Here is a 72089-nt window from a genome sequence, read left to right as displayed (position 1 = left end):
ACTGAGAATATCCTAAGATTACACATACATATAAACAGCATAATCACATTCTCATTGAAATGACAGACCTAGAAATTTACCTGATTAAATATACAGTGGATCTAAACAGAGGCAGATCATTACCATGGACCCAGATACCCTGGAGCTAGACACCTTTTATAAAGGTACAAAGATGTAATAAAATAATAAAAATACAGAATGCCTATCCATAATGACACTACTTTATGAATGATTAGCTGTTTCTGTTTTTTTCCCTAAGTTTAAATTTATAAAAATTTCCAATCCTAAAGTCTGTATTATTAAAATCTCTGAGTGTATCTCAATGCACAGTAACATTTTTTTTTTCCAAATGGCTTGCAATTAAACACAAAGCATGTAAATGATTTTATTAATGAAATTTCCTGCTAGTTTGAAGTTATTCCATTTTTAAGGCTGCGTAAACATTTTACAACTCACAAAAATAGTTTTAAGGATTTCTTAATGGAAAAGTGACAGATTAGATCAAAATAAACTTCACCTTCCATCAGAGACTAGGTATGAGACTTTTCCATTCAGGAGGAATTTTGGGGGGGGACTTGAAGATCAGATTTCTAGGTTAGCTAGGGAGCTTTATTTAGGAGACTATTTTCCTTTCATTTCTATTCAGTAGCAAATCTAGTGAAAATGGAAACACTGCAATTAACTAATCATCCAGTTTCCTCATAAAAATACCTTATGCTTCAGATGATATCAAGAGGACATAATAAACAATCCACAGGACATAGAAACGTAACATACTAGCAGAATGTTTTGACCCATTGTCAACAATATTTACTGATCATGGCAAAAGAGGGTGGAGGAGAAGAAAAACAGTAATGACAGGAAAAGTCTGTTAGCAAACACCTATAGATTAGAATTTGAAAAGACATTTTCTTACCATTAGAAAGAAATGAATTTTAAGTAAGCATGTCATTTGCTTCCCTATAAACATCACCACTGATTCACTTATCTGGTTGCTAGCCAACAGGGTCCCAGTTGCATTTCGCATCATAGCATCTACAGTGTAAAATATAATCATTTGCATTACTAAATTAGGGAGAGAATACAAATGAAGCTAAGTTGAACTTCTGCTTCCCACACTAGTAGTAAACAGAGAGAGATCTGGTTTGAAATATGAGATTTAATTTTGGCCAAGTATTCTAAACCCAAAGGGAAGTGAGTGACTAACAATGATACAATTTTCTTGGACACACTTTGAAGGTTCAGATAAATTTAAACTTTGAGTCATATTGGGGAAATGAAGTAGGGCGAGGAGGGAAAAGAGAGAACAAGGAAGGTGACATTGCAATCAATTGTGCGTTGGTGTTTACAAATGTTGGCCTGGATTTAGAGCTTTCCGGAACAGAGTTAAATTATACCAGGCCGTGCCCTGAATGGCTTTGTGCACTGAGGCACTTGTCAAGTTCTAGAATGATGCTTCCAAAGCATTCATGGCCTTTTCTACCAAACTAGGTCAGCAGTGTTCAGATATCAACTTTGTTTTTCAATGGTTATTAAACATCCTAAAATAATCTTTAATTTCTCTCTGCATGAAATAGTCAAGACAGAAATAAATTTAAAAATCTAAATTGCCTAGATTGTTGTCTAACTTTATGAATTTTTAAAAAAATATGGGTTTTTGTTGTTGTTGTTGATTTTTTAGGGAGAGAGGAATGGAGAGGAGAGAGAGAGAGAAACATCAAAGAACCCGGCCGGTGTGGCTCAGTGGTTGAGCATCGACCCATGCACCAAGAGGTCGCTGGTTTGATTCCCAGTCAGGGCACATGCCCAAGTTGTGGGCCCAATTCAAAGTGGGGGGCATGCAGGAGGCAGCCAATCGATGTTCTCTCTCAATGATGTTTCTATCTCTCTCTCCCTCTCCCTTTCTCTCTCTCTAAAATCAATAAAGAAAAACAACAACAACGATGAGAGAGAAACATCGATTGGCTGCCTCTTACACACCCCCTATCTGGCATCGAGCCCTCAACCCGGGCATGTGCCCTGACCGGGAATCAAACCAGTGACTTCTTAGTGCATGGGACAATGCTCAGCCAACTGAGCCACACTGGCTGGGCCTAACTTTTCTGAATTTGATAGAATATGGTCAAATATATTTTTAAACTTTATCTCGAATGCAATTAAAGGTAGTGATTTGTAACTCCCAAGTAATGTTATTCTTTGTTCTTTATATTAATTATCTGATATAATTCTATGTTTTTATAAAATAAAATTTGTATTTATTATAATTCCCATTTCACAAACGAAGAAACTGAGATTTTAATTTGTTCACAGTCACTATGCTAATAAGTGGATGACTTGGGATTTAAATACTGATCTGTCTTAAAAATATTTTACACATAGGTTGTGACACATTGCTTCTGGGAAACTGATCAATCTTTTTTTTTATCCTCACCTGAGGACATTTTTCCATTTTTTATTCAGATAGAGCGGGAAGGAGAGAGAGGAAGAGAGAGAGAAACATCGATGTGAAAGAGACACATCGAGTGGCTGCCACCCACATTACCCAACCAGGGCTGGGGACAAACTGCAACCGAGGTACGTGCCCTTAGCGGGAACCGAACCCGGGTCTCTGTGGACCACAGGCCGACGCTCTAACCGCTGAGCCAAACCGGCCAGGGCCTGATCAACCTTTTTTTAAAAACAAAATAAAATAAACTGAAACAGAACAAGGCAGAGTAGAAAAATATTAGACGGCAGCACATGCAGTAATAAGTTCATGAAGCTTTTCTTTCAGATGTGTGCGTATGTGTGCAGTATGTGTATATTGATCTAAAATAAAAATACATGTCTTACTGTATCACAGTAAAAAAGAAGTTTGAAAAACACTGCAGTCTACACTTTTTAATCAAAATAATCAGTAGCAATTATACCGTGCAAAAAAAGAAACCCCTAAAATAAAGTACTATCACTGGAAGATTTGATTGGTAACATCCTCAGCTTTAGAGGCCGTGTGGGCTAGTGTTCATTTTCTCCTTCACTGGATATATAAGCAGATATCTCTCAGATGCTTCTCTGGATTCTGCAATTCAGAGTTTGACCAACAACTATGTGGTGCTTAGGTGTACACAAGATCTCTCTTGATGCCAAGTAACACCATGAGTTAGGACTTATACAAATATTAGAGACAGAATATTGAACTTAAATATCTTTCCCAAAGTCATCCAAGTAGTACATGACAGGAATAGGAATCAACTATGGACCCTATGATGTCATGTCCCCTTCTCCTCACACTTCCTTTAGATGGCATATGGCAGGTGTTCCATGTACACATAGCTTTCAGGTTCACAGCACAAAACAGGGCACTTAAGAACTGTGAGTGCACCCGGCCTGTGTGGTTCAGTGGTTGAGCGTGGACCCATGCACCGAGAGGTCGCTGGTTCGATTCCCGGTTAGGGCACATGCCCAGGTTGTGGGCCCGATCCCCAGTGGGGGCATGTAGGAGGTGGTCAGTCGATGTTTCTTTCTTATCAATGTTTCCATCTCTCTCTCCCTCTCCCTTCCTTTCTCTCTAAAAATCAATGAAGAAAAAAAATGTTAAAAAAAAAGAAGTGTGAGTTCAGGATGTCACTAGTGCTGATAAGATGTTATGGATATATATAATCTTTCTTGATTTGACAGTATCAACAAAATAAATCAGTGCAATCATTCAGTTCTCAAAATTACCAGTTTGATAGAAAAGTAAGAATCCTTTGATGCTCCTGACCTTCGTGGGAGTAGGAAGTGAGAAATGAAATCGGGTGCATTGTCAATTAGATACTAACTGATGGATAAAGAAACTTAATTCAGTAGCAATATATGATAATGAGGAGCTTCAATAGTTTATTGCTTTTATAAATATTCTCTCCTTCTGAGCTATAGGAAATGGTATTTCTAATTGGAAGAATAGTTTGATTTGGACATTCATTGAATTGACTCATCAGAATCCACACATAAGGAAATCAATAAATTGTATTGTAACTATACAGCTATTTACCAATCTAGTCAATTTGTTGAGTAGAGGATATCTGACAGATAAAACAATATAGAAAACATCTCTAGAAACATTGTGATGCATAGTATAGTGCTAATGTAATATGCACATATGTAAAAAGAATAAAAATGTATATTTATACATAATGTACCTGTTTAACTGGCTAAAATATAATTAAATACACAAACAAGAAATAAATGTGAAAAATACGATAGCCACCACATTTAACAAAATAAAAGTGAGAGAAGCATGAAAGAATGTATTTAGCTATAACTCACAGATTCTCAAGTGCTTTTATTTATTTATTTATTTAAAAAATTTTTTTTATCCTCACCCGAGGACATTTTTCCATTTTTTGTTCAGATAAAGTGGGAAGGAAAGAGAGAAACAGAAAGGGACACATCCATTGGCTGCCTCCTGCACAACCCCAACTGGGGCCGGGGAAAAACTGCAACCAAGGTAAGTGCCCTTAGTGGGAACCGAACCCAGGTCTCTCTGGACCGTGGGCCAACACTCTAACCGCTGAACCAAACCAGCCAGGGCAATTCTCAAGTGCTTTTAGATAGCTTTTCTGGTAATACAGATATAGCATTTAGCTACTACTAGCTTCATTTCTATTTCTAGGAGCTAGTAACCAAGAGATGGAATGCCACAGGGTTATTGTTGGCAAAAGACCAGGTGTTTCAGATGTTAGTACTCACTGGCAGTGCATGAGTTTTATGGGGATAAATGGTTGGGAAATTATGTCTCTGTGTAATATATAGTCATATCACAGTTAGAATGATCTATCACCAAACAGTTTCAAAATGCAGCTGTAATATAAGAAAAGACAACTAGATTTAGAATCAGAAGGCTACATTAAAATAAAAAACTAGCCCTGGCTGATGTGGCTCAGTGGTTGAGCGTCAATCCATGCATCAAGAGGTCGCTGGTTCAATTCCTGGTGAGGGCACATGCCCAGATTATGGGCCAAATCCCCAGAGTGAGCATGCAAGAGGCGGCCAATCGATGTTCTCTCTCATCAATGTTTCTATCTCTCCCTCTCCCTTCCTCTCTTTCTCAAATCAATAAAGGAAAAAAAAAATTAATAAAAAATTAAAAGCTAAAATTTACTGAGTAACCTTGAAAATTAATACACTGAAAAGTATAGATGATAATTCCTTCATACAGGATGTTGTGATAGTAATTTGAGGTCGAATCATATAAAATTGAGCATATTTGATCATTTTTCTCTACAAAATGATCATTTCATTTAGATCAACCTCATACTAATCACTATACATTAATCGAATCCTTTGTCTTATGTTTTACATGTTATGTTAGATTACAATGATGGCTTCACATTTTTACCTCTCCTTGTATCTGTACCTTTGTATCTGTATTTTTAGTGTCCTTCCTTCACAAATGGGCTGACCTACCCTGTCCCTTGAGTCTGGGCTCACCAACTTGACTAATTTTTTAATTTTTTTTTAATTGGTTTTAGAGAGATAGGAACATCGATGAGAGAGAACATCGATTGGTCACCTCCTGCATGACCCCCACTGGGAATCAGGCCCACAACCTGGGCATATGCCCTGACTGCTGACCTCTTGGTGCGTGGGTCGATGCTCAACCACTGAGCCACTCCAGCCAAGCAAACTTATTTTTTCTTTTGTCAATGAGATATTAGCATGGGTGAGCAAACACAGAGGCTTGAAATGAAGTTCAGCAGTGGGGCCTGCCCTCTTGTGCCATGAGACAGACCGCTAGAGAATGAGACACATCTAGCAACGAATCAAGGGGACTTAGACATCCCAGCCTAGGCCATCTTAGATCAAATGTCCTTCAGCCAACTGTCAGACTTATTCTGACCAGGTCTGATTAGTGTAGCCAACCTCCAGCTATAAACTTTCTGTTGTAAACCACTGAGGATTTACATCAGTACACATATTGTGGCAACTAACAGACACAAATGATTATCTCATTTCATTCACATAAAAAATCTATAGACACTATTATCGTCCTCACTGGACAAAAGAAAACACTGTGACCCAGAGGAGAGTTCAGTAAATCACCCTGGGTCACATTAACAGACAGTAAATGACAGAGGAAGGGTTTGAAATTAGGATGCCTGGCTCCAGAGGTCATATTCTAACCAGTACACTAAAGGGCTTTGTTCTCAGGAAGATAAAATGAGATTCTTTTGGGGGGGGGGGAAGTGCTTTGTCAGTGTTAAAACACACTAAAAATATGTCATTATTATGAAGCTGCAACTCCTTTTCAAAGATGCTGTAAAATTCCAGCTAAGTTTTTTCTTTGTCTTGTAAAAAAGAAACCCCAGGCAAACACTAGACGACTTTAAAATGTACTGTTCTTTGATTTGCCAGTTACATAGGGAAAATTGATAAATGGTGAAATTTCACATGCCGTCTTCCTTCCGAATCAGTGATAGACCGCTACTATTTGCTAGGCAACTACCAAGTAAACAGAAAAATAAAAACACGGTTTTCTTGGCAAGTGTCATTAAAAATAGATTAAGTTTACAGTAAATGTAATCTATAGCGTAGATCGTACAGGCAAAAAACCTGAAGGGGAAATGAAGGCATTAATAAGATATTTCTTTATTTTATGAAGCGTTACACACATCAGACCACTGAACCGAAATAACCTAGGGGAATAGCGATGAAACAGGGCATTTATTCCTCAGCTTTGAGAAGGCATGCAAATACAAATGGTGCAAAACAAGACACTGTTTACGCCTGGAAATCAGAATAAACATAAAAGAAGAAAAGTCTGGAGATGCTAATAGGCATTAAGTTTATGAGGTGTGACTTTATTTACATGGAATATTCTCTATGGGCATGAATTTTTAACATTCCAGTTTGTTTCTCTCTCTCTCTCTTTTTCATTTTTCAAACTCCTCAAAGTTATTATTTTCTTCAAAAAAATAAAACTAGAATACTGCACTGGGTGAAATGAATGATGGGTAGAACTGGAGGGAAACAGGACTCCATGGCAGTGCGCACTGAAGCTGAGCAAGACGTGACCAGAAGAGGGACTTGTTGGTTTGAGAGGCTTTTGTCAGCAGGATTCCTTTTTCAATAAAACACAGAAATAACCCTTAAAAAAAAAAAAAGAAAGATTGAATTTAGAAGAAAAAACAAAAAGGAATCCAGAAGAAATGGATTAAACAAAAGGAAAATAGAGTTCTGCTTTGGAAAGCATAACTAAGACTTAAATGATTTATACAAAACCTATTGTTTCATAAACATCTCCAAAAAAGGCTAGGTTTGATTTAACTGGCTCTTAGTTCAGTCATTTGCTTCCCCTCTGATAAATGTCAGCTAATTTTCTCTGTCCTTTGAATAAAAAGAACATTTAGAGGGAAAGAGAGAAAACATGAGCTTTGCTCTTGAGTGTCTTTACTTTGTCTAGTATTCATCTTTGAACACAAACTATTCAACCATTCATTCATTCACTCATTCATTCATTAACGCACCTCTACTGAGTGAAATAATAAATCCTCTTTAGGGGGTTGGCATACACAAACTCTCCTTAGGAAAACTGATGTACATTTGAATGACAACTTTTCCCCCCACTGACAACTGTAACTTAGTAACATCCTACAATCTTTCTCATGTGAAATTCTGTGACACTTAGCCTTCTCATACTGTACTTGGTCAGATGATGTAGCTTTGGATAATTTCTGCTGAATTACACCTTATTGTTATTGTTTTATTGTCCTAGCCTGTCAATAGTTTTGAATCTTGACAGTATAATCTTACAATGCTATTTGCAAATTTTTAGATATTTTTAAAAGTCACTGAAAAAAGTTTCCACAGGCCAGACAACTAAAAACAAAACAAAACAAAACACAACAAAAATATTGGCACTCTATTATGTGGCTGTTGGGCATGCAAATTGATATCACTGCTTTGGAAAACTGCTTGGAAATACTTATTAAATTGACCATGTGAATTCCCTCATAACCCATCAATTATATTCCAAGTTATAAATACACAACAGAATTGTGTGCCTAGTTTTTTGGTTTTTTAAAAATGTTTTTATTGACTTTAGAGAGAAAGGAAAGGAGAGGGAAAGGACAGAGAAACATTGATGAGAGAGAAACATGGATCGGCTGTCTCCTGCACGCCCCCTACTGGGGATCGAGCCCTAAACCCTGGTATGTGTCCTGACCAGGAATCAAACCAGTGACCTCTAGGTGCATGGGACAAAGCTCAGCCAACTGAACCACACTGTTTTAATCAAGGGACCTATACAAGAATCATTATACCATCAATATTTGTGATAATCCAAACTGAGAGTGAACTATATGTCTGGCAATGGTAGAATGGATAAAAAAATTGTGACATCTTCATATAATGAACTTCTACACAGCAATTAGAATGAACAAACTACAGTTTATATGCAATAATATGTATAAATCTCAAGAACATAATGTTGAGCAAAGTAAGATAGAAACACAACAAATACTGCATAAACCCATTTTTTTAAGTTCAAAAAACACAATAAAACTATAATGTATGGGGATGAAAAGTTACATAGTCAAGCTATTTTTTTTTTAAAGAGAAAACAAGGCAATTATTACATATAGGGTAGGGGAAGTAGGGGACAGTTATGGGAAGGGCATGAAAGATCTCTGAAGTGCTAGCACTTTCTGTTTCTTGATCTCAGTTATAGTTATATGGATGTTCACTTCATGAAAAATTACCTATGTATTTGTACACTTTTGTGTGTGGTGCATTTCATAATAATAAGATTAAAAAACAAAAAATATTAATTAAGCAATCATGTATGGAAGTACTCCTACAAGATTATCTTCTGCTTCATCAACATTCCTTAGCCTAAGCTGCTGTTAAGCACCATACTTTTTAATTTTTATTTATTTTTTTATCTTCACCCAAGGACATTTTTCCTTTTTTTTTTTTTCTTTTGTTCAGATAGAGTGGGAGGGAGAGAAAAGAAGAGGAAGAGAAAGAGAGAAACATCGATGTGAAAGGGACACATTGAGTGTCTGCCTCCCACATGATCCCTACCAGGGCCAGGACGAATCGCAACCCGCGACTCATTGGTCCCTTGACTGAAGTTCTAATCGCTGAGCAAAACTGGCTAGGGCAAGCATCATACTTTTTTAAATGGTTGCTTTTATATAGAACAAATCTTTCAAATAAACTAAAGTCTTACCTAATATCTGTCACCATTATTATTTTGTGAATAGGTGATATTAGCCTTGAATTGCTAGGCTGGAAACATGTTTCAGAAGATGTTATAGATATGTTTCCCAAAGTTACAGACACTGAAAAATAATGACTAAGATATATAATAATTAATTCTTCCTAATCTCAAATATTTTAATCATAACCAAGAGCTAATTCTGAGATGAAGGTCCTTTAATCACTTACAAATAAGTAATAAACATATTTCATTAATCCTAAAACATATTCTCACACCTGTGATATCAGGGTACATCTTATAATCAACAGCATCCTCAATCTTTGTCAGCCCTGGATCTAAGTTAAGGTCTTCCAGAGAGAATTTTTATTTGCTTTTGCCAGTCACCTTCAGGCACTAGCCATCTGAGATCATTTTAAATTAAATTTTCTGCTTGAGCTTTCTTGGACACACTGGAAGTGTAAATTCAGACCTCATACGAGTACTGACTAGTTGTTCAAATTCTCCATCCAGTGCCAAGGTTGAGACATTAAGGTTCCCTTGCTGTGCCCGTCTCATTTAGTTGTATACTGAAGCTATAGCCTTTGTTGACCCAGTTATTTTTTGTTTTGTTTTGCATCCTTACCCGATGATATTTTTTCATTGATTTTTAGATAAAATAGAAGGGAGGGAGGGAGAGAGAGAGAGAGAATCTACAGGAAAAGGTCAATAGGTCAATATCTGGGCACATAAGCAAAGAGAACTTCTTGGTTGGTCTTTATTAAGAACATATTTTGGCCTTGCCAGGATTAGATATCATGGAGGAGTGCTTGTGAGGCGATTGGAAATCCTATCTACAATGCTTGCTCCAACAGATTCAGTTCACAGTCTTAGCAGGTAATAAAAGAAGCCTCTGGACCATGTAAGGGATTGCCCAGGCATAGCTAGGTGCACTGACCATTTTATGTATTAATGCCAATCACAAATAAATCACTTCTCTGGTCTGCTGTGGAAGGAAAGAAGATATTTCTGTCAGGAAGTGAATGGAGGATTACTGACTTGCTGACCTTTCCTGAATGTGGTAAAAGATGACTTCTTTTCTTTCAGCAATACTTCAAAAATGGAAATTGCTCTTTTAAACGTATGATGTGAGAATGAAGTAAGGAGCCAGCTATTTTTCCTTAAATAGATCGTGGCAGAGGGCACCCCTGGGGTGAGGGAGAAATTCTCATTAGGGTTATTTTTCTGAGAGCTGTCAGTATGCACGTGTTTGCATTTAAAAACTGGAGAAAGGAGGAAGCAAGACCTGACTGGATGTATTTTTAACTCTATTCTTATCCCCGCAGCATTTAAATATAGTGTAGAAAATACAACACTCCTAACTGCCTTGTGCTGTTTATTCTATGGATTCTTACGTCATTTTCCTGATGAAGGAGTAAGAAATGCAAAATTATTTTGCCTTGCCTTGTTAGATCCAAATAAGAATGGAAAATAACAAGACAAGCGTTTTCCCTTGTCCCAGGAAATGTGACAGTTCCGTGGTATTTCAAAAACAAGTGGCTTTTGCTGCTTAGGGCACAGGAAAAGAGAACGTGCTAAGGATTGGATTTTTTGTTAAATGTGTTCAAGGATTTTTTGAAGGCCTGGGGAATGATGGTGTAGAGTATTAGTGATATCAAATACTGAAACACCTAAAATTGTCCAGAGGAAGTCCCACCATATCCCTGTCGTCTTCTATCAATTAAGTCTTAATGGATCCTTCTTTCAGTAGAAACAGTTGTCAGGACCACTTTTTTTTCTTTTTAATCCTCACCTGAGGATACTTTTACATTTATCTTCAGACAGAGTGGGAGGGAGAGAGAGAGAGAGAGAGAGAGAGAGAGAGAGAGAGAGAGAGAGAGAACATATTAATTGGGTGCCACCTGCACGACCCCAACCGGGGCTGGGGACGAATTGCAACCGAGGTACATGCCTTTAGCGGAAACCGAACCCAGGACTCTCTGGTCCGCGGGCTGATGCTTTAAGCGCTGAGCCAAACCGGCCAGGGCAGGGCCACTCTTTTATTTCATGTTCTGTGGGTACATGGCTTCTCTGGACAATTTGAAGATACTGCTCACAAAGAGCAGGGATTGTGTATTATACCAGTGGATGCTTCTGGCGGTGAGTCAGTTTTTCTTAATGGCTCAAGGCCATCTGCCTCAAGGCTGTCGTGCAGAATCACAAAAAAATGACAGTCAAAGCTGAAATTCAATTAATCAATAGAACTTTATTTTGAAATTAAATAGGAATAAAACCCCCAAAACCTTTTAAAGTGGATGACTTAGATCCTAGATGAAAGCTGTGGAGATGACAGATAATTTGGATGAATAATACTTTGCACCAAGAGCTACACATGTCATCCTAGCATATGGTTTAGCATGTCATCTAAACACAAATCTTTTTGGTCTTTTACCGAATACAATGAATGGGTTTGCTCTGACATGCTTCCTTCTACTTGGGCTTGATTAACTTGAGCCCAAAGTAGTACTAGAGTGAAGGCAATGGAAATCTTGGTTGATAGCATTGTGGGTGTGTGAGGTATTACTCTGAACTCAAGAAAAGCCGTAAGTTCAAAGAAATGGGCAATGTCAGCAGGGCTAACATTCTTTTTAAAAAAAATTTTTTTTTCCTTTTTATTGATTTTAGAGAGAGGGGGAGAGATAGAAACATCGATGAGAGAGAACATCTATTGGCTGCCTCCTGCATGCCCCCCACTGGGGATCGGGCCCACAACCTGGGCATGTGCCCTGACTGGGAATCAAACCAGTGACCTCTTGGTGCATGGGTCGATGCTCAACCACTGAGCCACACTGGCCGGACAGGGCTAACATTCTTGGAGAACACATGCAAATGACACTCTCTATCTAGAGCTATGCATTGCAGCAGCTCTTAGGGGCTAATGTGAATTGCCAGTGCGTTCTAGATGTAAGATGAGGGAGAAATTGCTGCAAGTGGCTTCAGAGATTCCAGGGGGGCAGCTTTCATCCCATCTGATAACTATTGATCATTCCCCCTTAGCATATGACTTTGATCTTGGAAAAAATAAACACACAGAAGGGAGAGTTTACACTAAAATATTTTCACTTCATCACATTTTACTGTGAATGAGACAACTGGGAGCAATTTTTGTCAAAGAAATAGAGTGTTGGGCACCCTGGGGTAAGATGGGAAGTGTGTCAAGAAATCTTCATGTACTTCCCAGTCCTTTTTTGGAGATTTAGAACAACCTGAATGTTGAACCCTCCAACAAGGGGTGCTTTCTCTAACTAAAGGATCTATTGGTTCCAACTAAGAGTGCATAATCAGCACAGGAAATTATTGGAAGGATACAAGAGTGTTTCATAGAACACAAGGCAGCTTGACCTTACTAGGATCTGGGACCACCCACTCTTTCATTCCCTCTGGGCCTTACATAGTCCCTCTTGACTGCTTTTCTCAGAAAATTTCATTCCTTTATGCTCTGCAGTTTTTCTTTGTATCCCTGCACACGCCCCCAAGCCCCATAGTTTATGCGTTTTATTACTAGCTACAAGCAGAGACCAATTCCAGATTAATGGGTAAGATAAACAGAAGGGGCTAGCCCAAGGCAGGAACCATCGCTGCTCTAATCACCTCTGCCTGGGGTGCAGGGTCACGTGGTACCAAACCAGGGCTGTCTGCCAAGTTCTCCATTGTTCTCAGAAAAATCACTATGGGTGGAGCGGTCTCCAAAACGAATCAATGACATCAACCTGTCAGGTTTCTACTCTCATACTTGCACAGTTTTATACCACACAGTTAGGACTAAATGGCAAAACTTGGAAGATCCAATTGTTTAATCTCCTTTTCCTGTAGATATTTTCCCCCAATCTTTACTGACTTTGTGTATTTCCATGAATTGTAAATCATTCTAAAAATGCTGCTGTTGCAATGTAGATACTACACAAACAATTCTAAGTACATAAATGCGTGGCATTTGTACGTATTTATACTAATAAATCAAAACCAGCCTAACTTTAGGAAAACAGCGTTTTACATGGGTTTCCCCCCATCGAAATAGCACAATAAATAAATGAGCCTAACTGAAGCCAAACAATGCTTCTGGTTTGAATAGGCATATGAAGTCTTAATTGTTGCAACTTTTAGAGCATTTCTGATTCAAAGACGTCATGCAATCAACAGCAACAGGAGGAGGTTAGTGTGCTTAAGATCATACTTGAACTTCCTAAAGCTCAAATTCTGCCCGAATATGTACTTATATTTAATGAATTTCTGATGCAGTTAGGAGAAAAATAATTTTATCCATGTCTGAAAAAACGGAGGACAGTAACTCAAAGAATTCCATGTTTTAAAAGTCAGCTGGAAAGATAGGTGCTAAATCCTGAGGTTTACAAGGAAATATTCTGGGAATGGATTTTTCCAAACTGCTTCATTAAGAAGCATTTAAAAATATCAAGGTCTTCGGAAGATATAACTGGAATTTTTTGTTGTTGTTGTTAATCCTCACCCATGTTTTTTCTATTGATTTTTTTAGAGACAGTGGAAGGGAGAGGAGGGGGGAGAGAGAAGCATCAATGTGAGAACTACACATCGATCAGTGCCTTCTTCACGCGCTCTGACCAGGGCTGGGGATTGAACCTGCGACCCAAGTAAGTGCCCTTGTCCAGGAATCAAACCTGTGACACCCTTCAGTGCTAGGGCCAACGCTCTAACCGCTGACCCACACTGGTGGCCAGGGCTTTATATGCAATATTATGCCTCCATAAAGATTTCTATATTTCAAATGTATGTGAAATTTCTTCCAACAGCAAACAGCACCCAATAGCTTGGAGTTGAATGAAAAACTTCTCATGATCATAAACGTTAAATGTTTCATTATTATTTCATTACTATTTTGCTTCTTTCAGACATACATACCAGTACTCAAATAATGAACACAACCGTAATGGCTAGATAATGCTTACAAAGAATTACCTAAGAGTTAAAAATTGGAAAATGTGTTCTTGATGTCCGGAATTGTCACATTACCACCCACTCAGCAGCGATATGGCCACAAAGGGGGACTTACTCTCCAAAGCCGTTTTCATACAGCTTGCCAGGGAGAGGTTGCCTGGTGTGATTGCAGTATCTGCCTTTTCACTTAACACACAGCAATGTAGCATTTCTCCTCCATTTAACCCTTAACAATGTAAGTCCTCATTCCTAAATTTAAATGTCTTCTGTTGAGGTTTCAAACACTTTCTTTGAACTCTTCATTGTGAACTATTTTTATTTAAAAAATTAAATAGGCCATCATGCTCTTTCCTTTTCCCTATCAAAACTTCTGCTTCTCGCCTGGCCAGTGTGGCTCAGTGGTTTAATGTTGACCCATGCACCAAGAGGTCACTGGTTTGGTTCCTGGTCAGGGCACATGCCCAGGTTGTGGGCCCCATTCCCAGTGGGGGGCATGCAGGAGGCGGCCAATTGATATTCTCTCTCATCGATGTTTCTCCCTCTCTCTAAAATCAATAAAGAAAAAAAAAAACCTATTGCTTCTCTCTCCAAGGAGAACCCCTCCCAAGTACAAATGTGTCAACAACTGCTGCTCAGTGACTATGAATCTGTGAATTTAAGTCCTCTTATTTCTTTTGGGGTCAGAGCATACATGGAAGAAGCAGCGAAATATAATAAAGAGGGCAGGCTTTGGAGCCAGAAAAATGTTTTAAATAGGCTGTATGACATTCATTTCTTATTTTACCTTTATGATAAATTCAAAGCTATCAAGGGGTAGTCTTCAGTACCGTCATCACACATAAATATTTGAAGCTTAACTCCATGCCTGAAACTGCTTCTCTTCTGTGGTATAAGAAATGCCTTTGGGTCATCCAGACACATCCTCACACATGCTAAAAGGAGTGTGTATAAATTGTTTAGATACTATTTTTTTCATTAATCTTTGTCACATGCAGCAATTGAAGTATTCAAGATTTTTGTTGGTTTGATGACATGGGTTTCCAGTACTTGTTCCAAGCTTCTTTTATAATCATTATTCCTATGAAGTCATTCAACTTGGAAATAATTCTTGCCAAAACTGAGTTTCTCTGGTGAACCACTCAACACAGCCTTAGTTTGACAAAGAACACCATTCTTTGTGTGCTGTTAATCTTGGCTTAGAAACACTAGATATTATCCTTCCCACTTGAACAGTTCATTTGGAACCACTAGACTTACTGCTGGAATATGAATGTGAGTCACCTAGCTGGTGACTCTTTGAAAACAAATTTTCCACGTATAGATACATGAACCCTCTGCTCAGGGCAACATTTAGTAGTTGTTAAAAATGGGAGGACTTCCCTGTCCAAAAACCTGCCTTATATAGAAAAAAACTGTTAGCATTTTATTACCTGGAGTCTTGAGTCTGATTGTAACTTTAACACTAAGTAGTTATGTTACCATGTTCTAATACTTGAATAGAAGTTAAATTATTCAAATAAATCAGTGCTTCCTGTGAAAATACTAAGCACTTAATTCTAATTTTTATTCACTTTTCATTTGATCTCATTAAGGTTGCACTTCTGAAAAGCTATTAACAGGTCATAACATGAAAATGTGATAAATTATAAAAATCTGGGTATTCAGTGTATTATTGTATAGAATCTAAAATAATTTCACCATCAAGTTATTTTTGAACCAAAATGAATTAGAAATCATCAAAATGAAACACTGTGTTGACATAATATGGGCCTTACTTAATGAAAAAAAACCGCTAAATGGTGATGTATAAAGGCTACATCACCATTATAGCAAAGCACATTGAAAATAGTTTCCTGTTTCCTGTTCACAATGAAATCTCTTAAAGCAAAGGATTTTCCCTTGTCAAATCCTAGGGAGGTTATGTGTCCATGTCTTCCAAGTTCTGAGAAACTGGGACATGGATAATTACCAGGCAGAACATGTTTGTAAAGGTGTTCTGCTCATGAGGATTCTGTATAAAAATGAAAGGACTTTGTGCTGAAAATATAATTCATCAAATGAATGATGTTACTCCATCAAATTAGAATCAGGCCATTGAAAAGGAAAATTTCCAAAATGATAGAAAATTTGCAAAAATTTTAGACTGCAACTTTTAAATATACTTTTGAAAGTTTGATATTAAATATAGGCATGCAGATGACTTACAATACTTTTAGCAGAAAAATATACTGTGGACCTCCCAAATTTGAGGGTTTGAGACATGAAAGGATATCTTCATGACAGAAAAAATTTATATTCAAACTGATTTACCAACAAGAAAATTCAATTGTATATGGTCTTATTTGTAATTTTAAGAACATTTTCTGACAATCATACAAGCGAATTTTACTGTATAATTTAAATTTCTTTCCAAGTACACTGATCATTTTATTTTATTTTTAATTCTCACCCAAGGATATTATTCTCTATCTTCAGAGAGTGGGAAAGAGGGAGGGAAAGAAACATCGATGTGAGAGGGACACATCAACCAGTTTCCTCCCACATGACCCTGACCAGGGCCGGGAATGAACCACAAGCAAGGTACGTGCCCTTGAATGGAATTGAACCCACGACTCATTGGTCCTCAGGCTGATGCTCTAACCGCTGAGCCAAACCCACCAGGGTGTATACTTACCATGTTATATACACAAAGGGTTATGGTAAATTTTGACTTTAAATACCTTGCAAATACTGAAAATTAAACAAAAAACCTTTCACTACTGCTGTTTCTAATTGTGTTATTAAAGAGGAGGCAAAACGATAGCCCACAATATATCTCCTTCCTTTTATTTATATTTTCTTTATTGCTTCTAGAGAGAAAGGGGGAGAGAGAGATAGAAACATCGATGAGAGAGAACATAAATTGGCTGCCTCCTGCACGCCCCCCACTGGGGATTGGGCCCACAACCTGGGCATGTGCCCTGACCGGGAATCGAACTGGAGACCTCTTGGTACATGGGATGATGCTCAACCGCCGAGCCACACCGGCCTGGCTTTCCTTCCTTTTAAAACAGAAAAGTTAAAAAGACATTTTCTTTTATTGTTCATATAACTCAGTTGCAGAGGATAGAAAGAATCTTGAGAATATAAAATAAAATGTACTTTTAAAGAAATTTGATACAAAATGAGTATGTCATATTAAGTTGTTTTCACAATGATTATATAAAGGAGAAAATGAACTGAAGACATGTAATTTAGAAAAATGTGTACATTAGAGAAGACAAGGAGTCACACCACATCAGTGAAACCACTTTTATTTTTATTTTTTCCACATAGATAACTTCATGTCAGCTACAAAAATCATGAAATGAAGAACTGATCCTGAAACTGCAAACTCAAAACCACTGGAGTGATAAACAGATTTCCCCCAGAGGACTGTTAGAAAAAATAACCAGAATACCATGATTTCAGATTTAAGTAGTAAACATGTCATATACTTTAAAATAATAAATATAGAACAGCAGTAGAGAAACTAATAGCATAAACAGCATGAAGTATATTTTATTTTTAAGACAGATGAAATTTCTAGGCACAGTTTTAGGCATTAAAGAGGACACAGAGGCATAGGTTAGTGTGCGCTGCTCTGTACAAAAATACAGTCTGAATAAATTACATTGCTAGCCATACAATTAGACATCACTTACCAGTCAGTTCATTGCATGTTTAATAATATACAGGTACATGCTAATCCATAGATATCATTTATATTTCAAACACATAGGTCTCTCTATATTTGTCTTTAAAATTTACATGTTGAACTTACAAAAAGCTAAATAGTTGTGCAAGAAATCCGAATAACTAGCCCTGCTGAGTACTTTTTGCTACACGTGTTATGTGTATCTCTCTCTCTAAGAGAAACAATGGGTTTATAGTTAACAGTTTTAGTAAGAAAACAAACCTAAAGCTACACAGACATAATGTTAATGTAGATGAACAATTCACTTGTGTTTATTGATAGACAAAACTGTATTTCAGATGAGCAACAACCTGTGTTGTACGGAGCTTATTAGTAATGAAACACTTTCAAACATTAGTGATGGTAGAAATATAGCATAGGGCTCCTCACTGGGAAGGGGAAAAAGTTATATAAGCAATCTACTTTTCAGTAAACTGCAAATATGTGTGCCTTAGCTGATAACATATTCTGTCACTTTCCAGCTTGTCATAATTGACAGAGAATGAAAACTTGATAAGACTCGAGATGTGATATTAGTCTAACAGCACACTGCATCCTCTACTAGGACTAAGAAAAGTGCCTCATTGATGTCAGCACCAAAATACTGTTCTTCCATTATTCAGGAATAAAGAGATTCTCTCACAGTAGAGAGTGTTTAGTAGCTGAAATCCCTTTCCTACAAATATCGTATTTCTCATGCTGTTTCGACAATATACAATTAACTAACTGCAAGAAAGTCTGGCCCAGATTTTACTATGTATATTTCTCAAGAAAATTGCTTCAAAGGATTCTATAATACTAACATCTTTCTGGAGAACTTCACTCATAGTTTCTTATGATTCTACATAGAAACGTACACTTTTATAAAGGTTTCTCTCTAGGATGCATTTAATCACTTTTGTCTGTCATTGATTGCTAAAATAAGAATAAGCCTGGTACTTCATATTTACTTTGTGATTCTATAGAAAAGTCAGAAGATAAAAGAGTTTTTTTTAAGCATTTGAATAATAAAATAGTTTTTTTTCCTTCCTGTTGTTTTGGCAACAGTTCTTAAGACAAGCTGAAAGCAGAACTTTACTTTGGGAGGTAAAGCATATTATTAACCACCACTGATGTGGTCCTGCTCTTAACAGATTTTACAATACAAGAGAACACAGGTATGTTTGCAATGATTTTTCCAATGCTTCTTTCTGCAAAAGGGCCAAAACCAGGACATACTGTTTTAGTGTCTTTGTTAACAAAAATAATTATTTATAACTTTTATATTAGAACTGTATATTTGATATAAAAATACGTTTATAATTAAACTATCCAAATTTGTATATTAAAGAGGATTAAGATGAACAAGTTTACAGTGTGAGATTAGTTGCAAACTTATTCCCTACTATTGATATTTCCTTCCACTTGAACAGTCAATAAATGATTCCCTCAACATAAATCCATCACAATTGTGTGCACAAATCAGTTAGCCCATTAGTTAATGTCAGAGGACCAGGTGATAACCAGATGAATTCCACTCCTCTACTGAGACATTCAGACATTCATATAAATCTATCACTATTCCTTTATTTTTCAATAAAGACATTTAAAATACTTGAAAACAAGAAGCAGCCTTCTATTTTAAACAAAATGATCATCCTAATTGCTACTCTCTTTTGAACTACAGTGCTTACAGAAGAATCATTAATTTTCAGATTAACACCATTTCAGTTTTCCTTCTTATACAATTCTATTAAAACTTTCCAGTGAAACAGTAGAGAACATAGAGCAAAAGCTTTAATATGTACTTTTGTACGGTTTAATAAGTGTGCATACCGATCTAAGCCTCTTAACAACGTGTACAAGGTTAGTGTTCAAATCACTTCACTAGAGCAAATATTAATTTTATGCATAGTAGGCAAATGCAAGTGTAGGGCTAGGGAACAACATATTACCATTTATACTAATGGTCCATCTTCTATAAACATATTTAAGCTTGTTACATATGCACAATTATTGGCTGTAATGTTTGGTAAATGATTTAAGGGGTATATGGACAAAAGCAACTCATGCATATTTCTTTCTAATTGCCCCAGGGACAGTAGAGACTCCCAATTTTCCTCATTCTAGATATGGATGAGGCACAATTTCTAAGCACATAATGAAAAGCACATGTCTCCAAGTCTTGACTCCCTTCCCAAGGAAATGCTGATTGCCAAAGCATAACCTCCCATTAAAAAGAGTACTCTTGAAGATGGAATATGTACCATTAACCACTTACATTCAGAACTCCCATTAGATGCTGATGGGCAGTTCACTATTCAAGAGCTCACTCAAGCAAAAAACCAATGGCAATGTAGTCACTGGGTGGGAAAAGCAGGTGATAAGGATTCTAACAGTGGAATCCTTGTCAGCGCAAAGGAACTTCTAAATGTTGCTTATGCCAGCTGCTCCCCTGCAGGCTATAGGAGATTCAGGCATTTCTCATTCCAACTAGATTCTCACAGTGGTTGCTGTCATATAGACCCTTCACTTGTCAAGAAAAATGGCACGAACGTACTGGAAGTTTGCAGCATTTGCCTATGTCTAATCAGCTCTCCTAATTTGTGCAGGTCCCTAAAATGGATGTAAAAGCTGGTTATGATGTTGACAGCTAAAAGGCAAAAGATATTAAATCAACTTAGCAAACTGCTTGACACTCTACAAGTGTTTTAGAAAATAGTGAGTTACAAAAGATGCAGACGTAATCCTTGTTGGATGTTTTTCCCCCCAATTTGAGACTATTGGTTCTAGTAGTAGTCTTCATAGTTCTTAGGGTTCAGGCAATAAAGGATGGCACCCCCAAATGAGAATATAGTTGCACCCCACGCCAGGCCATAACCCCAATTGAACTCATGGTAAATTTTCAAGCTCACAGTTTCAATGAACTTGATTGGGTAAAGGACCAGGCTGCAAACCTGTAAAACAACTGAAAGAAAAGCAAATCAAAATTAGAAAAATGAATTTACAGGAAATAGAATACTATAACATATAAATACACATAGGTATGAGAATTACTTTTTAAGCAAATAAATATTAAGAGCCAAAAAATTTTAAGCACTGCTTATTCTACATGGTATATACTTTAAAATATTAACAAGTTTTCTTTGTGTTACAATACAGTAAAAATTACTCTATTAATAATTAGTGAATCACTGTAATAGCTTTTGGCAAAATAATTAGTGCAAAATAGCAATTTATACAGGCATACAAAGAAGTAATTCTCACTTTACAAATGAATACAGGGGTGGGCAAAAGTAGGCTTACAGTTGTATAAGTAAATAATACAATAGTTAATAAGTAATACAAGAATAAACTCTGTGCCCAGCCGGTGTGGCTCAGTAGTTGAGCCCAGGTTGTGGGCCAAAACCCCAGTTGGGGAGCATGCAGGAGGCAACCAATGGATGTTCTCTCTCATCGATGTTTCTGTCTTTCTCTTCCGTCGAAATCAATAAAGAAAAAAAATTAAAAAAAAAAGAATAAACTCTGTGTTTCATGTACTCACAAGTGTAAACATACTTTTGCCCACTGCTATATATAATTATCAGTATTATGGCAAGTAATACTAGTTAAACTGTTCCACTATACAAAACCTGTAAACAGCAACCCAATAATAGTGACCCTGAACATGAGCGAAAACCCTTATTTATTGATGTTCTTGAGGAATTGGGGACTTCAAAGTCATTTGTACCTATGAAACCAGTCAACTTGTGACTCAAGATGTGCTTTTGTGGTTGCTGCTTCTCAATGTCATCCACCTCAGCCCAGTATTCCAGCAAGTCCTATTTTGATGTCTTTGCTCATAGTACTCTATCAAAAACTATTTTCATTCTTTTCCTCTCATCCAGTTCATACCCCTCAACTTTAAAAAGGCTCAAAAGTCATCTTTGTCAAGAAGCCACACCCAATTATACCCTTTCTATCACATATGGCAGATGGCATTTATATATTTAATCCTTACTCAACTTTAAAAAAAGAATTAAGTCGTGAAGGCAGGGGAAATAAAGGTCCTGGAAAACCTACGCTAATAATCCTACTACAATAGAGCACATAATTTAGCTCTTAGTTCTTAGCATAATCTTCGTTCTCAGTCATACATAATAAAATAAAATACGCCAATTAATCAGGAAGGAGGGCTTTAAAAATATCTCAATAAAGTGGTATTGATTCTGTGGATATTTTTCTATGAGAAATGGGACTACACAAGAGATGATATCTTCCATTCAAAATCATAACTTCCTTTTGAATGAACTATTATATCACTTCCATTTTATAAATCAATTTAACTAAAATTTATAGGATGCATCTGCCTCATTCTCTACTATATGAAACAGACAACCTTCTCCCTGAAAAATCTGGGGCACAGTACTATGTGATGGGTTGGCAAACTACCAAATCTGGTCTGCTGTTTGGTTCTGAAAACAGTTTTATTGGAACACAGCTGGGCTGATTCATTTATGTACTGTCTGTACTACAATAGCAGAGCCGAGCAGTTGCAACAGAAACTATGTGGCCCACAAAGCCTTACTTATTTACTATCTGGCCCTTTATGTGAAAAAGGTTTGCCAAGCCCTGATATATAAAGTAAATTTTTGGTTAAAATTATTATTATTTAAATCATCTTAAAAATACTGTAAATTCTGCCCTGGTCTGTTTGGCTCAGTAGTTGGAGCATCAGCCTGCGGACCAGAGAGTCCCGGGTTTGGTTTCCGCTAGGGGCATGTACCAAAAAAAAAAAAAAAAAATACTGTAAATTCCGAAGTGTAACAACAAAAATGTGAACAATTAAGGAGTAGGGAACAAAAATAAACTTTGATCAAATAAAAAAGATAGTTCATTACATCTTTAAAAAGAGTAATAGGACGGATAGTGTGCTTAATTAAACTGGAATTTTGTGCTTTAAAATGTACTGTCATCTGTTCCCAGTGCCTGCATAGCAGTCATCTATCTATCTCAGGCATGACACTGATGGATGTACAGAAAATTCACGAGGGCATGATTTTTCAAAATAATTACTTTTTTTTTTTAATCCTCACCCGAGGATATTTTTCTACTTATCTTCAGACAAAGTGAGAAGGAGAGAGAGGAAGAGAAAGGGAGATAAAGAGAAACATCGATTTGAGAGGGACACATCAAGTGGCTGCCTCCTGCATGACCCCGACCAGGGCCGGGGACAAACTACAACCGAGGTACGTGCCCTTGACCAGAATCGAACCCGCAACTCATTGGTCCACAGGCCAACGCTATAACCCAGCGGTCCTCAACCTGTGGGTGCGACCCCTTTGGGGGTCAAATGATATTTCCAATATTCCTGATGGTCTTAGGAACCGAGACACCGCTCCTCTATCCTCCAGGCGGGTCCGCCCACATGCAGATACGCCCACATGCAGATACGCCCACATGCAGATACGCCCACATACAACAGGAGGAACTGTATTAAAGGGTCACAGCATTAGGAAGGTTGAGAACCACTGCTCTAACCGCTGAGCCAAACTGGCCAGGGCCAAAATAATTACTTTCAATGAAGCTCCACCTAAGGGTCAAGTGACCTTTCTGGAACCTGCTGTAAGAATTCTAAATTTTTTTTTTTTTTTTGTTAGTTTGTTTTTTATCCTCACTCGAGGGTATTTTTCTATTTATCTTCAGATAGAGTAGGAGGGAGGGAAGGAGAGAGAGAGACACTGATGCAAGAGCAACACATCAACTGGCTGCCTCCCGCACGACCCTGACCATGGCCGGGGACAAACCGCAATGGAGGTAGGTATATGCCCTTGGCCAGAATAGAACCCACGACTTACTGGTCCGCAGGCCGACACTCTGACCATTGAGACAAACTGGCTAAGGCAGAATTCTAAATATTTTGCAACACTACATGGGCCAGCACTTCCACATTACTACTGAGAGCGAATGGATAAATAGGTCCATAAAAAAGGAAAATCTCTCCGCATCCAAAACACAAATCACACCTTGCTTGTAGTTTAAACATCTCAGGGGAAAAAAAAAATTAATGGTTGCTAGGACAACTGACAGCATATTATATAACCTATACTATTTCTAGCCACTAAGTGCTAAATGTGTATCAACTAAAAGAAATTCAGCTGGCTCTGTGCCTTTGTGAAAGGGCGAGTTCATGTTTTAAATGTCTTAAAACTAACAAGCAGTCAATTACTATCAACCATGAGCTATAGGGGAAGAAAATTCCAAAGTTACTAAGTTAAAATAAAGGGCATTTCTCCTTAAGGTTTCTGTACTCTGGTCACTAGTGAAATCATGACTGATCCTGGCACAATAGGTCTGAAATATGAATCTGAATAGGAATCGTAATCCATTTACTCATTCAACACATTCATTTATTCAATAAATACTTGAATGTTTCTAAAGTGATCCAGTTTGAGGCATTGGTAACAAAAGTGCTACCCTCATGGGTAGGCAGTCCACTGTAATTAAATATGGAATGTGGCAGGTATTGCTAGGGGACATAAAAATATAAGAAAGCCAGTAAACAAGACAGAGGATGCTAAATTCTTTTAGATACAGAGTTGAAGACCTCTCTGGGGAGGACTCATGAGAACACAAATCTGAATGAAGTTGGGGGGGGGTGCAGATCAATACAGTGGGGAGTGAGTCACTGAGGGGGAGGGCATAGGCAGTGCAAAACTCCTGCCGCAGGAGCACACTGCATGAAGGGAAACATCAGTAAGGATGCTGTGGTTGCAGTACAGACAGCAAGGAAGGGAGTGACATGAGATGATAGAAAAGACAGCCAGGGTTCCATTCAGAGGTGGACCTGTGAACCATGGCCCACTGTATTGAGCTGCACCCCCCAAGTAAGATGGGCAGCTGATAGAGGAGTTTGAGCAGAGAAATTCTAACTGATCTGAAACATATTCTGAAAAAATTAAACTGCTTCTTTGGTGAACCAGCCAGTCCCTCGAGTGAGGTTTAGCTAGGCTGCTTTTAATATTCATTTCATGTGTTTTATTTAGCAACTATTTGGCCCCCATGGTATCATATAATAACTTAATTTCCCTCTAGTGGAAAAGTGAAAATACAACTCCATTAGGCTCCACTGGCATACTCTGCTGAGCAGCTTTCTTAGAGATAAAATTTTACTGTGTTGTAGCCAGATGAAAATTACCCTTAAACGCTTTACTCCTGTGAATTATTTTACTCTCTTCAGAATCACTGAGAAAAAAAGCATGTAACAGCAAAATTGAGAACAAAAATAGAATTCTGCACTTGCAAATATTTTTCTCAAATTTTTTTTTTTTCTAAATTTATTTATTTTTTTATCCTCACCCGAGGACATTTTTCCATTTTTTGTTCAGGTAGAGTGTGAGGGAGAGAGAGGAACAGAGAGAGAGAGAGAAACATCGATGTGAAAAGAACACATCGAGTGGCTGCCACCTGCACAACCAACCAGGGCCGGGGACAAACTGCAACCGAGGTACGTGCCCTTAGCGGGAACCGAACCCGGGTCTCTCAGGACCGCAGGCCGATGCTCTAACCACTGAGCCAAACCGGCCAGGGCGATTTTTCTCAATTTAATAAAAGACATATATGCAAGTAAAAATGTCTCCTTAGCGCTGGCCAGTTTGGCTCAGCAGTTAGAGTGTCGGCCCGTGGACCAGAGTCATGGGTTCGATTCTGGTCAAGGGCACATACCTTGGTTGTGGTTTGGTCCCCGGCCCTAGTTAAGGTCATGTGAGAGTTAACCAATTGATGTGTATATCTCACATTGATGTTTCTCTCTCTCTCTCTCTCTCTCTCTCTCTTCCTCTCTCCCTCCCTCACACTCTATCTGAAGATAAATGGAAGAATATCCTTGGCTGAGGATTAAAAAAAAAAAATGCCTCCTTGTCTTTCATAGATGCTGCAAAGGAAACAAACATACAAACCTAAAGGGTTCAGAACTCAAGAAAATACCACCAATCACTGAAAAATAATAGGCACTGGCTGTGGTCATCTCTATGCTCTACCCCAGGGACCACAAAAGTGAAGTTTTGCGGCACTTTAAAATTTGAGGTTCATTCTAGTCCCCCTCCCCACTTTCGAAAAAAGAGGCAACAAAAGTACTGACCAAACTGTGTGAATGGAAACAAGCGAAGAATTTAGAGGTACTAATTCTTGTGCTATTGCTACTTTTCTTTAAGGGGATGTTTTTTCAATACTTAAATATTGCAAATAGTCCATACTGAAATATTCACCATTTTCTTAAAGCAGATATTTCAATGTTTCAACATTTATTGGACGCCCTCTGTGTTTTAGGGGACAGATCTGACATGTGTCTTGCCCTTTGATATTTCATACTCTATGGTGGAGACAGACACACAGATAATCGCCAATGAGTGTGTTCAACAGTAGTAGCAGAGGTGTGTTCGCTTAGAAGCCGTTAATCACGTTTACTGAATTCTAACGATATTCCAAGCACCACTTCTGCCTGAAGAAAGGAGGGAGGGCTTCAGAGAGGAAGCATCATTTGAATTGGTTCTTGAAGGACAGACAGAACTTGGTCAGAAGAAAAAGATGACTTTTAAGAAGCAGCAGCAGCTTGTAGGCAGCAGAGAGATATGAGGTGCGCATATAGAAAACTCATATAGGCAGACATTCACATGGAGATGTTTAGCTCAGGCTACAAAAGGCTTAGTGTGTCATAAAAATAATAGACTGGTTTCTACGGGAAGACATCTCAGAGGTTATTTTACTTGCAGATGCTCTAGGTGCTCTATCTATACAGTCTCATCATCGTCACTCCAGCATGTCAACCTGACTTGCACTTGCTGGTACCTGCACTTTTTTTTTTTTTGTTCCTCACCCAAGGATATTTTTCCATCTATCATCAGATAGAGTGGGAGGGAGGGAGAGAGAAAGAGACAGAGAGAAATATCGACATGAGAGAGACACACTGACCGGTTGCCTCCTGCATGACCTGACCAGGGCCGGGGACAAACCACAACCGAGGTACGTGCCCTTGACCAGAATCGAACCTGAGACTCTGGTCTGCGGGCCGGCGCTCTAACCGCTGAGCCAAACCGGCCATGGCGGTACCTGCACTTCTTTGCCTGACTTTTCCTCTGGCCACTCCAGCTACCTTGCCTGACTGCAGTGTAGGCCTGGCATTCTGGGAAAGTAACACTGCCATCTCCTCTTCATCACCAGCAGCCCTTACCAATGATTCTCAGAATGTGGTTTATAAAATACAGTACTCTCCTTCCCCAGTCCTTCCAGGGGGATAACTCTGATGAGTGTGTTCTATACTGGTTTCCAGATGCTTTCCAGGAAGACTAAGCTCCAGCTGCTTGCAGCAACAACTGTTTTGATAATGTACTCTTAATTGGCTGCCTTCCCTTTCCTTTCTCACTTTCAGTATCCCTTTTTTTTTTTTACCTCCCAGATAAAGTACTTGCATTTGATTCCTTGTCTCGGGCTCTGCTTCTGGGGCAACCAAAGGGACAAATGATAAGAACAGATTTGTGTTTCAGAATTACACTTCAGGTTTGTGTGCAAGACAGATTATCCGGGGACCAGACTGGGGAAGGACAGGCCCCTAGGTTAGTCAATGAATGGATACCTGTGTGCAGTAATGACTAAGGTGATGTCAGCAGGAAAGATCAGGGAATGAAAAGACTACCAAAAAAAAAAACCTAACAAAAAAATCCCAAAACCAAAAAACCAAAATTCTAGGAGAGGGAAAGGGAAAAGTCACATAGTCATTTTAAGTTAGTGTTATTACAGAAAAAGAAAACCAAGTAGAGAAAGTTCAAATTTGGGGACTGAGATTATCTACTTTGTGAACATTTATGCCCTTAACTAAGGTAGTAATGGTGGTGTATGAAAAGGAGCTAGAGACTTAGAAGGTGATTTAAAGATAGCATTGATGAGACTTAGCAGCCGATCCCTAAATGCAGCATATGTACATAAAGAAAATGGCAATTTGGAGAATAAAAACATTTGCTCATAAAGAGTTAATAAAGATTTAAAAACATAACCTATAACTGCTAAAAGTTAACACATAGCCCTGGCCGGTTTGGCTCAGCAGTTAGAGCATCGACCCACGGACCTAAGAGTCTCAGGCTCGATTCTGGTCAAGGACACGTACCTCGGTTGCACTTCATCCCCAGTCCTGGTCGGGGTCGTGTGGGAGGCAACCAGTCCATGTGTCTCTCTCATGTCTATGTTTCTCTCTCTCCCCGCCCCCTACTCTATCTGAAGATAAACAGGAAAATATCCTCAGGTGAGGATTAAAAAATAAATAAATTTAAAAAATAAGTCATCATACATATGAAATTAATTATTGGCAGTCATACTATCAATTGCTCTGGCCAAAGGGTAGTACGATATTGATAAAGATCTGTGAACAGAACTCCTTTTTGGTTTGAAATTTAAGCTTGATATGAATTTTTCTGTCAAAATCTAGTCTCACGATACCTCCAGCCATCTCACTGTGCTATACGATGCTAAGGAGGCCTGCAAAACACAAGGCTCTAATCAGAGAGAGCTGAGAGATGTAAAACAGTTGAACTCTGGGGGAAAAAAATCATTTTTTCACATCAAGTTATTTACAGGAGGCTTTTTGCAGATAGAAGAAAGGAAACATCATTAATAATGCAATTAGTGGGAATGGAATTCTGCTGTTTCAAATCTGAATTATGAATGACTGGGAATTTTCTGCAACTTGTATTAAAGGCCTTGGAAGAAAAAAGAAGAATAATTGTAAGTGCCAGTGGGGCATAAAAAGATCTGCAAAGCCAAACAATAAAAGACCCAGAAATAGGCAAACCCTCTAATTTCACTGAGTCTTTAGTGAGAACTAGATGCCAGTTATCAGAATCTTATGTTACCTATCATTGTCACACAATGAGAAATATGCTAAAGTCTACTGGAAACATGAACAGCTTTCGTGATGTACTTTAGTTCAGTCGTGCTGCACTGGTCAGTTAGTTGTCTTTATGACATCTCAAGTTGCTGCCTTCCTTCAGGTGTTGCTCCCAAGAGGTGGAGTAACTGGAGTTACAGAATGGACTCCAACTGCAGCCTACAGCTGGCAGCTGAATTCAAAATTCAAGGTTGATTCTGCTCTTGTTTCTCTAAATGTTATGCATACCCAAGTAGAGACGACTGGTGAATCCTCACTTGGGTTTTCAAGTCAGGTAGGTGCCCTGAACTGAAATCCTGGCTCTGTATCTAACTAGTTGGATAATCCTGGGGAATTACTTAACTTTTCTGAACCTATTTCTTCACTGATAATATGGGGAAAAGAAATACCGAATCTTGTTTGTTGTATGAGAGCCAGAGTATGCTAAGTGTCTAGCAGTGTGACATATAAGAGTTGCTCAGTTAATTATTATAAACATTACAGATAACAGCTTATTCTGAAATCTAGACTTCTAGGACCAGTGACTAAGAGAGCTCTTAGCTCTCCTAGCACCTATTCAAGTAGGTAAAAAGTCCATCTTAAATTGAGGACTCAAAGGAAAAAAGAAGATAAAAACAAAACAAAACAGTCCGGTTGGTGTGGCTCAGTGGTTGAGGCATCGAGCCATGCACCAAGAGGTCGTCGGTTCAATTCCCAATCAGGGCACATGCCCAGGTTGTGGGCCAGATCCCCAGTGGGGGGCATGCAGGAGGCGGCCAATTGATGTTCTCTCATTAATGTTTCTATCTCTCTCTCCCTCTCCCTTCCTCTCTCTGTAAAATCAATTATAAAAAAAAATTAAAAATCTTTTAAAATCTGTTTGGCTGGCTTTATAATATTTAATCATCAGCTTTTAGTAAAAATCCTTAGAGTATATTATCTAACACCAGGTATAGTTAGTACTATGGGTACCCAACATATATTTGTTAACTGAATGAAAACATGAATAATGGGAAAAAAAAGTTTTCAGCTATTTTGGTCTTAGCTTTGTGGTCACATGAAACTTGCTGTTTCAAAAATTGTAAAGAGAGAAATGATTTAAGAAAAATAGAATTACAGTTAGCCAGCTATTTGCACGCCTTTTTCTGCCTATCAGACTATAAGCCACATACCTTAGTAATCTTTATATCATTCATTCGACCACTTATTGAGTGCCTCAGAGTACCAGGCACATCACATGGTACTGAATTCATGAAATAAATATGCAGTCCTGTGCAGAGATGTTTCCAAATGGCAGTGCTTTATCTGTTTTGATTTTATGTGCTGCATGTCTGAGCGGAAGAAAAGAGAATATTTCTTTGTTGAGAAAGACGTCATTTCTATGTGTGTGAATACCATGATAAGGCCTGATATTATTTGGAGAAGAAAACATTTTGAAAAAAGAGGAGAAACACCATTTTCAAGCAGACCGAGATGAATAAAAAGGAAAAAGAGCCCCAAATACATATTTAAAAAAGAATTCCTAAACTGAATTACAAATGAGACAAGTCAACCACTAGAATGTTTACTAAGAAGCAAGCAAAGTAAACCACCATGATTTTAGCTAGCATTATTTCAAGTCAGCAGATTTTCCAACTTTGTTAATCTTAGGCCCAAATTAGTAATGGATTATTATGTGTAATGAGCATCTTTTTCAGAAATCAGCTACAGAGAACTCCTTAATGGTTTTTGCAGATGGAAGAGAGAAACCTTTTTTTGTGGCATGTTTCAAATAACCAGCAAGTTTTACCTTGCTTACATGCAAAGTGTACACTAAACTAATAGTTACTTCAAAAAAAGCTTCCATATGCATAGTGTCAAAAGAGAATGAATCTAATCAAATCTCAGCACATGTACATTTTTATTTATTTAATAAATTAAGGGAGTGGACAATTCACAGTCCTCTTTTCTTTCCATCACAGCAAATTTTTTTAAAAAAAATACGTTTTCATTGCCTTTTTTTTAGAGAGAGAGAGATAGAAACATTGATGTGAGAAACATCAGCTGCCTCCTGCACACTCCTTACTGGGGATTTAGCCTGTAACCCAGTCATGTGCCCTGACCAGAATCAAACTGGGACCTCTCAGTCCACGGGACAACTCTCAATCCATAGAACCACACTGGCCAGGCAGCACATGAACATTTTTAAAATGTAGCCGTGTGATGTTCATTTTATGTTTCAATGGGCAGAATAACACTATATGAATATTGCTATAGGGATTCCTTTCATTATTTTATAATTTACTAATATTTGTGGTAGCTAGAGCTCAATCAAAATCTTTGTTTTGACCAAATCCATTACCATTAACTTATTTTCGTTTTTAATATGTTTTCTGTTGCAATCAATACTTATTTTCACAAAGTTTTCTATACTTGTAAAAATGTACAGAACTGTTTAGAAAAAAAAAAAAAAACTGGAAACTTCCAGTTACTTTTCTAAGCATGTTTATAATAGATGCTATCAACAACAATTTTATAGATCCTGCATATGTCATTATGTGGTAAGTTAAAAGCTAAATGGGATAGTACTGAGGTAGCAGAATAATATTAGATATTTATAAGAGAATGCCTATAATATCTATATACTGTTCTAAATTCAGAAATATCTGAGTATTCTGAAAATTATTCAAAACATAATGCCAATTTTAAAGAATGGTCTACCATTTCAGAACAACTTATCAAGAAATTCTATTACAATTTGATTACTCACGATGTTAATAAATCCTAGCTACAAAGACAAACTTACACTACAATTAAAATATCTACGTTATTTTATTCAAAAAAATAGAAAAAGAGCATGGTAAATCCATGAGCCAAGAAATAAACTAGAGAATAGTGATGGAATCTTTAGGAGAGTCTTTATATTATACTATATGATTCACAATAGAGACCTTTTATTACACATAAGATCAACAAAATATTGATACTACGGTTACCACCTAAGATTTCAAAATACTTTTTTGTAATGGTGTTTTCTACTCTATTAAAAGTCCGGAATAGGTATCCAATAAACAGTTGAATGAATGAGTGAGATCCACCAGTATAACTAATATGTGATCTTGAGCAAGTCACTTAAGAGATTTGAATTAGATGTACTTCCAAGTTCCTTCAGCCCTTTGGACGCTTCATTTTTAAAACACATACATTCTGATCAGTCTTCATTGGTATAAGATGAATACAAACAGTAGGGGGCAGCAGAACACTTCTGATTTTATATTTTTAGCTCAAACTACCCTTCAAATCCTGAGAAATTTCATCTATTCCCACCTTTAAACAGCTTAATAAAATCCATCTAACAGCCTAGATGGCTCTGTCAGTGTCTTCATTATTGACAGTCACAGGGGTTTATTTTGCAGTCTTCAAATCAGATATGACTGACAGGATAAATTGAAGGCACCACAAGAATATTTCAGTTTGAGTCAAAAAGAATAATATATTCAAGGCTATTCTTATAAATAAAAATCTAAGCACATAAAATAATGTACTGGGCTTTTAGCCTTATAAGCCCCCTTTTTAAATAGCTCTCTGACTTTTGGTAATACCTCCCTTTTACCTTGGTTGATATTTTAATCATAGAGCGCTTCATAAAATGATGGCTATTAAATTAATGAGTATACCATTGACCTCAAAAAAGTCAAATGCCTGATGGTTCAAGTTATACATTATGATTTTTCAGCATAACCATGTTTATGTCCAAACAGATTTATACCTTTAAGGGTACATATATTGGAGTTTTATTTCAGTTTTATGTCAGAAAAAAAAAATGTTGCCTGAATATCACCAAGGGAGTAGGAAAAGACTGGATGAGAAGAAAGACTACAGGTAAATACAGCTGCTGTAATTTCTAGGCTGACAGCCCTGTCAAGAACTATTATGTATTTACCTTTTAGAAATTCAGAAATTGCCACTGTGTTCTGTGAAATGCTTAACACACTAAAAACTGATAATACAATAAACCTTTAGTCAATTTACCTTCAAATACAACAAATGTCTCTCAACTGGTACATAACTGCTTAACTACATACTGCTTCGGCATGAGGAGGGAGGATGGTAGAAAGGTTCATGCAACTTTAATACCAGTTTGAAAGTAGTTAACATATTTACCTGCTGCAAAAAGCATGACAGCAACAGGTCTGTAGAAGCGCCTTCGAGATCCTACGCAGATAGAAATCAAACCCACCAGGAATGCAATGAGAATGATGGCAGCGCCGCCCAAGAGTAAAGCCAGAGTAGCAATCTGCCAATCTAGAAAGAAAAAAAGAAAGACATTGCTTTTAAGCAGTAAGTCCTCAAGGAATCAAGAGAACTAAGCTCAGCAGCCTTCACCTTGCTGTTGCTAAATGAATGTGAATTTACTGCATGCTAAGCATCCTTTGGGATTTGAAATGTTTTGCAACAAAACTTACTATAAATGACCTAATTCAGAAAAGTTTCCTATGTTAAGCTCAGCAGAGTTTTTAGACCAGGGGTTTGCCTTGCTTTTCTTCCAAGGACAGCATTTTAAGCATTCATGCTAAATTTGGTACCCCCCTCTATGACCTATTTTCATTATTCTTATTATCATCAAAATTTCTATTGAGCTATATAAAGTTCAAAAATCCTGAGTACAGAAAGTAGAGTACTTGATGAATGTTAATAATATGGTACACACCCAAGTAAATACCATCCAGATTAAGATACAAATTTCCATCACTCAGAAGGCTCCCTCATGGCCCTCCCCCGTCAATAATCACCTCCCCACAGGCTACTGATGGACATCCATTGTATGGAGGCCATTTTCCTGTCCTTAAACTCTATGTAAATAGTTTGAACTCTTGTATGCCTGGCTTTTATGTTTCAAATATTCATCCATGTTGTTGCTTGTAGTAGCTGTACTTTTTTTTTTTTAATTGCCGTCCTTCCCCAGAAAGCTTGCCTTTCTCTGCACACACACACACACACACACACACACACACACGCACACACACACGCACACACACTACAAAAGCAAAAACACAAAAAACCCCACCAAGTTTTTATTTGCCTCCCTTCTGCCCTTCACTGAAACAACTCCCCAGTAAATTAGCATCAGTGGGATTTGTTATTGTTTTTCCTCCCCTCTTTTCATTTCATTGTAACTTTACTGATGTATTTAGCACCACAGGGAGGGTTTCTGAAATGAGGTATTCCCAGAGAGCCCAAATGAACTCTAAATGGCTGATAGCCCCTTTCTTCATTCATGCCCGGAGACAGCAAGCATATACTGACCACTTGTACACGGATACTTGAGAGTCTCCCATGCCCCGAGTGAAACATAAACCTCACTGAAATGCATTTGTCATTTCTTATAAAATAAAGATGTAGAAAGAGTATGACAGAAAACTGGCCCATTTTTTCATTCCATAAGAGGAAAATGTTCTCTAAGAAGAAGCAAAGTGAATACATGAAAGCACCATCCAACTTATTAGGAAGCATCACAGGAAATGATACTGGGGAGAACATTCTTCAGCAGTGGTTGTTTGGAAGTCCCAGGCTGCCTCTTCTGGCTCTCACTTTAATGTACGTGCAGGAAATGAAAATAGACTTTAATCCATGATTACATTGCAATGCAGTCTATCCAAAGTCAAGAATGCATGATATTTGGATGCTGCATGCTGAAATTATCCCTCCAGAAACCTTCCAAAGTGCACTCTTTCCTGCTGGAGGCTAAGACATGAGTGAAGGAACCTTCAATACCTTATATTTTCTTTTTATTTACACTTGTATATTTCTGCTCAAGGGTCCTCTTCTATGTCCTGTTCTAATAAATTCTGGATAATAACTAGCACTGAACTAGAACTCACACTGCATTCAGGAAACAAACAAATAAACAAACATGAGGAAAACAGAACAAATCCACACTTCTTAAAATATAAAGATGAATCACAAGAACATGGAGAACATTTTTTTATGCCTTCTATTTGTCACAAAGCCATATAACTTAAAAAAAAGTGGCTTTCAACTAGAGTTTAAAAGGATACTCATGCTATGGCTTCCAGAACAGCATATTAGCCTTGAATTAAAAAAAAAAGAAGAAGAATCTTTACATTTGGAAGTCTCTAAATTTCTCTGAAAAAGTTTATATACACAGCACAATTATATTGTACTTTAACATAACAGAAATCCTTCTGAAAACTTGCATTGCAATTTATGAATAATAAATCATATTTTCATTATATCAGTGTTTGAGTACAAAGAAAATAATAAAATCTATCCATCCATGTAGTTCTTGAAGACTTTGTTTAAGAGAACCCATGCTGAATACTTTCTACTTATACTATTACTTTTATAAAATGATTATGACTGCCCAGCCAGTGTGGCTCAGTGGTTGAGTGTGGACCCATGCACTAAGACATCGTCGTGCGGGTGGCAGCCACTAGATGTGTCCCTTTCACGTCGATGTTTCTCTCTCTCTCTATCTCTTCCTCTCTCTCCCTCCTACTCTATCTGAACAAAAAATGGAAAAATGTCCTCGGGTGAGGATAAAAAAAAAAAAAAGATAGACTAAGATAGAAAACTGGCAAACTTTCCTTATAAATGGCCAGATAGCAAATATTTTTGGTTCTGTGGGTCATGATCTCTGTTGCAACTACTCAGCTACGCCATACAGTGTGAAAACAGCTATAGACAATACATAAACGAATGAACATGGCAATGCTCCAATAAAACTTTTTTTTTATTCCTCACCTGAGGATATTTTTCTGTTTATTATCAGATAGAGTAGGAGGGAGGGAGAGAGACAGAGAGAAACATCGATGTGATAGAGCTACATTGACTGGTTGCCTCCTGTACAACCCAACCAGGGCTGGGGACTGACCACAGCCGAGGTATGAGCCCTTGACCAGAATCGAACCTGAGACTCATTGGTCCGCGGGCTGACGCTCCAACTGCTGAGCCAAACTGGCCAGGGCGGTGGACTGGTTTTGACTCTCCGAGTGTAGTTTGCTGAACCCTGATCTAGACTTTCCGTAGCTTTTTAAATGTTGAATGTTTTCTAGGTAAAGGTCTCTCAGACAATAATACATTTATAACGAAGTCAATCTAATGATTAATACAGGAGCACCAAGTGATGGCTATCCAATTTAGCACGAGAAAACTTTAAAAAAAAAATCCTAATCTCACATCATGTTGAACTTCTTTAAAACTTTATTCCATATGGAACACCATATGAAATGCAATAGAAGCCACCAGGAGAATAACAGTTATTAAAAGCGTCCAGAAGTTAATTAGGAAGGGAACCTCTTATAGCCCAGGAAAGAGTTCTAAAAAGTAAATGAATACAACGAGTTCTGATGTTCTTCTAAATGTCCTATATTTAATTTTAGCACTGAGGGTTGTGACCAATGAAAAAGTCACTCTGGACATAAAGTCAAAAAGGCACATCACCAGCACCGCCACTATTGTGATACTGCTACCCTTCCCTTTGGTCCACAACCATAGATATGCCTGCTCAAACAGAAAAGCCATTTTATTTTCCAAGAGAGACTAGAATTGGGCCGTGTCTGCCACTGTCCTGGCCAGAGGCTGGGGTTCAGACTGAAGTATTAAAGCTTTATCTCTGGTGGACGGTGCCAAGTTTAGGGATTGTTGTCATTATATCCATTTGGAAAGATTCACTCAGGCAGGCTGCCCAGGACCAAAGCTTTAACTCGCTGACCAGATGAGCATCAATCAGGAAGCTGAAAGAGTGGTTCTATATGGCTACCGCAGTCAAAGAAGCCCGGGGCACTTTTCAAGGTTCAGCACTATGCATTTTGGAGCGATAAACATGCTTATGGTGTTGTGTCTCTCAGTAAACAGCTAGAATCCACTGTCCAAAAATTAGGGCCTGCCTTATAGGCGAGCTAAACTCAGGAACTATGTAGATGGCCCGATACCATTTCCTTCTTTCTCACTGAACAAGACTAGAATATGGGGAATTTTAAAAAATGAAAAACACTTTTATAGATACCTATTAATGGCTATTAAAATAATAGGCTTGGCCCGGCCGGTGTGGCTCAGTGGTTGAGCGTTGACCCATGCACCAAGAGGTCACCGGTTCAATTCCTGGCCAGGACATATGCCCAGGTTGTGGGCCTGATCCCCAGTGGGGGGCATGCAGGAGGCAGCCGATTGATTTTCTCTCTCATTGTTGTTTCTATCTCTCTCTCCCTTCCTCTCTCTCTAAAAATCAATAAAGAAAAAAAAACCTAATACGCTAGGTTTTGTTTACACAGATATTTACTTATCTACCAAATGCAGATTTGAAAAGAATGTATACACATAAAATATTCTGTTATATACTACAGGATGGGCAATTTACAGTAATATAATAAAGACCAGAAAACTTGTCTCTACACCAATGGTTTTTCCATTAGAAGATTTGCATGCCCAAAATACTTGCTATCCCATATTCAGTGTCGGCAAAACAAATTAAAAATTCTCAGTCCCATTCTTTAAAAAAAAAAAAAATCACCTATTTTAAATTCTCATAATTGGTGAATTTCTGTATCAATCTTAGTTCCCTAATTTTATAGCCCTCACAGTATTCAGTCAGATGAAGTGTTAAAAGTCCGTAGAGATTTATTACTCTGCATTAGTTTTACACATTTCTGTAAATGATATACTCATAGTGAAGTGGAGCAGTGAACAGAAACTAGCTCTGCAGAACATCAATGGCCATGGTGGTGTTTTACAAATTGCATTGCTCTGCACAATTAAAGCTGCTCATTGTTCAATGTCAGGCCAGCCGATCTGAAGTCTGAGTTTGGTTTCTAAGACCTGAGAGAACAAGCGATACTAAGTTTTGAGGAAGTTAACATATATTCTCTGGTCATAAACCGGTGAGGGCTCAAATGGGCTGGGAGGTATGTTTTGGATCCAAAAATCAAATCGGAAAAGAGGCTGTCACAGTATATGTCAGGTTCCAAGAGTATTTTGGCAGAATTGACACAGTGACACACTAGAGGCATAGGCACTGCGCCTATGGAAGCCAAGGCCCAAGACAAGTGTGTACTTCTCCCCTAGTGCTTTCTCTAACAGAAAAAAAAAAAAGAAAGAAAGAAAGCGTAACAGGAATGAATATGAACGTGTGTGCGTGCGCATGTGAGAATATAAAAGTTATATTCTGCCCTGTAGTCACAAAACAAAAACTGGGTCGTCCTTATGTCATACTGAGGGGGAGCAGAATTTGACACCACAAAATACACCCTTTTGGGGGATATTGATTATTTTAAGCTGGTTATTTTTAAGTAACAAAAGACTCAGGAAGAAACTTTGGACCTTCTCCCTAATGGCCTAGAAGAATTTTAGACAGAGGACCTGTTCCAGGAAGTGAGCTATCCTCACAGATAATATGAACCAGTGTGTGACAGACAAGGAGGCACCTAGCCAGGCCCTTTTTGTTGATCAAATCCTCTTTGTGTCCCATTGTTAAAGATGACCCAGCAAACGTTTTGTTTACCAAATATTTGCTTTTCATCTCCATGTGAACTGCCTTCTCCCCTTTGAAGTTCAACCGCTGCTGTCCTTTCTCCTTAGCTCCAGAATGGCATATAAGCCTCAACTGCCCTACTTGTCCCAGGGCCTCATATTCTAATGGAAATCCCATGAATACATAGGTCAGGATTTGGTTATTTTCTCCTGTTCATCAGTCTCACATTGATTTAATTCTTAGGCCAGTCAGAACTAAGAGGGGAAATGTAGATTTGCAGTGTCCCAACACCCCACGATAAAATCAAGGCCAAAATTAACATGCAACACGGGAACTAAATTCAAATCCTCTTTCAAGGCATTTTTTTTATTAGCTGGCACCAGAGTTTCCAATGTCTATAAATGCTTTAGCACTCTGCAGAATTGGGCCGAATTATTTTACGGTCTAACCTGACACAGTTCTGAAATTGTCACTGCATTATGAAAATCCTATGAGCCACGTTATAACTGCCAAATCAGAGAATTCTCATTCCCTTAGGGAATTCATGGTCAAAATTTACTTCTGATTTTCAGGAAAGGCAAAATCTTAATGATTATACATTTTCCACACTTTTTGAGCCAAGGTTAATGTACCACACCAGCACCTAAAGCTTTCCTCCATCCATCTCATTTCAAAACCTTTAACTTGTCAAATGCTGGCTAATTTATTTATCTCTGTAGGTACTGTTTATAAGCTGAGATTAGTTCTGTACGTAAATCCCCAAGCACACAATGGCTGCTTCTTTTAGCAAATTTGATATAATTAAAAAGCAATGAAGTGCCCAGGCTGGTGTTGCTCAGTGGTTATGAGACAGGCCAGCGAGCCAGGACAAGCAGAACAGGGAAACCGAGACAGATAACTGAACAAATTGGCCGAACAATTTACAGCGGAGACAGAAGGTCACCTCCCTAGAAATAACATTTGGCCTCAGTTGTATTTCAGCTCCAGACCCAGAAAAGCAGCAAAACCAGGTGGGAGACACCAGGACCAGCTGCACTGACTAAAGACCCCCTGAAGGAGCACACCTAGAAAACTAATGAATATTCTGTTGAAACCTTCCCTTGAGATTCCTGCCTGCAAGAGAAATAAAAGCCTCAAGACAAAGGATCCTGCTCTTCTCTCTCCTTCCTAGGAACAGGCACCAGGCCAGTACCACCCACCCCACCCACCCCCACCTTTTCTTCCCCCACAGGCACGCATCTCCTAGACTCTAAGAGACCCCAGGAGGCTTGCAACCAGGACAGCAGTTGACAGTGGCAGTCCGTCCCAGGCAACCCCTCCCTGCCAGCCTGTCCCCAAGGCCCCCCTTTCTCTGACTTCCTAGTGAGTCAAAGCAGCCCAGCCTCGGCTCATTTCCCCAGACCTTCCTTGTTTCACTGTCCCCCGTTTTAACAAACATCCCCTAAAATCCACCTGGACTCTTGTGAAACTTTTCCTGCAGGAAGTCAAGAACCCACACACTAGACTGGCGCTAGGCAGACCTGCTCAGGGCCAGGCCCCCTTTCCAGTAACAGTGTTGGCCCATGCACCGAAGGGTTTCAGGTTTGATTCCTGGTCAAGAGCATGTACCTGGGTTGTAGGTCCAATCCAGGCCCTGGGCGAATGTAGGAGGCAACCAGTCAATGTTTATCTCCTGCATCAATATTTCTCTCTCCCCCTCTCTTCCACTTTCTCTAAAAAAAAAAAAAAAAAAAAATCAATGGAAAAATATCCTCGAGCAAGGATTGACCAAAAAAAATTTCAAAAGCAATGAAGAAATAATTTTTAATCTTAAAATTCAACTCCCAGTTTAGGTGTGGTAGTATTTCTCTAAATGTATTCTGTTTTAATGCATGATTCTTTCTTTTCTATATCACAATTAAAATATTGATTTTTAATAATGTTTTATTAAATCTTTACCTGAGGATATGTTTTTACTGATTTTTAGAGAGGGGAAGAGGGGAAGAGAGAGAGAAACATCAATCGGCTGCCTCCCATACGTGCCCGATCAAGACTCGAACCCACAACCTAGGTATGTGCCCTGACCAGGGATCGAACCTGCAACCTTTTAGTGTACAGGTCGATGCTCCAACCAACTGATCCACCATCCAGGGCTGATTTTTAATAACTTTTATAATCACATTCAAATTTGCCAGATAGGCACTTATGTTTTCACTTCTAAGTCTCCAAAAGAAAATTATATGAACCAAAACTACATCCATGACTACAATCAAACTCGTTTACTAGTCAACCTATCATCTTGACACCCCCTCACAGTTCACCCACAGGCTCTCCCCAATTCACCCACATGAATTGGATCATTTCACTGAACATCAGAAAACATTCAGTTCTTCTAAATACCTTTATTCACATGCAGGACACATTTTTAGCAAGACATTTAAATTTATTTTAGTTATATTGGTGAGAACTCAGAAAGTGAATTCAATATTGCTAATTCCATTTTGTCATCAGAAATTGCAAGTACTGAGATGGTCTATGTTTAAGGAAAAAAAGCTCAGTTACAAAAAAAAAAAAAAAAAAAAAGCTCAGTTACAGGATAACATTTCCAACCCACATTCTCCAAGATATCCATCTCTTCACCGAAGACTGTGTCTTTTTCCCAACTAGCTCACATTGTCAGAAATTATGACATTTAATTGTTTTCATCAAATGTAACGTAGGAATTTATTTTGAGGTTAATACTACATACTTCTGAATTTGGAAAGGACTTATCCTCGTATATGGAAAATTAATTAAAATGATGCTGTTATTTTTTATAAAAGGAACACCAGAATATTTATGGAGGTATCAAATAATATACTTAACTTTTGAAAGTTAGTCTGCATGTGGTAAATGAAGTGGGACACCAAAACCATTATTGAGGGAGTTTAAACTTTGTTTTCTTGGCTACGTTGCATTTTGACCTAAATCCATCAGTTATGCATTAATTTTCCACTATTCCATGAGATGGAGACACAAACAAAGGCAGGGGAAAAAAAATTGGATTCCAGCCTAGCCCTGGCCGGTGTGGCTCAGTTGGTTGAGCATTGTCCCATGTACCAAGAGGTTGCCAGTTTTGACTTCCAGTCAGGGCACATGCCCAGGTTGTCGGCTTGATCCCCAGTGAGGGGAGTGTAGGAGGCAGCCAATTGATGTTTCTCTCTCGATATCCTCCCTTTCTCTCTCTCTAAAATCAATAAAAAATATTATTTTAAAAAACTGGATTCTACTTTCAATAATTAAAATGACAGAAACAATAGAATTTAGAGTCCTATTCTTTAGCCCATTTATGGATTAAAAAAAAAATGTGTCAAAAGTACAGTCCCAGCCTGAACTTAAGCACATAAATGACCCCAGTAACCATCCCACGTAGCAATGTACCCAACTCTAATGACCAAAGTGCAGATCAGTTTTGCCAAAATTTCAGGAAATTCTGGTTGCCACAAAGTACCAAACAGGTTACTAATTTTCAATCCATGAAAATTCTGTTCAAGCCTTTTGAGTTGCTTTGTATTGATGTTAGAAGAATACGCATCCTATTTTCATTAACAAAAAATTTTAGCTGCTTCACTGAATTCTATCTTAGAAAATTTGGTGGAAATGCAATCTATCATCTAAATACCATAACATATGGTGTTTTTACCCAAAATAAAACCATTGTATACAGTGCTTAGCAAAGATGTTTCAGTATTTAGACAGAAGGCGACACCATCACTGCTAATGACTGCTGTTTCTTACCATATACTGTATTAGGAAGCTTTCATTAGCATTTGGTGATAACTAATATTATCTAATGGGTACAGATGTTTCTCAATAGTAATTTCTAATCACAGCTATTTCTATAAAGTTGTGATGAGTTGTTACACTGAACATTGTTCCTTCTTCATTCTTTGGAAAAAACCTAAAAAGGTTACAATTTGGAAAACTTGGCTATTTGGAAAAGTAGGAAAAAGAAAACCCATGCCAGGACTAGGACGAGTAACTTCATCGAAGCAACTAAAAAGCTTTTGTGATGGATTTATGGTAGCTAATAACGATCAAAGAGAAGACAGAAGATAGCCAGACAGTAACACATGATCAGTATTAAAACACCCCCTTAGTAAATAAATACAGAGGGATAAAATTGGCAAGCTATTGCCCCCACCAATTCCCTGTTAGCAAGCTTCTTCAGATGAGATCCCTTCTTCCATCTCCCTGCAGAAGTCAAACTTAAATTTCCTCCTTTAGAGAACTTTGCACATTTATGTTAATCTGTTTAAAAGAAACTGTTTCATGCATCACCTTACTCTCATCACCAGCAGCACAGGGCCTGGCATACTGACCGACTGGTTGACTTTGTTTAAAAAAAAATAAAATTATTATTATTATTTCTATTGATTTTTAGAGGAAGGGAAAGGGAGAGAGAGATAGAAACATCAATGAGAGAGAACATGGATTAGCTGCCCCCTACATGCCCCGCACTGGGGATCGGGCCCATAACCTGGGAACGTGCCCTGACTGGGAATCGAACTGGCGACTTCATGGTGCATGGGTCGACGCTCAACCACTGAGCCACACCGGCCACGCTGACCGGTTGGTTTTGTACCAGGATAATGCCTACTCCCTGCTAAGAAATCAATGAATATGTGTCAGTGAAGTTAACTCCTTGGGTATATGTGAGAAGACAGGAAAGAAGGGAGAGGTCACTTGTATCCTTCTTTAAGTCACCTAATGGTGCTAGGAATAAACTCCAGGTTGCATTCACAAAGCACTAGGGCAGCATTTTGATGAACATTGGTTTAGGGACCTTAAGTCATGAATAGCAATAAAACCCCCTCTGATGGGAATTTTTCTTTTGTGGGTGTTCTTTTTTTATGCATAGGGAACATGTGACTCAGAGGTCCCAGACTTCTATTTTTTAACATCTTTTTGCCTAATAAACATATATTTTGAAAAGAATCAGGATTTGTGACATTATCTTGAAACATGGCTCATTCTACTATCATTTAAAATCTCATAAGTGAATAGGCTGGTAGAGACAAAAATGATCTCCTAGATAGTTTTGCTTGTTCTTTAGGAACCATGGTGCCATGTTTTTGTAGGATTTGTTTTGTTTTATTATGGGAGTCTTTGGTGCCAAAGGCAAGATTACAGTACAATAGAAAATTGATGATCTCAAAATCCTATGCAAATACAAGAGCAGAAAAGCGTAAGGAAAGGTGTCCTTGTCTAATTTTCAAGGGAAATGATCCAATACTTTGACAAGGCTGGTAAAGATTTAAACGTCAGTGACTTTGACGTGTGAGGGTGAAATTCTGCTTAAGGAAAAATCAGTCTCTTTTGATGAAATGAATGTATCTTTTAAAAAATAAAGCCAGAATACAGTGATAAGTTGATCCAGTAAAATTTATATCCATTTACTAAGCATACATGGCTGGCTTCCACATACTTTTGGAATTATTTTTCAACTTAAAATTAAGTCTTTGTTGATTTTGAAGGACTAGCCATGGTAATAATGTAAATTGGATGATAATAAACATCTAAAACTTAATTTATCAACATATGTAAGTCTATCTGAAGACTCTAAATTCTATATGAAATCAAATTTTGGATGATAATTTCATAAAATGTGGACATCTATTTCATGTGTAGTCCTTAATCTCTTCATCCAAAATTCCATACATGACAGTATTCAACAATCCTTCAAACACCAAGAGATAGTTATCTGAAACATCAGAGGGAATTTTGAAAACCCACTCTGCAAAAATACTACAGCTACCACAATCTCCCTGTTGTGTCTTTAACATTGCGCCTTGTCTCCTTTTTCTTAATCCACGCAATAAATTTGATTGGGCAGCCTATTTTTAAAATCTTTCCTACTCCAAATGTGCTATGATTCTGCAATTCAATATATGGGTAGTTATCAGGCAAAGAATTCGTGTTTTTTTATAAGGCAAACAAAAAACAACTCTGCAACTTCTAGCGCTGCAAGACTTGGCTCCTGTCTGGAATTTTAATGTTTTAGTATTTGTGTACAAAGCATCTCATTAGGCTCACAACACTTTTAAAACATACTAAAATTTTATCATGCAACATGAAGTAGCATATTACAGTGCAGATTCTTAATCAGTTTGAGCCTTGGTCATTTGAGACTGTAAATCAAAGGTGACCTAAGGTTATACAGAGAGAAGAAAAAGGTCTCTATTTGCAAACAGGTTAGGTTCTTGAGTTCATTTATTCCAAATACAAAGTTAACTGTCTACAAGTGACCAATCATTAAAACCATGTGTTGGTTGAGGGTAGTTTTTTTTTTAATTTTTTTTCTTTATTGATTTTATAGGGAGAGGAAGAGAGAGGGAGAGAGAGATAGAAACATCTATTGGCCGCCTCCTGCATGCCTCCCACTGGGGATCGGGCCCACAACCTGGGCGTGTGCCCTGACCAGGAATCGAACTGGTGACCTTTTGGTGCATGGCTCGATGCTCAACCAGAGCCACATCGGCCGGACATGGTTAGTTTTTTCCCTAACCAAATATTATTTATATAATCTACCCAGAGTTCTTAAGGAAAGAAGCTATGTAGTTAGTTGTCTTTGTTCTTCGGAGGCACTAAGGAATGCAGATTTGCAGCTAAACTCCAGTGTCAAAATATATGCTGTAAACATGGCCCAAAAGCATCTCCTACTCTGCATGCTCTTCTATAATGTGACAGTGTCGTTGATCCATCAAGAGGTGGAGTCCAATTGTCCTCCCCTGGAATCTGGGCTGGCCATATGGCTTCTCTGTGATGTTCTAGGCTAGTTCCAAAAGAGCCCGTTTCTCTTAGGACCGTGGTTCTGGACAAAAACACTCAACCTCTAAGAAGTCTAACAACCCTAGACCACCATGCTAAAGACCAGTCCCACCAAGGTACCAAACCCAGTGAAACCATTTGGAAGAGGATCCTGTAGTTCCAGATGCTCCAGCCCTTAGACATTCAGTCAGACATCCTGGAGCAGAGACATACTCATTATGCCCTACCTGAATTCCTAACCCACATAAGTCATGAGCATAAAATAATAATTGTTATTTTACACCACTAACTTTTGGGATGGTTTGTTTCCCAGCATTGGTAACTGGAACACTATTGGATAAATCCTACCTCTACCACTGATTGAGAACTTCGTAAACTTACAAAACCCCTGGTCTCTTCCAAAATGTATAGGGTAACATTCGCTACTTTGTAAGTTTATTGTGACCTTGGGAATACTTCAGATGTCTGGCCTGTAAGGGTATTGAATAAAAGGTAGCTTTTATTTGTGATCATGATCTATCTACCAAGAGCATTGTTAAATGCTAGGTAATGCATATCAAAATTAAAATTTGAAACTAACAATGTACTTCATTGTTTAATGCAAAGAAAATTTTCCACTTAAGGGGGCAAAAGTCCTTAATTATTGAAAAAAATCACTTTGGGTTTGTTTTTCTGTATAATAAGGAAGAAACATAACCTTAATGAGCACACACTTTCATATAATCTCCAGAACTAACCATTTGAAGGTGTTAAGTTGTATGAGATCACACGATTGGTAAGTGGCCAGTTTCAAGGCATTTTGAATCCAAAACCTCATGTATTCTTATAAAACTACTTGATCCTCCTACAGGATTATGTTATAATTTAAAATAATTCATACATAAGTTTACTGTGGTATTTAGGTAATGTATTCCAGGGATTGATCTAAGTGCTGATAATCTTTCTTGCTAATATATCTAGTAGCACTGGATGTGTATCTATGGCCTCGCCAAGTGGTCTTACTATTAAACAGAAGCTTGAAAGAAATTCCTAAAGTGTACTCCAGACTGAAGGCAAAATCTATTGCTTAATGTTTTTGTTTGTTTTGAAATGTTTTATGAAAGGCCAGGCTTCTCACACATCCATCAAATCCCTTAGCTGACAAAGACTGATCTAAATGGTTCCCTGGAGATTATAATCATTCCATAAATGTTAGCAAAAGAGGAATTATATCTGCTTACAAATTAAAATATCCTTTGTGTCCTGGCCGGTTGGGCGCGGTGGGAGGAGCTTCGGCCCAAGGACCAGAGTCTCACGTTCAATTCCTGTCAAGGGCAAGTACCTTGGTTGCTATTCGGACCCTGGCCCTGGTTGGGGTCATGTAGGAAGCAACCAGTCGATGTGTCTCTCTTGCATAGATGTTTCTCTCTCTCTCCCTCCCACTCTATCTGAAGATATATAGAAAAATATGGTTGAGCCCTGGCCAGTTTGGCTCAGCAGTTAGAGTGATGGCCTGCAGTCCAGAGAGATCCGGGTTCGGTTCCCGCTAAGGGCATGTACTTCGGTTGTAGTTTGACCCCAGCCCTAGTTGGTCGTGCGGGTGGCAGCCACTCCATGTGTCCCTTTCACGTCGATGTTTCTCTGCTCTCTCTCTCCCTCCCATTCTATCTGAACAAAAAATGGAAAAATGTCCTCGGGTGAGGATAAAAAAAAATTATGGTTGAGCGTTGTCCCAGGCACCAAGAGGTCACTGGTCTGATTCCGGTCAGGGCACATGCCCAGGCTGGGGGCTCGATCCTCAGTAGGGGCATGTAGGAGGTAGCCGACTGATGTTTCTATCTCCTTCTCCCTTCCTCTCTCTAAAAATATATTTAAAAAAAAAGAGAATAGTTTAAAAATATTTTACTTTATTTTTTCCATCACCATTTATCCCCTCTATGCCTTTAATTTCCACCCACTCCCCCAGTCACCACACTGTTGTACATGTCCATGAGTTCTCTTTTTTTCCTTTTTTTCTCAATCCCTCCATCACCAACATGCCCAACATCTTAGGAGATGCTAAAAGAAAATCATCATGAAGATCTTGAAATAAGTTATACTTAGTTGTGTATGGTTTTTACTTGAGAAAGTTTTGGTGCTAAGTGTTGCTCTTTGTATGTTTTCACTCATTTGAACTGTGGAAGTGGAAAAAAAAACCCAGCATTTGTTCTACTTATGTTCTTTTGCAGGAAAATGAAGCCAAAGAAGGTATATAACTGTTGTGACCTCCAGGCTTGCTGAGCTGTTTGTAAACATGCATCAATATCAACTCATTTTAAGCAACAAGCTGAACCTTCCTTGGAGTCAACTTCATTGTGAGCTTTCCCAATGAAATGCTGTTTTCCAATCAAGGTACGGATTTAAAACATGCACAGATGATACCTCTCTGAACTCAGAATCACTGTATATCAGATTTTCTAAGATTTGCAGGTGTTTTATTTGGTTTATCTTAAACTACCAACTAAGACAATTTCTTACAATGCCTTTTAAAGTGGATTTTTATATTACCATTTAAAAAAATGAGCTACATATAAAGCACTCTTTGAAAAAACCTCTTGTCAACTGAAAATAATAATATTCACCTGTTATTAGAATAGGGTGCACTGCCATTTCAAAACTGCCAGTGACTCATGTTACAAATGCAGCTATTTTTAGGACAGTGCAGGAATGATGTTAACAATATTCCTTGAAAAGCCACTAACGATTTGATCAAGTATTTTGTGGATGAAAAAAAATGGATAAATGTATTTGTTATATCCCCAAATTACGCTCAGTAAAATGTGTTCATTTGGCCACCTGCAGGTCCTTGCTTTTTGCTTAGTCAATAAATCACACAAACATCAAAAAAATCTGCTTTGTATGAAATAGCTACATATTTATGAATGTTAAAGAAACGTAAAATCACCCTAGAGGTTATACTGCGCGTTTGATGTCAAGTTCAGGGCAGCAGCACTGTATACACTAGAGTAATCCTATTTGCACATAGGATTCTTCTGTAATTGTTATCTATGGCTGTGAAACCCTAACTATATTCTTTTAAAAAGTTATCAAAACTAAATGTGACTAAGCAAAAGTCTAAAACATTACTATCATTAAAAAAAATAAGACTAAACATGAATTAAAAGGATTTATTAAAAACCAGCATCAGTAGTGGGGAAAAAAACATCCTTAGAAAGAAATTCTATGGCCAGCAGCCATGTGAGTACTACAGATTTGAAACTTCCTAATGAGCATACTCTTATTATTCCTTTGTTTATTTCCACTGCAAATGACAGTCAATTAGCCATTTTCTCATTTGTCATTTTTGGAAAACTTAAATCTTAAGATAAATGCCTAGAGTGTTCTCTATTCACTGAACTGGGACACCAGAGAAAAGCGTTAGGGCTGATTGACACCAGGATTACTGGTTCCTACTAGAAGTGCTGACGCAACCTTCAATACACCAGGACACAAAAGGCATGGTTCTGCTTTGACTTAGAACCAACAAGCCGGTTATAAGCAGCAAACGATGCATATTTGGTACCACAATTAAAACGCAGCTTTAAAAATAATGGCCGAGGGGAAAGTTTCTGTAGGAATTGGGCCTAAGTAGGACAGACTGTCGTCAGTAGAAACATTCCTGAAATTTCCCTTCTGTAAACACAAGCTGGCCTCTTCACAGCAGTTTTAATTCTAATTAAGACAAAGGTTTTTAATTAAGCCCTGAAGATCCTGCTGAAGGGCCTTCGATAAAACTGTCCTTGCTGGTTCTTCCCAAGGTAATTCATTTCAAGAGACAATGAAGTGGATCTCTTAAAATCTTCAGAAGACATGTCTCTCCCTGCTTTCTGCCACTCCACACAGCAAACGGGCTGAGAAAAACTGCTGGCCCTTTGGAACACGCAAGAAAAGCACGGCTCGTTTTCAATTCAAGCTTCCCCCTTCTTTTCAAGACACTGGTGGATAGAGGCTTCAAGTCCACAGAATGTTGGAAGAAAACTGCTTTTGTAAAGTGGGGAGCTTGAGCAATTTTCCATATTGATCCCCCCGTTCCCCGCCCCACACACACCACCTTGGGGAGGCAAAGATGAACTGCTACTACATAAAGAAAGCTAACTTGTCCAGATAGCCTCACAACATCTCGACTTCCCACTCCACCCCCATTCCGTGCAAAGTATACTTTTTCTAGGATGAAAACTATTTTGAAAGCCAAATGAAACTGAGGCTAATTTTCAGGAACCCAAATAGAAGTCAATGCTGGGGTATGAGTTTCAGCAAGAGGGCAAAATAATGCGTTGAGGGAAAACCTAAGAAAACTACCTAACTCTGATTTTTACCTTGTTCAGTCCAGTTATTACTACTTTTGCATTAAGCTCCTGTCTCCCTACTTCCTGGCCTAGAGAGGGGAAAAAACACCAGGATAAATGGGTATGGAGGCAATTAAGGAGAGATTAGCCAGCACTGCATACCGCTCAACCAAGCTGGCTTCTCCCCATACCCCACATTCCTGGCCAAGAGAAAAGGATCCTGGCCTGAAAAGAAAATGGGAGTTGAAGCTGGTTTCTCTAACCTAGCTGAAAAGTCTTTATGCAATCAGGGGCTATTATTTCAGGAAACAGTGGGAAAGGGGCAAAAGATTCACGTTGCTAAGGAGACATGCTGAAGCTGGCATTCCTACATAAATTTCCATTTCTATGGAAGAGAGCAAAGAAAAGATATTTTCCCCAAAGTTTATTTGGATCCCCTGGTTACGGAAGAAAGGCATTTTACCGATTTATTTCATCTTTAGTTGTAAACAACCAACCCTGAAAGAATTAAAAGGCCTAAATGTTGACCTCCTGCTGCCAACCAGTCCCCTCCACAGTGAATTAAGCAACAAAGCCAAAACCCTTCAATGGAAATTTTGAGGAAATATCAAAGAAAAAGCCTTTTGTAAACAGAAAATCAAATTTATGGAAGAAACTTAACCAAGTGAACTAATCTTTCTTATAACAAGAAACCAAAGACAAAAGTCAATCAGATTCTTGTGGATGTTGTGCTATTTCAACTTTCTTGGAACTGGAAACGTTTCTAGTAAAGCTTTATAAATAGTCCCAAAGACATGAAACTGGCATGAAGGAATTTAATGAGTTTCTTAGGGGTTTGTGTAAGTGCATAAAATCACGGGCAGGTCCTCTTTCTTTATTCCCTCTTCTCTGTACACTGGCTAAAGAGTCAAGATTAGCAAGGAAAAGGGTTTGCAGCAAGAAATCTAAGTTGGCAGATTTCTGCTAAAGGCATAACTGGGGAGCAGGGGAAGGCAACTAGGGGGTCAAGGAGAGAGTAAATCAGCAAAGTCCCCATGGGGTTGACAGACCCAGTGACTACCTTCTTCTCCACCCTGCATCCTATCCATTTCCAGCTTTCAGTGCTGGCTGAATAAGGTACGAAGTTCCAGGATTCTGTGAGTAGTTCATGAAGAGAAAAGAAAGCAAGGTCTGGAGGAGAGAAGAGGTACTTGGACTGGGAGAGAAGGGCAACTCACAACCAAGGGCAGTGTCACCAAAAAAGGAAGGAAAATTAAGCCTGTCCCTCTCCCAACTCTCCACATCCCTCAAAATTGTCAGTAAATAAAGTCCGAACCTAAACTCACTGGGGAAAAGCCAGGTAAAGTGGAGTAGAAGGGGCAGGAACGCGGGCACTAAGAGGTAAACTCGGGCGGATTCCCGCGGATAAAAGAGGGAGAAGAGCGCGGAAGACCGAGAGAACCCACGCCATCCCGATAGAGTTGGGGCGTTTTTGCTCTCTCTTTTTTAAAGGGGGTGAGGAAGCCCTTGCATTTTTAACACTGCCACATGGTTCTCGCCTTAAATGATAACAATAACCCCAAAGACCATACGTGTTGCTCCAGAGCCCGAGGAATGGCCACAGGAGGAGAGAAGAGGGCACGGGACGTCGCATTGGGTTGGTTTGGCGACTAGGACCGGGGAGTGGGGAGGAGTGGACAGCAGAAAAGCGGCTGGAGCCTGAGCACCCGCGAAGGGTCGGGATGGAGCGGACAAGGTAGGGGACACGGAAGGTGCGGGGGAAAGGCGGTGGCGGTCCTGGCAGTGGGGCACGGGGCTGTCTGGGGCGGGAGGGAGGGGTCGCGGCACGCCAGGCCCTCACCGCTGCTGAGCGTGGACTCGCAGTGCCAGCTGTCCAAGCTGGCGGGTTTCCGGCAGGACTCCCACAGGGACAGGTAGTACTGGTGGTCGGCCGTGACCCAGGCCGGGCTCAGCACGGCCCCCAGGTCCAGACACAGCGCCAGGAAGATGCACACCAGCCCGACCAGCTTCAGCGGGGTTAGCACCGACACGCGCACCTCCTCCATGCCGCTGCCCGCCGAAGCCATGCCCCGGGCGCCGCAGTCGGCCGGCCCGCGGGAGGCGAAGACTCCGGACGGGTCCGGAGAGCTGGGTGCCCGACCTCCCTCGAAGGGAAGCAGCGGAGCCGCCGTGCGCGGGGACTCGCTCCCTCGGGGCTCCGCGCCTCCTGCCGCCGCGAAACTGGTCTGCGGAGGTGGCCGGCCGGGCAGAGGTCGTCAGCAGCCGCAGCGACGCCGATCCCGCCGCGGACCTTCGCCACCGATCCCGCGCCGCGATCTGCCCGCGCCCGCTCCGCCCCAGCGCAGTCCGGCTCGCTCCGCCCCGGCCCCTCCCCAGGCTGCGGGAGGCGGTGCCGAGTGGGGCGGGGCGTCGGTCCGCACCCAGGCGGTGTCAGGCTCCGACTCTGGACTCCGGGTGCCAGAAGCTTGCGCCCGCCCCTCCCCTGTCCGGTGCCCGCGGAGCGGGTCCCTACTCTCTGCCCCTCGAGCGTAGCGCGCGCAGAGCGAGTCTTCTTCTCCGGTGCCCCGCGCGCGCGGAGCCGGTACCAGCCCCCCGCCCCCACCGGCTGCGCGGGGCAATTCCTCGCAGCGGCCCCGCCCCGGGCCCCGCCCCTGGCCGAGCCGGCTCTGGGGTCGCCTCGCTTCCCGCCTCCATCCCCCGCCGTCACGTGGTTTTCCTTTTCTTAGCAAGCTGGGGTCAGTGCTCTTCTAAAAGGCGCCAGCTGTGGATTTCTAGGTTTCCTGGGCTGTAGCCATGGGACCAAGGAGAGGTTCTTTCTTGTAACACCACCCACCCCCTTCCGCCCCGTCAGTTTCTTATCCTGGGAGACTTGAAGGAAGGAGGAGAAACATGACAACAGGTATTTCGTCCTCTGTTTTCAAATCCAGGACGGACCCAGTCTAGGACCCAGGAATACCCCAGTTTTCCCTATTTCCTAACTTTCCCTCTAAAACTGCTGTCATTTCTATTCTCTGGACTTGCCACCTTTCACGCCCCCTGTGAAGGGCGATTGCTCAGGGAATGCAGGCGCTCAAATAGGATGGAAAGCTGCAAAATCTGACTTGCTTCCCTGCTGCTTTGTTCTTTGGGTGTTGACTAAAACCGTTATTCTTTGGACTTTGCACTAGACAGAGTTGGATCCAAATCCCTCCCTGGGCATAAACCTATATTTGTACCCCGCAAGACATAGCCCAGGGGCTGGCGTAGGGACGGTGGCATATCTTTAAGAAATCAATCTACACATGTGTATTGAGCACCTACTGTAAGCTCTGGGCTAAGGATCCAGCCAAATATGACCTTGCCCCTGTTCTTAAGGAGACACTGTATTTTTTTTATCTATGCCTGAGGAATAAACACCCCTTGAAACTGAATGTGCAATTCTGTAATTAACTAGGTCAGCTTGTGATTGGTGGGTCATCTGTCTTCCGTATCTCTTGGACTACTTTCCATTTTTCCCATAACAATTTATTGAATAGTAGATCATTGCGGGTGAGGGTGTTCCCAGATCTTTCACCATTTAGAAAATTTGGTGGCAAACCCAAAATAGTGGTTAAAATCTGAAAAAGGGGGGAAATGCCTTCTTCTTTTAATGAAACACAGTTCTTTACACTACAAAATTTCATAGTTTTTGTTAATAACCATTTATTTTCTTCTAACCACATCTTCCCATGGGAATGACCACATTTTGACCCAAGCAACATTTTGAACATAAGAAACAATCAGTGGCCCTGGCCAGTTTGGCGCAGCGGTTGGAGCGTTGCCCTGCGGTACAGAAAGACCCGGGTTTGGTTCCCGCTAAGGGCACGTACCTTGGTTGCAGTTTGTTCCCGGCCCTGGTTGGTTGTGCGGGTGGCAGCCACTCAATGTGTCCCTTCACATCGATGTTTCTCTCTCTCTCTCTCTCTTCCTCTCTCTCCCTCCCGCTCTATCTGAACAAAAAAATGGAAAAATGTCCTCGGGTGAGGATAAAAACAAAACAAAACAAAAAAGAAACAATCAGTGTCAAATGACTTGAGAATAAACCAGTCCAATATGAAATAAAAACTCATGGTTTCCATATATTTGGAAATTAGAAAACTGGTAACTTTCCCCTACCCTTCAATCACATTTGTTTCCATTAATAAAGAATGCCTGGAGCACTCCAAGCTCCTTAACCTCTGACTTCTAACAGGCTTCTTGGCCTCCCAACCTCCCAAAGAGGAAGAAGCCTAAGTGCTTCTCCTTGAAAATGGTGCCTAATGGAATACTGAAAGATTAAAAACCAGGATGATTAATAGGGATGACCAGGCATAGTTTTCTTTTACCCGGATTTATATTCATGGGCTTATAATGTGCTTTTGAAAATAATGTTAAGAAAATTTCTTGACTGTACCCTCGAAGTTATAAAGATATATTTTTTCTTCAAGTTCTACCACCTACTCGTTAATATGTTCCATTTCTAGTCAGCCAGTGTTTTTTGCTTTATCTTGTTCCCTCTGATTTGGGCTTTCTTTCTTCTCCAGCCCCACTGTAGCCTCCCCTACCCTCATTTTGCTTCATTTTTCTGGCTTGTTCTCAACTGCTTACTTGAGTGACTCCATCTTTCTTTGTACACTAACTTATCTGTGTACTCCCTCCAAAATTAGAAAACAACAAAAAGCCAAATTCTCCTAAAATATTCCATTCCTCTGTTAATTATTTCTAGAATTTGTACAACATAATACAGATCAACCGTCCTTAATCCTAACTTTCAAAAAATGAAAAGCTCTCAAGACAAAAAATGTTTTTCTTTTCATCAGTTTGTAGCAAATTCATTTGATAGAAAACCCAATTTCAAATGATCTGAGGCTATTTACTTTTGATTTATCCTACTTAGTGTGAATAAATATGTAGTTACAAATCCTGTTGGATGTTATCTAATTCACAGTATGTGCACCATAGTATCCTTCAAAAGCCTGAAAAAGTCTGAATCCTTAACATAGCTGGCCCCAAAGTTTTCAGATGAGAGACAGTGGATCTGCATTTACCCTAAAGATGGAAAAAGTAGAGGAAGGGGAATTTCAATAATTAGTAAACATTGAATGAAAACCTAAAAAAAAAATGATTATCTGGTTGGAAGTAGAATGGGAGGTGACAACTAAGGTGGGTGTGCCTGTGTGTGTGTGTAGGAGAAAGATAGAAACAGGATTGAAATAGACCCATATCTAAGAAATAGTATGTGAAAAAGAGTTTCTAGCTCAAGAGAATTTACTTGAGATCTCTTAGAAGCAATGACTTTGTTGGTCCTGTACTACAGTGTGACACAAAGGCCAGAGGCCCCCTCTTTTACCTAAGCCTAACCTTGGGCACCATGTCACAATAGTCATCCTTATCCATTGACCTCAAGGGGTCAAAGTCTAGGAGCTCTAACTCTATCCCACAGTATAGGAGCTCCATGAAAATTGAAAATCGAGTCACAGAACTCAGATGTGAGACTCTGTATGACTTGTGCAGCCAAGGAAAGGCAGGAAGGAGTCATTCCCCGACCCTGAAGTAAAGGAAGAGATCAGTCCCAAGCTTGAACCGGTCAGGCCAGATAAATGGGGCAGCAATGTGAGAGGTGAAGTTGGATGGAAGAGATTGGGAAGTTCCTCAGAAAAGTAAAAATGTATCATGGTGGGAGGTAGAAGGTGTGAAGGAGATGGGGAGGAAGAACATGTTTTAAGAGAATAAAGAGGTGTGAATGTCATGTTGTCAGCTCACCGCCTATCAGCAAAGGCACCATCTCTACATTTGCTTAGCAGTTGAAATGTACTACTATAAAGCTCAGTGGTTTGGGATAAACCAGAGGGGATTTAATCAGTTAGGGACCAAACAGGAATAATTTACTGTTTTCAAGAATGAGCCCAGAAAATCTCATACATTGTTTAAGTCACCAGTCTTATTGTCACAGCAGCCTCTAGTCAATGTCAATCTTCTACCCCTACTTTAGGTAGGCAGTGGGGAGGTGTCCTCCAGTTATTCTGAATTCACGTCACCATCCATATAGAGTGGGCTCCCTCTACCAGGAACAAGCCATTTTGCTCTGCTCTGCTCTTTGAGTCCTACTTCTCTTCCCAGATCCTAGAAAGTTCTTCCTACACTGCAGACTTTGAGCACTGGGATCACATCCAAACATGCACTAGTTAGATCTGTTTGCTCTCAGGGAGAAAGAAATAGAATGGAGGGGAAAATGATGACGAAACAATCATTAAAAGATTAGAAATATCCACCAACATTTTCTTCCAGTGTGATAATGTTGGCAAAATACATTAGAAGTTAGAAACAAAGAATAAAGAATATATCAGTAGCTTACTCTCTTTATTCCATTTTTGAGGTCCATGCTAGAAGGATTCTGATGGGAGTGAAACCATGATGTAATGAGGCATGCCTGCTATTTATGATAATAAACCATGTCCAAGAGAGTTCCAGGTTATGGTATATTGTGTATTGCATTATTGAGATTTCTTGTTGTGTTGTTCTTGGCTTATAGTTATCTCAAATAATTACAATTTCTGCTCTTAAAAAACAAAAGAACATTGACAAAAATGAAGACTTCCATCTTCAAAAAACTAAATTCCATCATTTTCTAATGTCTTTTCCAATTTAAAAGTGTATTATATTGGTGACTCAGATATGTCAGTAATAGCACATTCACTATTCACATTGTATGTTGATGTTTTGATTTCAAGTTAATTGTTTCACAGTAGTAGCTATGACCATAATAATTTACTCACCCACAAAGAAAGAAAATAAATCATGGAAGTGAAAACACAAGAGGCTACTGGAGTTGAAGGATGATTAATTTTAAATAAATATGTTTATTGTAATGAAAGAAGTGTGAGTTGGATGCCCAGGAGGTAGGAATACAGGGAAAATGAGAATATTTCCAGTGGGACTAAACGAAATGCCTTTTCCATCTTTTTCAAGCCTCTACTTCCTTAATAACAATCACTTATAGGCACAGATCTTCCTTCATATTTATATTTTATTTGTATTCCCATACAGCTTTGTGGAGTGTAAGCACTTCAAGCACCTCATGACTGCATATTAAAACTTTTTGTTTCTTTGTTTCCAAAACTATAAATTGAAGCTTTTGGTTACTCTGGAGCAAGTACACACCTACCAACATATTCTCATCCTTATGGTTTTTCGGTTATCCTTGGGCACCATCAGCATGATACATCATTTCTACATCTCTCCTGGTGTGCACCACTTTTGAGGACTGATTTGAAATGGAGCATCGGAAGCCTGAGAAATGATTACCTTGAATAGCTGAATACTTTCGTGGGATGAGCAGGTTTAGTTTATGCTTCATAGAGCTTGAAGCAGATTAGTGTTGAATTATGACTTAGCTGTTGATGTCAACACAAACTCAGGGAAGTTAGAGCAGAGATGGAAATCACTGTGGGAAATTGTTCGGCCATTCCATAGCTCTCTTTGGAGCTCATTAGCTAAGCTTCTGTGACTTCAGATTTTACTCTAAAGCCATCTTTGTGCAGTTCTTGGTGAGTTTTCAAAGAGACCTTATCCTTGGACATTTGAATGAAGACACTTGTGACTAGGTAGAAAAAGTCTGAGAAACATCTGCATAGAATACACCCTCCTTCCCAAATTAGATAGCAACAGGGTCAGTTTCTCATCTCAAAAACAGTTTCATCCATGATAATTGGCACTGTTGTATTCTCTCCCATGTGTTCATTGTTTGTAATATAGACAGTCTCAGAGTTGTGGCTGAAAGCCCTTTCCAGTGTTTTCCCGATAGGGTCGATGTCTGTGGTGTGAGAAAGTTCTCTTTCATTAGAAGTGTGGTTCCCTCCTCTCCTTTGTGACATGAAGGATTCACATTATCAATGGGAAAAAAGTAAACCCCAAATTTATACATCTCAAGTATAGTGATGGCTCCAAGTTAATTGAAGGAAAGGCTGAAATTAAAAAAAAAAAAAAAAAAAAGGATTAAGTAGAAAGGGTACCAGGGTCAATTTATACTCACACTTCTAAGTAGAATAATGCAGTTAAGCAATTTCTCTATGGGATTTCCAAAAGGCGGTCTTAAATGTCAGCAATGTTAGGGGACTGAGGCTAGTGGAAAAATGATCCTCTTAGGAATTGTATTTCAGTGTAGCTCTCACCTCCAGATTTCATCTTTTAAAATTGGTCTGTACAGTGAGTCAGTAGTACTGTATGATTTGTCAGCAGTCTGTCAAAAATCAAATGTCAACTAATTTAGGTCCAAACAAATATAAATGGAAATATCAACGATATGAAGACCAGTGTTTTTGTCATTCCCTGGATCTATTTTTTTTTTTCCCAACTTTTCCTTAGCCTCCCTGTTTCACATCCCCTTCCTCCCCAGAGATGGCAATAATTCTATAAATGTGAGCAAAAGAGGATTCTGTCTGCCCCCAAATTAAAATGTCCTTTGTTGCCCTGGCCAGTTTGGCTCAGCGGTTAGAGTGTTGGCCTGCGGTCCGGAGAGACCTGGGTTCGGTTCCCGCTAGGGGCATGTACCTCCGTTGCAGTTTGTCCCCGGCCCTGGTTGGTTGTGCGGGTGGCAGCCACTCGATGTGTCCCTTTCACATCGATGTTTCTCTCTCTCTCTCTCTCTCTTCCTCTCTCTCCCTCCCACTCCATCTGTACAAAAAAAAAAGAAAGAAAGAAAGAAAGAAAGCAGGTAAAATGTCCTTTGTAAAAGTCAGTCTAGGAAACTTGAAAATCTTAGGAGACGTTAAAAGGAAATCATCATGAAGATCTTGAAATAAGTTATACTTGGTTTTGTCTGTTTTATTACTTGAGAAAGTATTGGTGCTAAGGGCTCTTTGGTAAACAAGACTAGGAATTCCTTTTGAGTTGGCCAGACCAAGATTAAAATACTCTGGACCTACTGGCTGTGTGGATCTGGGCATGCCATTAACCTTAGTTCCCTCCTTTATAAAATGGGGTGATACCTATATCTTCAAGTTGTTGTGAGGATTAATGAGGCAATATATATAATGTGTAAGTTCTGACATATGGTAAGCACTAATTATAATTATTATATTATTATAATCCAGATGTCAGCTAGGGCCTTCTGGTCCCTGGGAGATTTAGGAAAACTTTGCTTGAATCTAATTTCATAAATCGTCAGAGTTTAAAGTCCTTTCCCAAATCCTTGCTTCTTTTGTTCTTCTCTTTAAGTGGTTCTACAACTAGTCAAATGTTCAATTCTACCCGTAACCAACGTAGGGTGAACCAACCTTCACCCATTTCCAGGGAAAACATTAAATAGCACTATATAGTTTTGAATTACTCAACTTTCTAAGTACTTGAGAAGTCATGAAGAAGGGGTACTACACTGTGAAGAGTAAAGCCTCCCAGGTCTTGCTTGTCTCATCCGGACCCACATTTACCCCCTATTCTCTCTCTGTCAGCCCCACCCCTCCCTCCTCTCCCCATCTGCTCATTCAGTAGATTCCATCCCTTGTGCTTTCAATTCTTGCTACACGAAGTGTGGTCCAGCCTGGCCCATGTGGCTCGGTGGTTGAGCATCGACCCATGAACCAAGAGGCCGCGGTTCAATTCCTGGTCAGAGCACATGCCCAGGTTGTGGGCCTGATCCCCAGCGGCGAGCATGCAGGAGGCAGCCAGTCGATGTTCTCTCTCATCGATGTTTCTCTCTCACCCTCTAAAATCAATAAAGAAAAAAAAAAAAAGTGTGCTCCAAAGATGCCAGCAGTACTGGAGTCACCTGGGAGTTTGCTAGAAATGCAGATCCCTGGCCTCTCCCCAGACCTGCTGAATCAGAACCTTCAGTTTAACAGATTCATAGTGATTTGTGTACAAGTCAAAGTTTAGGAAGCGTCTGATCTACATCATCTTCTCAGGCCTCTCAAGACACCTCACTGCAAGTAGCTGTATCAGAGCCACTGCTAAGAGATTTTAAAAGTCTCAACTTTCTTCCTTACTCTTCAACACATTATGTGGTGACCAAGAAAATGGTGTTTCTTTCATGTCCACTTATCATCATGCTCAACTTGCCACTGATTTTGTCCCATTAGCAATGATTAGTCAGTGTTATCTAAATTTTTTTTTTTTTAAAGAAAATCAAAACCTGCTTTTATTGAGGCAGCAGTAGACTGACCTACAATTTGGAAAAGATGGTAACGTTAATACAGTACTCATCATCAAAGCAACCTGAAATATAAAGATATGTGAAATGACTTTATAGTGACATAATGCATTGATAAGTTAAAGAAATGGATTGCTCACTGACTGCTTTCTCATTTCATGTTCTTTCCAAACTCTTCTCCTTTCTTGATTGAGGCTTTCAGTTCAGGAATGACTTCAGCTATCATCTTCTCTTTGAAAGTGGTGATTTTGCCAATGCCCACATTCTTCTCAATGCCCTTTCCTCCCAGTCGCAGTGGTGTGGAGAAATAGGGACAGTACATTTCTTGGGACTTAACAAAGGAACATTCAACAACTCCTTCCTTTCTGTTGATTGCATCCACAAGGAAAAGACATGGACAGGGTGGCAGAACCTGCTCCAGCTTTAGCCTTGATCACCTCCGTGCTGGCCTCCTGGATTTGCCCAGTGAAGGTTGTTAGCTGGTCCTGGAGAAAGTCTACCTTGGGAGTACACTGAGAGATCAGAGGCATAATGGTCTTCCCAGCATGACGGTCAAAGACAGGAACATTGACTCTAGCTGGATCCAAGCCTTTTAGTTCTGCATGAAAGTGTTGTTTCTGACAACATCCAGGGTTGTCACGCCAAAGGTCTTATTGGGTTTGTACACTCTGTGTTTCTTGAAAACGTCTGATGTGATTGGTATGGTGGAGTTATCCGGATTTGAAATGATGCATATCATGGCCTCGGAGCAATGTTGGGGCACAGGCAGCAGTCAGGGTGGCCACAATTGTGGCATTGATGTTGAACAGGTCATCCCATGTCATGCCTGGTTTTTTTCAGGACTCCGACTGGAATAAGCACCAAATCACAACCTTTCAGGCAGTCTGGCGGCCTCTGAGGTCTGAGGTAGCCTTTCACAGTCACCCTGGTCTCTGTGTGGTTCAGATCTGTGGCTACTGTGTGTGTATGAGCAATGTTGTAGAGGGTCAGGCGACTCACCAAAAGGCTGTTCTTCAGGAGAAGTGAAAGGAGCTGCCCAAGTCCTCCAAAAACCCTGGTCACAGCTACTTTAGCATTATTCTGGGGGCTGAGGAGCTGAAGAAGCATCAGAGAGTGGCCCCATCCCCGAGAGGGCAGAAAGCATGGCCCGGGTGGACAGGGCTTGGACAGGCAAGCAGAGGAGCTGGAGGTGGGACTCTAAGGACCTCCTCCTCACTGCTCAGGTCCTCCTGGTTCCACTCCACCTGGCCTCATAGGTATCAATATATTCTTTTTTTTTTTTTTTATCCTCACCCGAGAACATTTTTCCATTTTTTTGTTCAGATAGAGTGGGAGGGAGAGAGAGAGAGAGAGAGAAACATCGATGTGAAAGGGACACGTCGAGTGGCTGCCACCCGCACGACCAGCCACGGCCGGGGACAAACTGCAGCCCAGGTGCGCACCCTTAGCAGGAACTGAACCCTGGGTCTCTCTGGACCACAGGCTGATGCTCTAACTGCTGAGCCAAACTGGCCAAGGCTCAATATATTTTTGACACAACAGTTTTAAACCACCTTGTTTTGTTTTGCTTCCACTTCTGAGAGCTGTGATTCTCAGTGCAGTACCAAGATTTCGATGTTGTGTTAATTGACCAATGAAGACAAATGATGATGTCCCTCCGAGTACATCTTAAAAACCAACTTTTAAGCCTGAGGAACACTAAGAGTGACTCCTGGCTTCTTGTGAATTCACTTTCAGATATTTATACAGCTTCACAATACATAAATAAAGTACTAGGGATCTAGAAGTAAAAGGCAGAAGTTCAATTATCCAAGCCATCTGAAAGAGCATCATGGAACAAAGTACAAAAGGGCAGCTAATCCCCACTGATACAGAGCATTAAATACCAAGAGTCACAGGCCTGGAAATGATCTCTCTCGATAAAGTAAGAGGACGAAGCTGCATTGTTGTGGTTTCAAACTCTGGCCACATTGACATTTACTCTCCGGACTCCTTTTAAATTCCTTATCTTGAGCCAACCCAGTTATTAGATTTTGGAAACTTATATATAGTCTTCTTAGTCGGCAAACTGACAAACAAACAGTGGTGTGTCAGTGAACAGTACAGAAAACAGAAACTGCCTGTGGAAGCAAAAGTAAGCTAAAGATGGCATTTGAAAAAGTTGATCCAGGGGACATTATGTATAGAGAGAGTGGATACAGGATTTTCAGTATGATGGAGTAAAAACTAAAGTGGAAGACAAGTAAAATTTACTTTAAAAATTTTAGAAAAGTTCTTCCCGACCAGAGTGGCTCGGTGGATTGGGCGTCGTCCCATGGACTGAGAGGTCCCGGTTCAATTCAGGGCACATGTCTGGGTTGCGGGCTCCATCCCCAGTAGGGGCGTGCAGGAGGCAGCCGATCGATGTGTCTCTCTCACATTGATGTTTCTACCTCTCTCTCTCGTTTCCTCTCCCTAAAAAAAATCAATAAAAACATATTTTAAAGTAGTGTAAAAGCTCAATTATATATGACTACTTGGCAGGTCAGGATAAAAAAAGAAAAAATAAATAAGTTATTGATTACTGCAGATGACAATTAAGACTGAAAGGCATGGTAGTAACCCTTGTAAGGACCAATTATTTTTTTAAATATGTTTTTATTGATTTTTTTTTTTACAGAGAGAGATAGAAACATCCATGTGAGATAGATACATCAATCGGCTGCCTCCTGCACACCCCCTACTGGTGATCAAGCCCACAACCCTGGCATGTGCCCTGACCAGGAATTGAACCAGAACCTCTCAGTCCGTGGGACAACACTCAATCCACTGAGCCACACCGGCTGGGCAGGGACCACTTTTTTATAGCTAGCATAAAATTGGGGTGATTAACACCACCATTCTGTCTTGACGCCATTGCCCAACAGTGAACTAAATTAAGCTGTGATTTCTGAATACCCTTTATTATTTCTTGACAAGATATCACCAATTTTGATGCAGCAAGACAGATAAAGCAAATTCCTAGACACATTCAGAGAAATACATTTTTTCCAATACTGTGTAGTTTTCTATTGAATATCCATTGCAATTGTTCTCAAAATATTTTGAATCATATTACCAATTTACTGTCACTCTCATTTTAATCTCTGGATACTTCTTTGGTCATACATTTTAATATTTGGTGTGTGCCCATGATAAAGAGCACATATTCTGTGTGTGTGGGTGTGCTTTGGGTGTTTTTAATATATTTTTTCATTGACTGAATTAATGTGCCCTGCTGTTGCTCATGCCTTCTTCTGGAGTACATTTCTTTCTTAGAAACAAGCTTCCTTTTCAGAGAAAAATGAAATCTGGTTTTCATTCTTTGCTCAAGTTTCTGAGTGCAGGATCAAATAATATAAGAAAAATAATTACATCAAATTCGTGCTTTGGAGTCAGCAAAACTAAAATAGAAATCATCTTAAAGGGTGTGGTTTTAATTACTGATAGACCCCCTGCTGCAAAATACTTTCAGTTATCCCATGTTTCTTAATTCAACTTTCATTTAACATATCCTTTTCAATTCATGGTGTTTTCCTGATGATTTTCAATGTTTACTCCTGTTCCCTAGTTCCAGTGAGAGAAACAGAGAGAGAGAGAGAAACAATTAAAAGGCATTTCTTAAGGGTGTATACATTTTCCCATTACAAAATCTTACTTTTACCCTGGCCAGTTTGGCTCAGTGGTTGAGTGTCGGCCTGGGCACCAAAGAGTCTTGGGTTTGATTTCCGCCAAGTGCATGTACCTCAGTTGCGGTTCGTCCCCAGCCCTGGTCAGGGTTATGCGGGAGACAACTAGTCGGTGTGTCCCTCTCACATCAATGTTTCTCTCTCTCTCTCTCTCTCCCTCCCACTTTATCTGAAGATAAATAGAAAAATTTCCTCGGGTGAAGATTAAAAATAAAAATCTTACTTTTATTCCTTTTATGCTATTGTCATATTCAGTCTCTCATATGATCCACATTCTGACCTTTCCATTTTTTGGAATATGTGAGCAGTGCATCATATTGTCTGAACACACAAACACACACACACACACACACACACACTCAGCTCATACTGTATTATTTGTATGACATACGATTATGAATATCTTTGTCTCTCCACAAAGAAATATGTGGAACTGTTTTTCCCTGGATGTGAGCAACTTCACCAAACTGAAAACTGCATATTTTGGAATAGTGTTCCCACTGCCATTTTACTGAATATGGGGCTGGTTTTGCTATTACCAAACCAGATCCATGACAACCAGCATGTCAACAAACTCAAATTTAGGACACAAAGTCTGACCAACTAAGTGTTCTAAGGGAACAACTAGGCCAATTATTAAAACTCCGCAGTGTCCTGCAAAATCCAGACATGAAATTGCTGAATCTGTAGTGAAAAATGTTCCCTCTGTTTTTGATCTCTGCTCTCAGTCAGACTTCTTTACTATTGAAGCTAAGCATTTGTATCTTTGTCATCACTCCATTTTCCTTTCACTCTTCCAAATGGTTTTCCAACCATGCCTGAGTTTCTCAGCATATCAGCTAATGCTGCAATGTTTAGTCTTGTAAGGTATTTCTCGCCTTCTGATCATCCCTTCTGCAAAATATCGGAACAAATATAAAATGGCAGATTATGTACATAAATGAGGATAGTTTGATAGTAATCATTAGTAGTACTTTAAATGGAAAGAGATCAAAAGTAGAGAATTCAGTCTAGATTAAGTTGGTGTTGATTATATTCTGAATAATTTATTTGACAATGACTCCACAAGAGTAAAACATTTGAAAAAGCATTATATAGAAAAAAAATGTAAAGCCTGTTTGGAAACAACCAAGATATGTGGATACTAAAGAAGGAAGAATTGAAAATAATTCCACCGTTTATGGGTAATCTATCTGTTTGAAAGGGACATATATTCAAAAGGCAACTTACAGAAAGTAGAACGGTGATTGCCAGGGGCTGAGGGGAAGGGAGAAATGGGGAGTTATTGTTGAATGGACTTAGAGTTTCAGTTTTACGAGATGAAAAGAGTTCTGAAAATTGATAGTGGTGATGGTATCACAACATTATGAAGGCATTTAATTCCACTGAAACATACATTTAGAAATGGTTAAAATGGTAAACGTTATGTGTATTTTACCCCAATAAAAACATGGAAGAAATATGAGGCAACTTAATATTTTGTCTTTACCCCAAGGTCTCTTTAAACATTTTTAGTATGAGAGTAATCTTACTCCACTCTTCATTGAAATCTCTTACAGAGCTCATGGGTATCTGCTCATTAACTTTCAGGTTAATAGAAAGTCCCATGGTCACTTTAGATGGCAAATACAATCCCAGTTCAGTGATTAGAATGTCCAGATGCAATATATTAATCAAACCTCCAAACTTCATTTAACATTAAAACTTCTTTGTAGCCCAGGCTTGATTCAGGTTGGACATATGAAGTTGCTTTTTTTTTTTAAAGGGGTGGTGCTTCCGTTCTAGGTCTATATTTATGTTGTTGATCAGGCTGTTGAACAGATATTCAGCTGGTCCTTTCTATTCTTTGAAAATTTAATAATTGGAAGAGGGAATCTCTGTTACCCTCACTCTGGCATCCCAATATCTATTCTATTTGGTACTTATTTATTTTTAATTTTTTTCTTTATTGATTTTAGAGAGAGAGGAAGGGAGAAGGAGAAAGAAACATCGATGAAGAGACTATCGATTGGCCACCTCCTGCATGCCTCCCACTGGGGATCGGGCCCACAACCTGGGCATGTGCCCTGACTGGGAATCAAACCTGCATCCTCTTGGTGCATGGGTCGATGGTTAACCTCTGAGCCACACCAGCCAGGCAATTTGGTACTTTATTTAAATTTGAGGCAAGGCAACTTCCATTATAAGACCTTATTACAGCCCTGGACAGTTTGGCTCAGCGGTTAGAGCGTCGGCCTGCGGTCCGGAGAGACCCGGGTTCGGTTCCCGCTAAGGGCACGTACTTTGGTTGCAGTTTGATCCCGGCCCTGGTTGGTCGTGCGGGTGGCAGCCACTCGATGTGTCCCTTCATGTCGATGTTTCTCTCTCTCTCTTCCTCTCTCTCCCTCCCACTCTATCTGTACAAAAAATGGAAAAATATCCTCGGGTGAGGATAAAAAAAAAAGACCTTATTACAGTGTGCTGTCAGGTATGGCCAGAAGGTTGAGAAAGAGAGAGAATACTGTGGACATTTCTCAGGTGTCTTGTCAAGGACCGTCAGAGACTTAACTGTGGCAACACACGTGTATTAATGAACTAGTGTGCGAGAGATGTCAGTAGCTCCAAATCAGATTTCATTGCACATGATTTTCTTAATATTATTACTAGCTATAATTTTTGAGTGGCTACTAACTGCTAGCTTTTTATAGATGTTTAACACATGCTTTTAAAATTTATTAGATGAATACAACCGCACACAGAGGTAGGTGCCAGCACTTCTTTCCAGGTGAGGTAACTGAGTTGTATAAAGTTTGAGTCACTTACCTAAGGACACACAATTAACTAAAAAAGATGAGATTTCTGTCTTATGTCATCTAAACTTGATAGACTATCAAGATCACTTTATTGTTGCCAATTAATTTTTTTTTAAACAAGGAAACCTAAAGCTATGTTATACCCAGGAAATCAGATGACAAGCGCTGCTAATTGCCTTTTGTGTTATTCCTCCTATTAGACCTCAAACCAGGACTGATCCCCCATTCACTATCCTTCCCCTCCCCATCCCCTGCATTGCTAATAGCCTTTCTCCAACTGGAGACTTAGTTTTTCAGAGTAAGTATTATTTATTTAAAAAAAAAACAAACAAAAACTTACATTGCCCTGGCCGGTTTGGCTCAGCGGTTAGAGCTTCAGCCTGTGGACCAAAGAGTCCACAGGTTTGATTCCAGTCAAGGGCATGTACCTCAGTTGCAGTTCAGTCCCCGGCCCTGTGGAGGGCATGCAGGAGGCGGCCAATCAACATTCTCTCTCATCGATGTTTCTATCTCTCTCTCTCCCTCTCCCGTCCTCTCTCCCTAAAATCAATAAAGAAAATAAAATTAAAAGAAAAGAAATACAAAGAATGTTTTAAAATTACCACACCCAATCTGATTCTAATTTTTTTACTTATCACAGAGCTCTTCTTTACTGTAGAGACTGGGTATCTTATAAAAATGCAAATGTTCTCTTCATCTACATTGATGTCCATAACTAGAATTTTTAAAGGTAAAAATCAGTTTTAGTCTAGAGTTGAATCTGGAAACAAATAAAATCCTTATATCACTTGATATTTTTCAATATGAAATACCTATTTTTCTTGCCACTTTAAAGGAAATAAACATCGATAAATGAATGATTAATAGCACTGCCTTTTCCATAATAATTTATTATAAGAAGTATTTTATCATGTTCAAGAGACATGTAAATAATTCTATGCAATGCCATTTATAAATGCTTTATAACAGGTTGATAGAACGTTATTTAGAACCTGTTTCAAACATGAAAAAGGTAAAAACAAGCCTAATGATTGAATCTTAAAAGTCTATGTTCTCATTAATCAAGATTCTTAAATCATTTTTAAATGTTACCTTAATTTAAAAGGCAACTGCCATTTCTTATTCAGTTTTGTTCTCAAGTAGAAATAGAAAAATCTATAGCACTCAACCTGAAGTGAGCACTATGGCATAGAATTGTTAGGGGCAATGGTAGCAAAAGTCCCTGAGCATGACCCGTAATCAGAGCCTAGAATATTGTTATTAATTTTAGATAGATTCTAAGTAAGGGATATAGAAAGTAGGAGTTTATGACACTTTTTAGATAAACTATTCAGACTAATTTGCTGATACTAAACCTAACTTAGAAATGAATGCCACCTATCATTGGAAAACCAGAAATTTCCAACCATATGTGGCATTTTTCTCCTTTTTGGCCTTTTTTTAAAATTTTTATTTTTTTTCTTTATTGATTTCAGTGAGTGAGGAAGGAAGAGGGAGAGAGAGATAGAAACATCAATGAGAGAGAACATCGATTGGCTGCCTCCTGCATGCCCCCTCACTGGGGATCAGGCCCACAACCTGGGCATGTGCCCTGACCGGGAATTGAACTGATGACCTCTTGGTGCATGCATCGATGCTCAACCACTGAGCCACACCGGCTGGGCTTGGCCTTTTAATGGAAATTTTATCTTAATTCTGCCCATGGAGATTTGTGGAATTTAATAACCACTTCCAGAAACTGTGATGAGGAGAAAAATTCTCACTGGCTTCTCCTGGAGGTAAGGAGTCAAGCAGTCCTAGCTTTTTTGGGGGTGAATGGGGTGGAATGGAGGAGTGAGTTGGGGTAGAAGATTCCTTAGAGGTTGATACTTCCATAGCCGCCAGTCAGAAATTAAATTTGCAGAATTTAAGAACATATTTTTATTGTAGAGCCTATTCTTCATGCCCTTTATCTGCTTTTTGTAGGGACCAAAGCATTAGCTAAATTCTTGCGCATGTATAATCAGCAATACCACATTCAGATAAAATAGGAAAATACATTTTATATAGATTTGGGTAAAATAAACAAACTGAAGAAAATAAATAACAAAACTCTCCCTGACCAGTTTGGCTCAGTGCTTAGAGCGTTGGCCCGTGGACTGAAAGGTCTCAGGTCCAATTCCTGGCCAAAGGCACATGCAGATTCAATCCCCAGCCCTGGTCAGGGTAGTGCGGGAGGCAACCAATCAATGGGTCTCTTTCACATCCATGTCTTTTTTTCTCTCTCTCCCTCCCTCCTTTCCATTCTATCTAGAAGATCAATGGAAAAGTGTCCTTGGGTGAGGATTAACAAAATAATAATGATAATAAATAAAAATAACAAAAGTCCTGTAGTATTATAATGAACACTAATTCTAAATTTGACAACAGCAATTTCACAAAAGATCTATATAATACTGTAGGTGTTGTTTTGTAAATAGGAGAGCCTTGTCTAGCCAATGTCTACATGCCTTGTGAGTCTCACTTGGTTATCTCTTTACTTTTTTTTTTTAAATCTTCACTGGAGGACATTTTTGTATTTATTTTCAGATACAGCGAGAGGGCGAGAGGGAGGAAGACAGAGAGAGAAACATGAATGTGAAAGAGACACATTGACTGGTTGCCACCCACATAACCCCAACTGGAGCTGGGGACAAACCGCAAACGAGGTACGTGCCCTTAGTGGGAACCGAACCCAGGTCTCTCTGGACTGCATGCCAAGGCCCTAACTGCTGAGCCAAACTGGCCAGGATGGTTATCTTTTTACTTTTAATCTTCTTCTTGTCTCCCTGCTCAGATTTGCCTCCTAACCCTACCTCAAGCTCCTCTCCTCTACTTTATCTTACACACTCCTGCAGGATTCCTTTTCCTCATCGTAACACTGGTCATACCACTCCATTGGGGACCTGTCATTCGTTACATTAGCCTTTTTCACCCAAGATCCTCAGAACACGCATGTCTCTGGAGATGCTGCATGGTGTTAGATGAAAAAACAAAAAGGAATTTGGGATCAAATATACTTGGAAAATACATGGTAAACAGAGTAAGATGAATTTCTCTATTTCTCATAAACTCTGGTATCCCAAAAACTCAATGTGAATTTCCAACTTACAGTTAAGATATGAAACACTTTCCAAATTTATTAGTTCATGAAAATCGCTTTTTGTGAAACATCTTCCAACATCTTAAAGGACACTCTTGAGATAGTAGTCAACAGTATAATGATTCAATTCTAAATTTGTAGTCCATGAACTTCACAACAGGGCCCTGTACTAGTTTCCTCAGGCTGCCATAACAAAGTACCATAAACTGGTGGCTTACTACAACGACAGTTTATTCTCTCACAGCTGAGAATGCTCGAAGTCCAGGATAAAGGTGTCAGCAGGGCTGTGCTCTTTCTGAAGTCTCTAGGTAAAGATTCCTTCCATACCCCTTCCTGGTTTCTAGCAGTTGCCAGCAATCCTCAGCATCCTTTCCCTCGCAGCTGCATAATTCCTATTGCTGCCTCCATCATCACATGGCAATCTTCCCTCTGTGTCTGTCTTCCCATCAGCTTCCCTCTACGTGTGTCTCTGTGTCAAATTTTCCTCTTCTTATAAGAGCACGAATCATTGGATTAGGGTTTACTCTAATCCAGTCTGATCCCATCTTAACTTGATTATATCTAAAAGACCCTATTTCCAAATAAGTTCACATTCTGAGGTTCCAGGTGGTTACGAATTTTAGAAAGACACGATTCAACCTAGTATAGGCTCCAACCATCTTTGCAGTATTTTCCTTCACTATTCTCTTACTGTTTCCTATATTTCTACCAATAAAGTTTAGCTACCATGCTTTCCTTCCTCTACAGTTCAGACTTACAGATTATGTCCTAGGATGAGTTATCCTTGAGACAGATCCTATATGTTGGCTCACTCAACTACACCAACTCTCTCTCTCTCACTTTCCTGTACTATTAAAACTAGAAAGGGAGACATTTGGTTTCCCAGCCACCCTTGCAGCTAGGGGTGGCCATGTGAAAAGTTCCACACAAAAGCCCTTGGGGAAGATTGTCATAAAAAAATAAAAATGCATATCATCATGAGGAGAAGAACCTTTTCTTTTTCTTTTTTTAATCCTCACCCGAGGATATGCTTAGTGATTTTTAGAGAGAGGGAAAGGAAGAGAGAGAGAGCGAGAGACATTGATGTGAGAGAGACCATTGATCACTTGCCTTCCTTACATGCCCCAACTGGGGATCAAACCCGCAACCTAGGTATATGCTCTGACCAGGAATCGAGCCTACAACCTTTTGCTATATAGGACAACGCTCCAACCAACTGAGCCACACCAGCCAGGGCAGAACCTTTTCATTTTACACATTTTCTGTCTTACTACCTAGAAAATGGGGAGACATGATAGCTGGAAGTGCAGCAACCTTCTTGTGACCACAAAGGTGAAAGCCATACATATCACATGTGGTAAAGCGGGAAAATCAAAGGAGCTTGGGTGCTTGCTAATACCATGAATTGTATCTTCCCAAACGTTTTTTTTTTTATCCTTACCCAAGGACATTTTTGCATTTATCTTTAGATAGAGTGGGAAGGAGAGAGAAATATCGATGTAAGAGAGACAAATCGACTGGTTGCCACCCACACAACCCAACCAGGACCGGGGACAAACCGCAACCGAGGTAAGTGCCCTTAGTGGGAACCGAACCCGGGCCTCTCTGGTCCATGGGCCGACACTCTAACCGCTGAGCCAAACCGGCCAGGGCTTCCCAAACTTTTTGTGTGCAAGAGCCACTGTTTGCAGGGTTTCCTTCAGCTAGCAGCCAAGTGTAACCCTGATTAATAAGCCTCTTCCATTTGTTAAATTCAAGTTCTGTAAGTTCTCAATAATCAGACACTGCTTTCTATAGCTGAGAAGGGGCTTTCCTCTCTGAATGGACATCATGACTGATTGCTGGGATTCATTTATCAATTATTCCTGCACTGCCAGGCGGCAGTTCTTCTATTCTACTCTTGAACTGTTATTTCAATATTTCATTTGCCTTAACTGTTTTCATATTTACCTATATAACTCAACACAGCATAGTTGTATTATATGACTCACAAATGTATTATAACATACTTAAGAGAAAGTATGGCGCCTTACATTTCCTTCTACTTTGTAGTCTATAATAGCTAAAGTATTTTATCAGAACATGTACACTATGTTATTATTTGGGGGGGTTGTAACTATCTGTAAAGGTGTTATCTAATATTGTCTTCTCAAACAGTTCTTTTTGCTGAATCTTCTGCTACATCCATCAGACTGTCTTGCTGACATCCTACTGCATAATAAACCCAGAGGCAAACATGCAGATATGTTCTATAAGGAACACTTAGTCTATAAATTGATTTCTTTGAGACAAAAATTAAATGTCTGGTACTCAAAGGATCAGTTCAGAGTTTTCTTTTGTTCAAACCATAACTTCTCTCTGCTCTTGGAACTTGAGTCTTGGCAGAACTGGATAGATGGGCCTAAAATGTTCTTTTGGTAGTTCAGAAAGAAGGAGCCAGAAAGGACTGCTGCTGATGTTTGCAGTAAACTCTAAAGAATTTGGTAAATGTTCCATTTATCCTAAGATAACCCTTTGACAAGTAGAGGAAAATACCTTTATAATAATGGTTCCTGAAGGTAACTATATATGTTTGCTTAGGCCTGGCCTCATAGCATGGACAGAGCCAAACCTCTACTTAGTGCCTTTGCTGTACATGCACACATTCATAAATGCATACATATAACCAACACACATACATTCATAAATATGTACACATAGACAAATAGTATTTATAAATATACACATGCACACACATTCATTAGTAAACACATACATATCTATAACTATACACACAGACATTCATGCACACTCAGAAATCCTGAACTAATCTTTATGTATCTTAAATATGTCAGATCTTCCAAGTGAAATGGAGAAAGAAATGTCCATAGTGTTTTCAGCATAAAATTTATGACAAGAACTTTCTGTTGTCTCACCACAGAGATAAGAAGCACACAAACTAATGGCAGCTATTTTGTTTTTATTTTATTTTATTTATTATTTTATTTATTGATTTTAGAGAGAGAGGAAGGGAGAGGGAGAGAGAGATAGAAACATCGATGAGA

The 72089-nt window shown here is 39.3% G+C and overlaps 1 protein-coding gene and 1 pseudogene across 1 annotated transcript; both read right to left on the bottom strand.

The window, feature by feature from the left end:
* Positions 1-17402: 17402 nt before the first annotated feature.
* On the bottom strand, positions 17403-51602 carry TMEM47 (transmembrane protein 47). Its single transcript, XM_036271681.1, has 3 exons — positions 51122-51602; positions 32863-33003; positions 17403-20793 (listed from the first exon to the last, which is right to left on the bottom strand). Exons 1-3 carry the CDS (start codon positions 51345-51347, stop codon positions 20615-20617), a joined length of 546 nt encoding a protein of 181 aa, XP_036127574.1. The 5' UTR covers positions 51348-51602; the 3' UTR covers positions 17403-20614.
* A 7974-nt stretch (positions 51603-59576) lies between these two features.
* On the bottom strand, positions 59577-60532 carry LOC118635488 (annotated as a pseudogene).
* Positions 60533-72089: the final 11557 nt, after the last annotated feature.

This window comes from Molossus molossus, unplaced genomic scaffold (assembly GCF_014108415.1).
Source record: "Molossus molossus isolate mMolMol1 unplaced genomic scaffold, mMolMol1.p scaffold_m16_p_2, whole genome shotgun sequence".
NCBI classification, from domain to species: domain Eukaryota; kingdom Metazoa; phylum Chordata; class Mammalia; order Chiroptera; family Molossidae; genus Molossus; species Molossus molossus.
Note: the sequence above shows the minus strand (reverse complement) of the source record. Positions and strands in the feature narration are given on the sequence as shown.

What these genes read in the sequence shown, in the direction of transcription:
- TMEM47 (XM_036271681.1), bottom strand. Translation starts at nt 51,347, where the DNA reads ATGGCTTCGGCGGGCAGCGGCATGGAGGAGGTGCGCGTGTCGGTGCTA. An exon ending in CGAGTCCACGCTCAGCAGCG is followed by an intron (nt 33,004 to 51,121) that starts GTGAGGGCCTGG and finishes TTTTCTTTCTAG; the next exon opens with ATTGGCAGATTGCTACTCTG. An exon ending in TGTCATGCTTTTTGCAGCAG is followed by an intron (nt 20,794 to 32,862) that starts GTAAATATGTTA and finishes CTTTTCTTTCAG; the next exon opens with TTGTTTTACAGGTTTGCAGC.